At 44.5% G+C, this 72,089-nt stretch overlaps 1 protein-coding gene and 1 pseudogene across 1 annotated transcript; one reads left to right on the forward strand and one right to left on the reverse strand.

Moving 5' to 3' along the window:
• Positions 1–12,015: 12,015 nt before the first annotated feature.
• Positions 12,016–34,082, reverse strand: LOC115313301 (carnitine O-acetyltransferase). The gene is made up of 5 exons (XM_029972254.4): positions 33,911–34,082; positions 30,090–30,262; positions 20,509–20,609; positions 13,267–13,389; positions 12,016–12,142 (listed from the first exon to the last, which is right to left on the reverse strand). The coding sequence occupies exons 1-5, from the start codon at positions 34,080–34,082 to the stop codon at positions 12,016–12,018; spliced, it is 696 nt and encodes a 231-aa protein (XP_029828114.4).
• A 5,196-nt stretch (positions 34,083–39,278) lies between these two features.
• LOC121048107 lies at positions 39,279–42,761 on the forward strand (annotated as a pseudogene).
• Positions 42,762–72,089: the final 29,328 nt, after the last annotated feature.

Raw genomic sequence — 72,089 nt, forward strand, 5'->3', positions numbered from 1 at the left:
CTACACATAATCCCTAATAACATAGACAGAGCACACCGTATCGGTTCGTTTCGGGCAGGTACAAATAGGCCAGTTATTGTCAAATTTTGTTTTTATAAACACAAAGAAGCGATTTTAGGAACGAGATCGAAATTTAAAAACAGTGGCTTTGCAATTAGTGAGGACTATCCTCGACATGTGCAGGTGGCCCAAGGGAGACTATTGGATTCGCCAAAACGCGAGATGCTCGTTACAAACTTCGCGTAGATAAATTTTACATTGCGAAAAGTGCTTTGACTTTAACGAAAAATTAGACAGAGTGGTTGAAATTGAAAAATAGCAATCCAGAAACGTTGTTCCCCGACCACGACGTGTACAACAGGGGGATATCAGTGTGGGCTCCCATTTAAACTCATGTACTGCCCCGCTTTTTCGAAACACATTGCATTCGGTTAATCTTACGAATATTAGAAGCGTACTCTCTAAACGAGAACTGCATTCATTCATTGAATCTCCAAATGCTGACATAGTGTTTCTAACGGAGACTTGGTTACGTCCAGAAATAAAAATAGAGAAGTGTTCCCAAAAAAAACATGAATTTCGCATTGTTTAGGTGGGATAGAGACAAAAGTCGTTCTTATCGCCGCCAAAAATACAGTATCTTGTAATCGGGTAGCAGTACCCTCATCGTTGGAAATGTATTGGATGATTGCATCATCACGATCTTACGAGGCCTTACTAAGAGTTAGCTAGAGGCCGCCAGATTATTCGCATGATTTTGTTACGAAACTTTATGACGCACGTTTTTTCTTTCCAAAAAGTTTCCAAGAACTAGATGACACTTCTTGGTGATTTAAATTATCCACATATTGACTGGATTTTTGGTCGTCTCCATGTGCTACGTAACGTGCATTCATTTACACATGTTTATAGTTGAACTTAGTTCAAATGATGAATAAGCCAACCAGGATTCTAGGATCTTGCAGCACCCTTGATCTATGCTTATCGTCTCATCCCAGCAACATCAACAGCATCTCATACCTGCTGGGGCTGAGTGATCACTTAGTAATACATTTTGCACTGGAACTTCCTACCATCCCGAAAATTTGAATACCACACATACATTATGGTTTATAACAAAACAAACTATCAGGCAAGAAACGAGGGCTTAGAATCGTTTTACAGTTCGTTTATACCCATCTTTGACTAGTATTCAATCAATGAGAACTGGGGCAGCTTTAAGAATTTGATATCGTCATTGCGCAATTCCTACGTACCAGGAGTAAGATTTCGATCAAATAACGTGAACCCATGGTTCACGAAAGAAAATAGTCGTATGAACAATAAGAAAAAACGACTATTTAAGATAGCAAAATTATCGCGTTCGTATAAATAACTGCCTTTGGGATAAATATGCAAGTCATACAAAGGTATATAAAGAGCCGTTGGACAAACACAAATTAAAGGTTTTCGAACATGACTTGAAAAATATTCTTACAAATAACCACAAAAAGGTTTTGGAAATTTAAAAAACCGACACGTGCGAATACATTGGCGTTCGTTGACGACGACGGCGTGAAAATAGAAGATAAAGAAAGCGCGCAAAAGCTTAATACATTTTTTTTTTTAAATTAAGTATTGACAAAAAAGGATTTTGATACTATACCTAACCTGAACACGTTAGACCATGCCCCAATGAACCCGATCGATATGTGATAACCTGGCATTGTGAAAGCAGTTGAAAATCTAAATATTTCATCTAGCGCTGGTGATGACATGATAAACTCAATGATTTTGAAACATACAAAAAAAAACAATGACTCCTTACTTGTGCATAATGTTTAGTCAATCAACAAGTTCGGGGTGGCTACCGGATGACTGAAAAGTAGAAAAAATATTCCCCATTCACAAAATGGGGGACCGGAACCAAATAGTTAATTATCGCCCCATATCAATCACCAGTGTTCCTTGCAAGCTTCTCGGGCAGATTTTGTGTTCAAACATAAATAACTACTTGGAATCAAACAACTTGCTATGTTAAAACCAGCAGGGGTTCCTCAGAACGTTTTCCTGTGAAACCCACCTGTTAAACTTTACACATGACCTCTTTTCTAACCTAGATAACAAACTCCAAACTCACGCGATATTCATCGATTTCTCAAAAGCATTTGATAGGGTACCTCATCACCGCCTTATTAAAAAGTTATCTTTCCTTAAACGTTCTCCAAACATAATAGATTTCACAACGCGTGCGATTTCACAAATCGCACGCGTTATACAGTCATCAGTAACAAAATGTCATGGACGTGCTCTGTCACCTCAGGCGTCCCACAGGGAACCGTCCTGGGCCCACTATTATTCTTAACTCAAATCAATGGCTTAACAAATCTATCATCCCCCGTGCGTCTCTTCGCAGACAACTGCGCCATTTACAAAGCCATCAAAACACCAAATGACCATAGAATATACTTCGAAATCACCTCAATATAATTGAACAGTAATGTAACAATTGGCAGATGAAGTTAAACATGGAAAAGTGCAAGTTACTCACATTCACTCGTCAAACCACCTCGTGTAATTTACTTACCAACTAGGTGTCAATAACATCGGCCACTGCACATCATATAGGTACCTAGGACTTAGCCTGAGCAGCGATCTCGCATGGAACAACCACGTTAACGAAGTTGTCCTAAAACTAACCGCACACGTGGATACTTAAAACGTAACCTCAGACTCTGTCCGCTCGAAATCAAAAGGCTAGCCTACATAACCCTGGTTCGTTCCCAAATGAAATACGCAACATCGATTTGGTCACCATTTCAAAATTATCTCTCTAACAAACTAAAAAAAAATTCAAACGGGGCACTAAGGTACAATAACTCCGACTACTCCTCCTGTACCAGTATAACTTCACTTCGTAATCGCGATAATCTCCAAACGATTTTTTTTTTCGTCGAAGGCTCTCCCGACTTGCTCTTCTTCGTAAAATATTATATCACAATCCACAGATGAAAATGGGCCTTCTCAGCGCTCAGATCGAATTTCTGCTAGGGTTGAAAATTTGTGTAAATTCTAATTCATCCGCACTTTATCCTTGCTTTTCGCGAATTTCATGCTACCTCTTGCTATTTATGATCGGAATTCATTACCCAACGACATTGCGCTATGATTTAACACATATAAATTTTGTGAACTTGTCTGTGAACTTGTCGGGGGAGTAGAGTAATGGTGGCTGAAGGGGAAGGAATTCTTATTGCTTGCATCGATTCGATCGAAAGATCCAGGACGTAAGTAGATGGCGCACACATTGAATGTGATTAAAATGTGTGAAGAACCGCGTGCCTTTTGTCGCGTCACCGCTTGTGCTGGGATCATCTCGTATCGGAACTTTCAGCGATGGTGGTACCCCACTGTGAGAATCACGCACCCTAACTGCTGGATGATCGGCCAAACAATAAAGTTGCCCACTTACAACTTCCTGAGGTGCAGGTATGAAATGAGGTTCTTATATCGCTTATATGTCGCAAAATTAAAATTACGTGCCGCAGACAAAAGCCTCGATCTGCTTTTCTACGACGATCATCCAAATACCGGAGATATGATTAGAAACCAGTGCGCCCCCTATAGGTCATGAAAGCTGCGCATTGTAGCGTACTCAGGTACGTGCTGTGTGAAATTCTACTTTGCCCCAAAGTCCTCAGTTAGGCAAATACCCACTCCGTAACTCGTCAGTTACAAAAGGTGGGTTTCGACTTACCATGCTGATCGCTGTGATGCAACACCTACTCCGTAGTCCGCTGCTATGGCGGCTACGGCCGGGTCCGTCCGTTGTCTGCCGTTAGGCTTCGGTGGACGGAAGACCACACCAAACACAGGGATACCGTAGAACGCGTTCATTGGGCTTACGCCACACGCTTCTGCCCGTAGCCGGAACAAAAGAGAAATAAGGATGGCGCCGCCTCAATTGACAGGATCACCGGGAGGGGAGTCCGCGCTGCCGTAACTCGCAGGATCACAGAAAAGGGGGAGCAGTAAAACAACGATGAGTGCTCCGCCGAGCGTAGCCTCTCCTAACCAAGAGCCCCGGCCACAGGTGGTAGCCGGCTTATGTAGCCTGCGGGAAATGAGCGCGCCCGCCCAGGCAGCACAAAACATCGTGGAAACGTCGAGAAAAAGTCCCGGACGTCCGTGACGGCCCGCATGACTTCGATCACGTTTTTTCGATGTTGAGGTGACGTCCTTATATAACGTTTTCTTAGAGTCCAATCCGTGACGTTGTGACGACTTTGTATTTCAACTCAAACGTCGTCAACGTTCCCACGACGTCGATGCACGACGTTCTCACAACGTCCAACTCTCACGTTTTTTTTACATTGAACTGAAGTTCATAAATGACGTCCCATTATTGTCCTGTCCGTGACGTGCTGGCGACGTCACGTTTCAACTTTAACGTCGTCATCTTCGCCACGACGTCAAGACAAGACGTTTTAGGAACGTCGAACACTCACGTGTCTTCAAAGTTAAAATGAAGTCCAGGGTGGACGTTACATTTTTTCCCCGTCAGTGACGTTTCAGCGACGTCGCGTTCACACCTAAATGTCGTAAACGTCATACAAGACGTGCTGGCAACGTCGACCTCTCACGTTTTGTTCGACGTTTTTAGATTTTCCAGCTCCATTTCCAGCCGCAGAATCACTGTGGTCAAGGTGACAGCGCTCAAGAGCCGCAAACAAAACTTAATTTTTGAGAGGTTGAGAAGTTTAATTATTTATACATTATTTGCGTATTTCAAAATGCTATTAATTGCACATCGATGGCGCTAAAGAGGGCACTTACAAAACTCAATGTACACGAAAGAAAAAAATAATATGAAAGCATGTTGGGAATATCATTCTTTTTAGATGTGCTTGTTATAAATTTGGTTTGTTTAACATATTGTTACGGGATTAATTTGCGAAGCCCATTGCGTCTAGAACGGATCAAATTCTACCATTCTTGCATTTTGCACGCGCGTTGTCGTCTTCCATGGGTCCTGGGCCCTGGCAAGCGCCTCAAGGGCGCCGCTACACTATCCCCTCTCCAGCTGATTTCAGGCCTGCATCCTTTCCTAGGAGCATCCATACTGCTCCGCGACCACCCGAGATTGTTCTAAGGTTCGTCAATTTCTCTTCGTATTTTGTAACTCAAGCACACCTGCGCACAACCAAAAAATTCGCATCAACATCACAGTTCATCCATAACACCAACTTCCAGCGCCTTAGCGCTTTCGGTAGATCGGGGCGCTCATTCTTGTCACGTGACTGTCAGTACAGATCTGGCTTTCGTTGCCACTGGTGACGCACCCAAACGAAAATCGCATGCCAGCACACACTATACCAGAGCACAACACTGCACACTTGCGCATTTTTGGAGTTGACTCAAAAACAAAAAAAAATATAATAAAATGCCCGGCAATGAAGGAATCCGGTAGATACTGTCAACGGTTTGTGGAAATTGACATTCATGATGCCAACCCCTGAATGGCCCAGATGACGGTCCAAAAAGCGTTCAAGCCCAGTCCGCACTTACGTACAAAAAAAAATGGAAAAAATGAAAAAAAAAACAGCCGGCACGGCGCGAGAGAGGGGAAAGGTGGGCAGAGGAGATGCCAGTGGCAACTCCATAGAGTCCCATGCGATGCTTCCTGAAACTCGACAAGAAGAGGGCGAGAGAGAAAAGTGGGGGAAGATAGCGACGACGAACAATTGACAAGCCTAAGTTCCGGGTGCATGTATTTTCTCAGTCGTTCCCAAAATATTTCACTGAATGTTCTGTAAACAGCTCTGGGACCCGGTCCAGCTTTTTGCAAAAGCCAGTCACTAGCATCGGCCGTCACGTCTACGGGTCTATGAGGCAGGCTGCTATGTCGCCGTGATTTTTTTTTTTTTGGAGTCTGCATACAGTATAAGTGCTGCGATTGAATAAGTCGTTCAAGTCTCCCCTATGAAGAAGTCGGTGATCACCAAAAACGCCGTCGTATTGTCACGGCTCGAGGACCTTTTTCAAGGCCATAACGCTGCACACGTTGAATCGTCCTACTGCTCGGATCAAGGTGCCTGGGAGGATATGAATGACGCCCTCCAGAAAACAAGTGGCAGTGCACATAACGGCGCGTCAAGTCTAGTCTCCGATCAAAACCTTTCAGACGCCTCCGACGATCCCAATCAAGAACGCCCAGCGGACGGGATCCCCCTTCTGAAACCATTCCCGTGCAAGCAGCGAGAGTACCAGCTACGCGCAATGGGGCGGCTAAAGCACGCGTTTGTTTGTACTTGCATGATAGCAACTTGCCTTCGCAATAATACTAAAAAAATACTTTTTTTTTTTTTGTGGGGGGGGGGGGGGGGGGGGGCACAACGCTATCCCACGACGGCTAGGGAACGTAATTTGGAAAGGTTTCTCGACGTTCTCTGAACGTCGTTGGTAGTCCGGATGTCGTAAACACACGAATTATAAGCGTCGAGGGAGGACGCAACGGCCCACTGAGACGTGCATGTGACGTGCAACAAACGTCATTTGGAACGTCCCCTCGACCTTCCGTGCACCGTCTCTCGCGGACATTTAAAGGTTTCATCGACGTCGAAGGAAGGTAACGTCCGGACCTTCGACGTTTTACGACGTCACGTTCCAGACGTCTTCGACGTTCTTTCGACGTTTTCTTCACGTTTATGTGCTGCTTGGGACGCGTGGAGGCCCGTAGAAGGTCACTCGAAAACGGGACACGTCTACAATCACTCCCAAGGGTCGGCCGAAGGCAACATTCACCCAAAATGGGCAAGGAAGAACCGGCCCCTTCGGGGAATTCGGCCTCGTGGTTCATTGTATCCGGGAGGCCGACGCCATTGGTGACGACAGCTTCCACGGCCTGCTTGAGGCTAAGCCTAGATAGGGATATACGCTCCTTGCGGGAACTATAGGGGGCGCTTTGAAACACGTAGCGCCGCTAGCGGAGGAGCTGGTGTTCGACAGTGAGGCGCGGTCAGCAGCTTGCGGCGCCTTTTCGCATGCGGAGCTGTCGCGGCGGAAGAGCGCACGGAGCAAACTTTTGCTTTTTGAGCCGATACGTTGAGGGTGACGTTGCATGAGTGCTGGGGCAGACCTAAGAAGGGCATCTAGCTGTTCTCCACTTGTTACATATTGAGCTTGAGTCGTTTTTAGGGGTAATTTCTCTAGTTGCGACCGAAAAAGAGTTTGGAGCAATTTTCCGAAAAGCAAGACGGCCGCCACCGTAATTGCTCTGAATGGGAAATCTGTTTCGCTCGTCGCTGTAAATGGGACTACTGGAACGATGATATTTAGAGGCGAGTGAGATGTTCACTAACTTTGTGCACGAACTGTGCCAAGTTTCATTAAGACAACAGGTGTGAAAGTTATGTTTCTAACGAATAATAAATGTTGTGTTAAAACCGGGCTATGTGAAGTGCAGTTTCGGGGACACACAGGCGCTTGGACTTGACAGTAACATGATACAGCTCTTATATACCAAAAAGAGGTGGCATAGAGAAACCAGGTGGAAATTTGGTTTGGGCGGCGTAACTCAATGGTAACCGGTTTTTACCATGAGAGTGCTGTCAAGAGAATACCACTCGTCGTGGGAGGTGGAGACTTTACAGGTAGGAAGGAACTAGTGGACTACTCCCGAGTGAAACAACTTTACAAAAAATGGTTCTAAAACCGAGAAAACAAAGTTGTCGGCCAACACGCGGTTTGGCCGTCAAAGGCTTTTGCGGTCAGGTGTTGTGTAATAACCTGTTGCGCGAGGTTCCGATTTTCGGCACACAGGTACTTTGACATGATCGTAACTTGACACAACACGTATTATACCAAAAAGAGGTGGCATAGCGAAACCAAGTGGAAATTTAGTTTGGGCGTCGTAACTAAATGGGAACCAGTTTTCGCCGTCAAAGGCTGCCAAGATAATACCACTCATCCTGGAAGGTGCACACTTTACAGGTAGGAAGGTACCAGTGGACGGTACTTTCAGTTCGAACGTTGTCGCTGTCCCACAAAACATCGGCGAGGTGAAAAACTGTGAAACTTTGTCCCCACGAGATACGACGGATAACTATTGAAGTACTTCGCAGCAACGGAAGCACTTCATGCTGTGAACCCAGCGCAACCGCACCGCTCCGACTTCAACGCGTACCAACGTACGTGGCGTGGTTTCGGTTTCGTTTTCTCTGGGGCTCTCACTGCCTACCTTCGGTAACGGCCGCGCGGCGGCGCGCCAGTCGCGTCGCACGGAGTGTATAGGGAACCCCATGGTTTCCCACAGTTAGTACTAACCCCTTTTGAACCGGTTCGACTTTATCCATTTTCCTGTGATGACGTTTTTCGCTTTGATAATGAACTCAGGCCTTCATGAGAACCATCGAATGCAGACAATAAAGATGACGATTCAGCAGTTCGACCACGGGATGATTTGTTACGTGGTGCTGTCGAGAGCAAATTGTTTCTATTGCGTGACGAACGAATGAATCCTCGCTCAATGGTTTTCCCGTCGGGGGGTGGAGTCTGTTGATGTTGTTACAAACAGCCTACGAAGAAGCATTTTTTTCTTTTATCTGAAGGGAGTGGTCTCATCGGGCTGTAAAACTGTGCAGTTGAAAAATTATAAGTTTTTGCATACTGAGCGAGGCTAGAAGAACGGCAATCATGCACCAGAGAAAACGTGAATTTTAAACTCGGTGATTTGATTTGCAGAAAAGTGCGTAGCATATTGGTAATAGATACATTATAAGAAGATTAAACATGTTAGTTGCACTACATTTGGCCCACTCACATTCCGAACGCACTTAAAGCTCATATACCTAGGCTAAGCGTACGGTTAAACAATAATTGCAACAAGACACCCTGGTCGTATAGCTATTCTTTCCGATCATCATTATTTCTAAAGCTTAGTGTTTTTAGGGAATGCCAATAAACCACGAAAGTCAAGGCCCGGGTCGCATTTATCGAAAACGAAAAAAAAATAACAGAAGAAAAAAACGATTGGGAGATGTCCTTGATTCGGAGAATTCCAAGCTTCTGGTAATTACTACCTATGATACTATCTTATGATAACCCAGAAAGTACAGCGCAAACTGAACTGTTTTCAATGCTGCTTCTTCTCCGGAACCTCATCCCTTACCATGTTTCTTTTCCTTATAGTTAACGGGACTAAAGCGCGAAGCACATGTACGACGAAACCGTCCGATCCGACGTCCGATCAGGCAATACGACGGTCTGAGGCGAGGGTTTTAACGCTCTCCGGTGCTACGAAAACCCTCGTCCCCCAAGGTCATTCCGGCAGTCCGCACGTCGGATCAGACGGTTTTGTCGTATATGTGTTTCGCGCTTTATGCGGGTCACGGCACAGGAACATGTTCTCTAATGCTTGGGAAATACCATGCCCGCGTTTAATTTTCTTGAACATACTCCCCGATAAACATCTGTTTTTAGTTTGACGTAAACATTTACACCAAACAACAACGAATACGCTTCTAAAAAAAAGCCAAAATCGTTGTTGTCGCTACGCTAATTCTTGAAGAAATGCCTTAGTATTTGGCGCAAGGGTACCGACCGACTCAGCAAAGAATGAGAATTCCAACTTCGCAAAGGTCCGCATACCGTGGTCTTCGGAGAACCTTGCTGTTACCCTGGGCGTCGGCAGTTTCGGATGCAGTCACAACAGCTTCCTTCCCTCATCTCCGCCTACGGTCCGCACACTGTTGTATTTGAAAGGACAATCTTTCTCCCCGGGTGTCGGCGTTTTCCCGCAAGCGGAGTCGTCACTGTCTGTGCCTTGGGTCATTAATTCGCGTACGTTGTGCCACCTCCACGGCCGCTCGAACCCCTCCTCTCCAACTCCCACGGTGCGCCACGGGAAGCGTGCCAGAAGACTCGTTCCTTCTTGTAAGAACGAAATTGGACGTAACCACCGAACGAACGGAGCAAACGAGCACGGCGGGCACCATGCAACGCGCCGCGGCTTCACAAAACCAGTCCAGTTCACACCACTCCAAATCAGTTCACACCAGTCCAGTCCAGTCCAAACCAATCCACACAAAACTACGATCATCCAAATGAAAGACGGCTGCATGCCCCAGGGCAATAAATGCTAACGCACTTAAAATAGACCACAAAAACACCCGCCATTTCTGGGGACGAAAATGAAAGACGTTTACAATCCCCTGTAACGCCGAATTAGAGCCCAACTCTCGAGGAGGATGACGGGAAGGAACGCAGAGGAGGGTATGCCCCTCCTTCTTTTCTGTACACTCCTCTCCTGCTCCTCTCCCATTTAGAGGGAAATTTTTGCTAAATATTTTGTTAAAGTTAGCGGGAAAATTTCCCCGCTAAATCTAGTGGGAACTTTTTTCCCTAAACTTAGCGGGAAATTTTTTCCGCTGACTTTAACGAGAAATGTTTCCGCTAAAATTAGCCGGAATGTTTTCCTCTAAATTTAGATGAAAATTTTAGAGCGCAGCTCTTAGGCGCCCGTTCCTGGCTTGAGCGGCGTCGGCGTCTCCGTCGGCGGCGCCGTAGCCATCGGCGTAATTCGCGTGGTGCATTATGGGAAACGTCCCATAATGCACCGCGTTGACGCTCGCGTTGAATTATGGGACGCTTCCCACAATGCACCGCGAGGGAGGGAGGAGGGGGAGGAGGAGGAAGGAGGATGGGAGGAGCAAAGGGGAGGATGTAGGATGGGGAGCAGGTGGAGGGAGGAAGAGAGAGGATAAGGAAGAGGGAGGGGGAGGAGCGCAGGAGGAGGCAGGAGGAGGAGGGAGGAAAAGGAGGGAGCGGGAGAGAGGAGGGAGAGAGGAGGAAAAGGGGGAGGAGGCCAAGAGCACGGTAGGAGATGAGGAGGCGGAAGAGGGTACGGATGAGGAGGAGGGGCATAATGTCCCCTCCGTACCCTCCCCTCCTCGTCCTCAAGAGCTGCTCTCCAATTCGGCATTACAGGGAGTTGTAAACGTCTTTCATTTTTTCCGCTCCATATAGCAGGGAAATTTTTTTGCTAAAAGTAGCGGGGAATTTTTCCTGCTATATTAAGGGGGAACATTTTTCCTCTAAATTTCGCGGGGTAAATTTTTTCGATAAATTTAGCAGGGAAATTTACCCGTGATGCAACGTGCGGTGACGTGACGGACCCTCATGACGTCAGACGTGGTTTACGTCACGTGTGACGTCATTATTTTGGAAACATCCCGTAATGCAACGCGCGGTTACACCGACGCCGACGCCGCTTAAGCCGTAAACAGACGCCTAAGAGCTGCGCTCTAATAAATCCCGTAAACACGGAACCCTTAGTCAACTTTCTGAGGCAGGGGAAGCCGCGATCGGGATGGCCGACGATGGTGATTCCTCGAATGTTGGCAAAACAATCTGGAAATTTGTGGTTCCGCTGATTACGTTGCGAGGTGGTAAACTTTAAGTGACCAGTGTTGCCACGTTCATTACAACGACAGACAGCAATGTATATAAAAACCCACATTCGACCAAAAGAAAAAGCCCCAACACGTTTCGGGCCTCGTTTCAGAGCCGAATCTTCTAAGCTGTCGTGATCTGCTCAAACAGCAGACACGCGAGCTGTCTCCCTTTCCTTTCTAGACAACACAGGCCCGCGTCTCAAGGTTGAAAGAACTTGTCGCGCTGAAACAATTGTTGTCGTGTCTGTTTGTTCGCCCTGCCCATTACTGCGCACTCGGACAGCCGACGTGCAAAGACGTACGCATACAGAAAACGGACGTGTTTGAGCACAGATTCTGGGTGGGGGGCTCTGCTCACATTTCTCGTCCGCTGCGTGCCGTAAAAACTACAAGCTGCATTACACATAAAAAAACATAAGCCACCCGAAGGCGAGCGAACACGAGTGGCGTCGAAGAAAATGCCCCATCGGCAGACGCTTCTCCTTACCTAACAGGAAAATGAACTACACAAGATAAACCACTAATTTAACACGTCATTTCAAGCAAAGCGCGTTACGCGCTCCAGCAATCTTTTAATCTTTTCTTACCTGGAAGCCGCCAGTTGGATGGCCATCTGCGCGTAGCCGTCCGGACTCATGTTGCACGACTGGATGAACTTTTTTCCATAGTTAGGAAATTGATAGATGAGCCTCTCAGTGTCGCCGGTATATCTGTAGTGTTGAGTAACATCATTATAAATTATAGCATCCTAAATCCGTAACCGCATTTCAATTGTCCTATCGTTTTCTCTTTCCAAGAAACCCTTTCTGCAAACTGATGCTGATATACAATTTGGCTCTCGTGTATTACAACATAAAGAAGGTCGAATAAGACCCAAGGGACGTAGGAAGTTTAAATACATATTCACATAAAGCAAATTTTCTTCTCTTTGGACCTCACCATATAACTACAAACTTCTTTCGGACTGCCTTATGCTCGTGACAAGTTTGGCTGGAAAAAATGATTTTCCTCAAAATGTTGCGACCGAAAAATCAAAGTTCTACAGGTAGAACTTCCGTCATATTGTTCGGAGTTATGCTACAGAATGTTTAACCTTTCTTAAAGTGTAAAACAAACCGAAAGATCGGCGCCCGCATATATAAAACTCAAACTTTCACGAAATGTGCACTCGGCTGGTGGATTTAACCTTGCCAAAAGTTAAGACATATCTTTTTTAGAAGTTAAAATAGCTAATTTTCCAAAGTGAACCAAAGACGTGTTCTTAGACAACTAAATTAGAGTTGAATATGACTTATGGCGCCACTTCCCGATAGCCACAGGTAGCAGAAAACAAAGTGCGTCATCTGCTCACTGCGCCTATCAAGAGAAGGCGCCACAAGCTATATTAATTTGCCTGTGAAATCACTAAATCAATTTATTTATTTTTGCAAAAAAATAACTATGCCTTGAAGCTTCATAAGGTAAAATCCACTTCATAAATACTGATTTGGTGAAACGAATTCTTCATGTGCAGGCGCCGATTTTTTTTTGTTTTGTTTCACAGCGTAAAAAAAACGGCGCCACACTATATGTCCGTTGGAAGATGTGCAGGATTATACTTACGAAAGTTCGTGTTAATGCCCCAATGTTTTGTTGATATGGGCGATAGCAATAACTAACTCTCTAACTGCCAAAAAGAAATCAAAATGTTGAAAGGGCAATTGTGCCTATAGTAGCGTGACAATCCCAGCGTGTGTTCCTGCATGGTCTGTGGCAGGTCAAAAACAGCACCATTCATGAATAGCATGCATTCAGCATCCTGACCTTCGGTTGACCTTACAGCTTCTCTACTGACCTTGCTTGGGACGATTTCGCCTTCTCTATATCTTCTAAGGTATCGGTTCCAAGAACAAATTCCAGGCTTTGTGGAGCAGCTTCCCCGTTGTCTTCAAATGCTTCAAAGCTTCCCAATTTCTTCCTGCAGTATCCACAACTTTTTTAACAAAAAACGCGTAGCAAATATGCAGATCTGGGCACTGCCATAGTGATCACTGCATACGTGTTTATTTTAAAGAATGTATAAAAAGTAGTGAGCGCTGAACCTGTTCAGCTTTTTTTTTGGAAGAAGAGGCTTGGTTCGTTTATTATATTCTATTATATATTTCTTGATTCAAATGCCTTAAGCAAGCTTTACGTTTTCACAAATTCGTTAAGAGGAGAGCAATTCCGTAAGTAAAAAGAGCTATATGATCTTTAAACATCCTCTGATAGTTTCATTTCTCGCAAGGCTAAAAACAAAACATGAAATGCCGCCAGCAACAATCGCCTTGACTTCCCCTTCCTGCCTTTGTTTTCTCACTAAAAACATAACAGTCCATAGTCATGCTTCCTAGATTTCATAAAAATGTTGGCCGACCAGCTATAGGCAACAACATGAATGTCAAGCCCTTTAAGCGGGCAATAGTACCAGATTGTTTGTTCAAAGGGTAAATATAAGGTCGAGCGGCGGTCGAAGAGACTATAAACAGTTAGTTACGTTACTATGCAGCCAGAGAATAGACATTACTCTGCTAATGTGCATTGCACATTGAGCGCAGGACACCAAAAACTCCCCTAGCGGTGTGGACGGCCAAGGTCTGAGAACGCATGCGCCTCACGCTGTCGTGCGCGCGAGTTAAAGTAACCCCTAGCGCACCGAGACACCGGGTTCACGATTACAGCTAAGACGTCTGTCTTGGTTGGTACTCAGGTACTCTGGTCTTCTCTTTTTATTCAGAGTGGCAAAGAGCACCAATTATTCGCCATTTAAAAGGTGTCGTGCTGTGTACATAGCATTGGAATTATATAGACCAGTGTCTCCTTTTTTTCTCATCGGCGTTACCATGTTAGTTTATGTTAACGACACGGCACACTAGAGGGGTTGCGCATTTTGCACGGCTCAGTTTTTCATGCGAAAGCAATAACTGTCTCATGGAGCGAATACGGCGTTGTCTGTAACCACCTGTAGCAGACAAACGGCACCTACAAGCGGAATTCACATTTCCTGCGACGCGTCATATCAGACGGTTCGTCACGAAAACCGGCCGGGCGCTCAAGGTCAAGGCGGACGCGCCTCAGAAATAAAACAAAAAGAAAAGTACAGCAAAGCAGATGCATCGTCACGGAAGCCATGGAGCCGGCGTGTGCGCCGTGCCTGCGCAGTGGGGGAGTGTGGTGTCACCGCCGGCGTCGTGTGAAGAAGGAAGACGTGACGAGCTGCTTGTAGGAATGCTTTCGCATTCCTACACGTAAGTATTCTAAGTGTTTCTGCCGAATGTTTTTTTAAAACCTTCGCGCATATCATGGTGTAAGAACGTCAGAAATGCATACTCATGACACTCCAAACACAACACCGATGCCAAGAGTGTTGTAGAAAGCAAAAATATTGTTTTATGCGCAGCCCCTCTTTTCACAAGAACCTGCGTTTGAGATTATTAGTTCCCTTTTTTTTCTGCTGGGTGCTCGGATTTTGTACACTGTTCTATAGCGCGAAACCCTCCCCAAGCGGCGGCGGAATGCGGTGCCGAAGAACAAAAGGGCATCGTTGCGTCGTAGCGGTGGGATGCAGACAACGCACTGACACACTGAATTTGCCTATACAGCAGAGACGGCTGTCTACTCAGTTTCGGGCGGTGTCCATGATGACAGATGGTGGCAGCAACCCTAAACAATTCAAAGTAGAAAACCTCGACGCCGCGCGTGTTCAGCCGCTCGAGCTGTGCAAAAGCAGTCGGGGCTAAGGCCACGTTTTCGGTCTTGTGATTACACTATAAGGCGGAGGTGACAGCTTCTAAAGAGAATAGACTACTTCCATAAAGCCCTGCATGCAACACGGCGCGCGTTGCACTCTGGGAACTAGTTGGCCAGGGAGGAGGGTGGCATGGCTTCGGTTTCGATCGACACGTCGACAAGAGATTGTTTTCTGGTTCCGAGAGCGTCATTTGTGGTCTCTAAACTAACCTAAATGGTCATACCTCGAAGCTTTAGCGCAATCCCGAGACGTATAGCTTGTCTTAACGCATGGACGCACCGTGCGCCGGACGGGCATTGGGGTTCATGCCCGTCCGGCGCACGGTGCGACATTCTTCACACAAGTGCTCGAACGAATTCAAAAGCGCATTTGACGGTTGCTAATGGCCATAATATTTGTTATGTGTTTGCTTTCTTACTGCCTGAGTATGCCGAGATAATTTCAGACCAACCGTTCCCGGCACAGATCTCGGGCGTCTGTAAAAACTCGTCCAAAAAGGCTTAGAGAGGAGTAGGGGACGCTTTTTAGGACTTCCGTCGTAGCTAGTCGATCTCAGCGTTTGCGAAAAGTTAATCTTCTATCAGCATAAAATTTAAGTGGGAGATATATGATGACACGAGGAAGAGATCATAGTAACTTTTGTGCAGTAGTGAGGTCGAATTTATTGCGCTTCCTTAAAAGTTCATGCGTAAACGCTGGCCTCAACTTTGATACCCTGTGAGGATGCGGCTTGCTTTTCGCCCAATGAAGTAACAAGAAGCGGACATTTGGCAAACAAAATGCGTGTAAGGCTCCAGACGAACAGATTTCAGTTGTAGTTCACTGGTACTAGACGGGATTACTGACATTGAGCTCAAAGATACACTCGTGGGGTGAGGTGACTAAGCCACGACTTACTACGTTCGCATACGCACGCACAATATCCGGTGTTTCGGGAACCAAGGAAAGTGCCCCGGTCTTCGTTTCGCATCGCTCGAGAGTGAGTGTATTGTACGTTCGTGAAAAGTCAGATAATCGAAAACGCAAGCAGCGCGTTCGGTCGCGGCGTGATAGCATGAGATGAAGCTGCTCAGTCGAAACCGAAACTGAGTGGCCAACTAGTTCCCAGAGTGCACTGCGTGGTATTTCGCCGCGGTGGGGCGCGTCGGTTTTGGAAGAAGTCCATTCTAAGCAGTCTAAAAATTGTGAGCAATTCCACTCTGTCAAGATGATTGGCCAGTGAAGCTGTAGAGCACTACCACAAATGTTTTATCATGAGATACACAAAAGTACTTCACTAAATGTTTATATACTGTATATATACACCATTTTGAAACTATAGTGATGATTGCTTTTTGATCACTACGATATACACTAATGGGTTCCATTACAAATTTGGTGAGATTTTTTCATAAATTTAAATATATATATATATATATATATATATATATATATATATATATATATATATATTTAATACATTGTTTTCCTTATATAGAAGCTCCGGCTTTTATATATTTAAAGCAGTTACGTCACCCGACTCGAGCGGGAGGAGGCCCATTGTTCTCTGATGTATTTACCTTATCGCACGTTTCGACGTTGTTCCCTATCAAAATGCATATCGAGGTGACGGGGCGCATATGAATTGTCATAAAATGGACCCTTGTGCATGCAATTTTGCTTTTTCAGACGGTTCCCGAAAGTGCATGGAACCCTAGTCGTGTAATGCTCCGCTGTAATTGAGGCAGTATCATTGGTTTCATCATTTTGCTGGTTTTGATATGTTTCAGTTGCGGCCACCGGTCACGCGATAAGTGTAGCCCTTGAGCCCATTATATGTTCGTTACTTTTATTTCTTTTCATAAAAAATCAAAGCACAGTCGAAAGATAGAAACAAGCCTACGAAACAAAAATGCAATGTCACGGCGCCTGACTTGCGTTTGGTTGGTTTAGCCGGTCCCAATGTGCACATCGAAAGACGACGGGCGCTAGGACGTAGCGTTTCGACGCCCTTATTAACGTCGTCGGTTTACGATTCAACCAACGTTACTAGAACCATCAATAGGGAAACTCACCGTTGAAACCTAGGCCGCTGGCGTCCACCGAGACCCAGCTTCATACGACAACAGCGGCACTCTTCATTATTAGTCGTTACTGCGGTCACGTTGAGTTTTTAGAAAGCACGTTTTTGCATAAAAACAAACGGAAAAGTCTTTTGTAGTAACTTTCATTTGAATTTAGTACAAAATGAGGGGCGCGTGATGCTTTCTAAAATCTCTAGTTTGCAAGGTTTTGCAGCACAATTATTATTGTTTTCATACAAACGTGCCTCAGTGGCGATTTCAGGTAGCGCGTCCCGACCTAGACGCATCTTAACTTCGGTAGTAATTCGCGGTGCGTCCGCTTGGAAAACTGGGTAGTACCCCTGAATTTCTTTTCACCGTATCTTTTTCGGCGCCAAAATGGCCGATTAAAGCCAAAATAGAAGTCACGTGCAGTTCCTCGAGTGGCCGCTGCGAGAAAACTAGCGGCGTTGTGATCGCCATTATCTCGGTTCGCGAGAATGGATCGGTGCCACTTTTTTAGAGCAGTCTCTTTGGCTGTTTCCCATCTGAGTGGTTCTAGTAACGTTAGATTCAACTAAGAAAACAGGCCTTTCCAGCGCTCAACACCTGCGCGAAAACGCTAAGTCACTGAGCTGTCCAAGCATGCCCAGCGTCTGATATACTGCACAACGAAGCAACAGCGAATGTTCAGAATGCTTTCCACAGCTCAGCGGACGGCGGCGCAGAGGAGGCGATTGTTTGGGAAGGTCTATTTTCGGTTTCACCTTTAGGCCAAGTTCAGCCCATTCTACTGAAAAAAAATGGGGCCAGTAATGCAAGTTCAAACCACACCGTCCCCGCCGCCGTAAATCTCGTGTACGCGTACCGTGGTAAAAAAAACAAATCAAGCGCAGTTAGCGCTCCGCCACATTGCGGTCTCAGTATATGCTCCTTTAAACAAACGCCAGATTACACCCGCCATTGCTGGCCTTCTCTTGTCTCACCGAGATACTGCGACACCGGGCGCCGCCATAACAAACCTTTAGTTTTCGTTTCCTGTTGTTTTGATAACATTGCTTCATCATTACAGAGCAGGACAGGTTATTGCCATTTCAGATTCGACCGTATTCTTGTACCCAGCATTGGCATTTGTGGAAGCTCTCAAATTCCGCATCAGTGGCTTGGCATCTCGGTAAGACAAGAGATGGTCAGCGATGGCGGCTGTAATCTGGCACGTGTTCAAAGGGTCTCTATTCACACGTCCTCCTTGTTTGCCCATCCTTTCTTGCTTCGGACACTAGGCTAAGCGGCGCCACCAAAGTAATAGCTTATGTTTGAACAATGCAAGCGTCACTTCCAGGCATACCATATGTTTCTTGCAGACATGTACAAATTACTCAAAAAAGGTAGTCAAGTTAAGCTACTGAGTATCGAAGCCGAAAGTAATTGGAGTAGAGTAGAAATTACGCATTTGTAATAGTAATTGAGTAAACTACTATCTACTGGAGAAAATAGCGAGTTACTTTGAAGTTACTTTCGAAATTACTTTTTATATATTTTTGTGGTAGTTAAATGAACAGCAGTTTTGATCCGTGATAAACCCTGCCAACCTGAAATAAACGCAGTCATTTTAGGGCTTACGTTTTCACGAAAATAGTTCATTCGCTCGCAGAAGCAATTGACTTTCAAAGTTCTTGAGAGGAAAATTTTTCACTTTTCCTCCCAAAGACGTCCCCAGCCAAGCTAAAAAGGCGTTCCACCGACGCGCTGGACGGAATGGCCGCGTTGAATTTGACAAGCAGCCTGTGCAGGGTCGGTTAAGCGAGTGTCTGCATCTTAGGTGTCCATGACGAAACATGTGAGGTTTGCCTCGGGTATTGGGTCTTTTATAACAAACTCTCCTCCCTTTTTTTTTTTTTTGGCAAGTTGGGATTGTTATGACTGGCCGCTCTTTATTCCTTCGACGTTCTGAGAGTACGCTGAAAGAGTGCACCTGACCGTCAGGGATTCAAGTCTGGCGCCACGACGATGAGATCATCCGGACGACTGCGTGTCTCGTTGCAATGTTAGTGTTACGCTACTAAAAAAAAAAAAAAAAGTTGTTTTGGTTTAACAGAAGATGAACCGAAGTATGCTTCGCGGCTGACGTCGGGTCCAACAAAAGGATCTCCCAAGGTCAACTCACAGTCCTCGCCGGCGACTATGGTATCCTGACGCGCTTGACACGCCCGACAAGTAAATCGTTTTCAGCAAAGAGGAGGTCTCCCTGGCATGGAAGGTCGGAAGAACGCGAAGGATTACGAGAACAAGCATGGTCGCTCGTATACAGTTGCAGCTGGAAGCGGGAACGTGCTCCCATGAACGGATTATCCGTGTCTGGGTTTGTGCGCGGGGGAGTCCGGCTTTGCAGAGGCGTATGCAGTGACGACGAGGCGACCATGAGAACAGGCGCCCAGCTGCGAGGTCATTCCAGTGAGGCCTCCCATGGAACCCCCAAACCGCTTGAGGCAGAACTCACTAAAAGCAGACAACATTAAAACAACAACAACAACCCTCGGAGTGTGCGCGTCTTTCATGGTTGCAGCTGGAGGCGCGGCACCTGCGTGCATTACCGGATCAATACCCGTCCAGGGCTTGTTAAGCATCTCTTTCTGCGTTCCTGCGCGCCGATGTTATGTTTTGGCTGCTCGTCGTCACCTTGGCCCAACGACGCCTGTGATGCAGTTTCTACGGCTGCTGAGTATAAGTGCGTGGGAACGGAATGTCAGGGGGCCCCTTGTTCGGTAATACCAGCTCATCCGCTGGCGTCTTATTTATTTCTGCGCTCAAACTTTCGCGATGAGCAAAATTAGCACTAGATTTCAAAAGTAGTTAGTAATTTGAGTAGAAGTTACCTGAAAACAATAGTTAAATTAAACTACTAATTACCCAAATCAAGTTGTAATTGAAAGTGACCAAGTTACTCGGAAAAGTAATTAAACTACAGAAGTTTGAGTAGAGTAGTTGAAATACCTCCAAGTCTGGTTTCTTGCTTCAGCCGCTAGATTCCGCGAAACCAAACAGCGTTGCAGGTATAGTAACATAGCAGAATATGGTAACATTTGTTTCCAGAAATTACGACACGCTTGGTAAGAGTGCGTAGTTACTCCATCGACGGAAAACTCGAATTAATTATACAATATTTTATTAAAAGGATGGCTTTAGATTAGGCGCGATTTGTTACGACGAAAGGTCTTCCATGAATGTTAAAAAAACACTCAATTTCCGCTTAATTCAAACTTACGCGTAATCGTAGCAGTGATTCGTGACTCCAGTCATGACGGTGCCGTCGAAGGCTGTGTGATCGTACAGAAGTGCCGACCCTCCGTCTTCCCCGACGATCACCTGGATCGAGCAATGAAAAAAACTATTGCTGAGCTTTCTTTCACGGAGCAAGGTGTTCCTACGCGACGTGAGTTGCATTGACTACAGAGACTTTCCTAAATTTATTCTGGCCAGTTCGATAAAAGTCATCTAATACCCTGGTTACACGAGGGCTCTTAACTGTGATTAAGCCAGCGACACTTAAATCAAACGCGATCAGTCGGAGTTACACGACGGAGCCAACTGTCATTAAGCCGCTAACGACAGTTGGGTTCGACTGAGCTGGCGTACCTCAGTTAACTGATGAGATGGCAGCGTTTGCCGTATTGCCGCCAATGGCCAGAGCCAGCGAAGCACTTGCTGTTGCGAAAGATTCCAAAAAGTAGCTAGAAAACTTCGTAAAAAAAAAAACATTTATTTTAGAAAGCGGTGTGATTCGGGGCCAGAGCTGCCGCTCAAACGACCACGGTACGTCTCGGAAGCCCACGTTCGCCGAGCGCAACCATTGTGGTGTCGGTGCTGATAAGACTTTCCTTATGTCTCTCTTGCTTAAATTAGTGTGAAAACTTCTCATTCACGTTTCGTTACTCTAAACACAGGAACATAATTGTTTTTATTCGTTTTAAACGATTGTAAGGAATAAAGTGTGTGCAAATAATTCATTTGCGTCACTTTTTAAAGTAATATAAAAATATATGTACTAATTCTTTAATATCTGTGCCCACAAACAACTTTTCAGTCTCCACAGTTGTGCACAAAATACTAAAATACAAATACCGCAAAAACTAAAATATTCAATACAAATACCACAAAAAAAAATCTCATTCTAGGCGAAAGACATCCGTTCACGAACAAGCAAGGTAAATTCCCGAAGACAGACCAGAAAATCCAGGTGATGTTCCTTATTCAAGGCCCATTGAATCCCTGAAAAAGGGGATACAGGGGACAAGCGAGATAGATAAAACGTTGATACATTCCGGCTGGCTCTTGATGGAACATGGAAGTCACTGGATCGTAGTAAATCCCTTGACCAGACGTGACCATGAACAAGTTTATGAAGAAAAACAAAATCTGTAGACTGCCTCCTCACGGCAGGTTTATATAATGCAAACCGGGGAAGTAACGTTTCATAATGATAAAAAGACCTCCTTATATTATAGTGGTCATACACAATTCTTATCAGCCGCTTTTGTACTTTTTTGATTTCAGTTGCCTGACCAAGAGATAATGAATTTCAGATTACCGAGCCAAATTCTAACGTGATCTAACTAGTGGCTTAAACAAATGCAACAAACAAGAGAGTGATGAGAACCGCCGACACAACCGAGAAATAATGCCTAACACTCTTAACGCAGCATTAACAGTTATAGACACATGTTCTTTGAAAAAAACTGATCTGTCACTACGGACACCAAGATCCCTTACAAGATACCCGGGGTATCAAGGCGCTTTCAAGGTTGTAAGAAAAAGAAATGAATTCACGCTTTTTGGATAGTACAATATATTTAGTTTTCTCAGGATTTAACGACAAGTGGTTTTTGAACCAGCAATTTCAAACATGTCCTATGTCAGCTTGGAGACGAGTGCAATCTAATACTGACCTCACACTTAAAAATCGTTTGACATCATCGGCAAAGAGAAGAATTTTCGCGTCACCAACACAGGAAACAATATCATTTATAAACAAAATAAACAAAAGCGGTCCCAGGATGGACCCCTGGCGCACCCCGGATTTAGAAACAAACTCGTCGTAGTAGCATTGTTCAAGACGAACAGTGTTTCGACGACCTTTTATATAACTAGAAAACCATGCGCATAGATGGGGGCTAAAACCATGCAGAACGAGTTTCTGTAGAAGTAAATTATGACTAACACGGACGAACGCTTTCGACATGTCAAAATAAATTGCATCCACCTGTCCCCTACTGGACACAATTGGCGCTGAGAAGTTTAAAAATGAGCATAAGTTAGATTCTACCGATCTCCCCCTTGAAAATCCGTGTTGAGCTTCAGTTATCATCGGGCTCAGATAAAAGTAAAGACGCTTATGGACTACTTTTTCAAATACTTTTGCAAATCCACATAGCAGTGACACCGTCCGGTATTTGTTAACCAATGTAGAATCACTGGATTTAAAAATAGGCACAACTGCAGAGAATTTCCAAAGTTCGGGGAAATAACCCTGTGCAAGCGACAAGTTGAAAATATGCATTAAAACTGGAGCAAATATAGAACAACACCCTTTTATAACAAAACTGGGTATGCCATCAATGCCGGTTGATAGTTTGGGTTTCAGTTCCTTTTGTAGCTTCTAAAATCTCTTCAATGCAAACAGTAAATGTTGACAAATAAGGTAATTTGACATCCGTTTTGGTTATGTTTCGGTTTCAACTGGGATCAACAGTTGGGGTTGTTAGGCCTATGTAGCGTGTAACGCCGGACAAATTAATCGAGCTCAATGAGATTTGGAAGATGCCAACGATTGTTGGCTTAATGATCGTTGAGAGTGCTCGTGCAACAGGGGTATAAGTGTGTATAATATGTATACGCTAATGGCGGCCTTTAGGTGGCTGGTGAAAGAAAAATTTGAAGACAGGCACCGTGCGGAGCTTCAGCATTCTAGACGTTAATAGACCAATCTTACTAAGCGTTCCACGCATGCGGGACGCCACCATAACTGTAGTTATCTTGTTCACAGGAGGCAGGCGATAGTGCATGAGACAGACCGTGCCTTCTCGAACTCTTCACGCGCTATTGGCGCGGCCTGTGTTATGTCGACATTTTGTTTTCGACGATTTCTTCGCATTTTGCCTGTGACCGTGTGCTGTCGGCATCGGGTACTACCATAGCCTCCTCTGTACTCACTCAGTATAGTGGAAGCTATGGTAGTAGCTTCCACTGTACTGAGTAAGTATAGTGGAGTCACTAAAGTCACTGGATCACTGGATCACTGGATCCTGGGAAAGTAGCGCCAAGCTCCCAGTGTGGTCCCCGTTTTGGTCCGTGAAATGAGCAATTTTTTCTTGACCTCTCCTTTCTTGGTGAGCCTATCTAAATTCGCTGATGACGAGTAGCTTTATGAATACGTTTCGTGTATACCGAAATTATGCTAACCACACACCGGCGAAAGAAGAGTATATCTTCGTACCACCCCCACATGCTGTGTCTGTGCTTGGAGGTACTGAAAAAGAAGTTTACTGTTTTAAGATACGCAAGAAAAAACAATCTAAATCTAAGAGATCCGTGAAGATGGGCATGATTCATAAGTTGATTGCATACACAGTGCCAAAGATGCGTTTATTGACGAGCAACGCCTCCAGTACGATGATGCTCCAAGGTGATCTTGGCACGACTGGTTTAGAACGACCCTCTGGAAGCTTCGAACATTTGAATGGACCGAAATGGCGATTTCCATGGCAACGTAGAAAGATTAGCCAATCGCCTTGCCATGTTTTGGTCGTCTGTCTGTTAGTATATCTTTGTTTCCGGCTAGCAAGCATGGAAGGCAATGGCGCTACATTCCCGCAATCTAGTGACTTTAGGTAAAACAAAGGATGACAACCGCCTAAACAGTAGGACAATGAAGCACCCTAGTTTTACTCATCTAATTGCCTAGTATAGCGCAGTTTTTTCTTGACATCATCTAAACTAAAACGAATCGAAAAATACCTGTACAGCGATGAACACCGTAACATTACGACATGATCAATATGTGCTACATTTTCCTCGCCATTGGCATACAGGAATTGAGATTGATATATCAGCCACTAGATCGCACGCTTTGCTGCACAATTAAGTTGGGTGACGAGGTGGTGCTACTTGAGGACTCGTACAAATACTTGGGTGTCATCCTTGCCAATATGTCGGAATACCTTCGAGATCATTACGCTCATCTTCACCAGTCAGCAGGGCGAGGGGCAAACGTCCTCCGAAAAAGAAGTCTCTGGAGCTGCAATAGGTTCCTACTTACACGGGAAGTGTGGAAGGCAGTAATGGTTCCAGGCTTGACTTTCGCGAATGCTGTAGTGTGCGTCCCTGGTGAATTACGAGAATTTCTGGAGCGACGACAACGAGCAGTGGGACGACAGGCTCTTGCCTGCCACGGAAATGTGGCTAACGAAGCCGTCCAGGGAGACCTAGGATGGTCTAGCTTCGAAGCCAGGGAAGCCACCAGCAAGATAAGTTATGATACACGACTCCGCCACATGGATCGAAACCGATGGGCCAAAAAACTTTTTGTACACACTCACATGACTGGGACAAGAACAAGGTGGCAGAAGCGCCTTTATTAACTCCAAAAAAAGTATGGCTTCTTTGCAGAACCCTTAGAGGTAGTGACGTGCGTGATGTTGGAGTCGAAAGTGAGAAGCAGAGTACGTGAGAGGGAGGTCTTCCAGTGGTTTGAAGCCGCTCAAGCGAAGCCAACGCTGCTGGTGTACAGTAAAAACAAGCAACTGATAGCGGCTGAAACCTTGCTCTATGACAACAGCTTAGGCAGCCGCCTTCTCTTCGAGGCGCGAGCGGGCGCTCTACGAACTCTGGTATACCGGGAGCGGTTTGACCCCAAGGTGGTTTCCACGATGTGCCGCGCGTGCAGAGAAGAACCTGAGACAGTTGAACACCTAGTGCTCTACTGTGAGTGCCTGCTGCCAACCCCACTGGTAGATCGCCTTCTTCACTCAGAGGCGATGCTAGCATAGGCACTGGGCTTTAAAACGACGACTGACTCAGACAACCCATACACGGGCGAAGCAGACGACCCTCCATAAGACAGGCATGACATTTCTACCATGCAGAGCGTGCGGAGGACGAAAGCGCGTCTGGAACACTGGTGGAAGAAAATTTAGAACAGATAGCTTATAGTTTTTTTGTTTTTTTTTGGCTAGGGCGCGAAGACTCTTCGAGCTCACCCGGTATAAAGGGAAAAGCCGCATCATCATCATCATCATCATCATCAGTCTATTACAAATATGAATATAAAACTAGAAGCAATAAGACGGTGTAGCGTGCCTTCTTGGATAAAGAGAGCTGGACAAAAGAAGAAGAAGCGCGATCACGACTCCACGGAGTTCGGGTTACGCGCTTCTACCGCGAGATTAGTTATAGAAGCAGTAGTCGATTATTTTTTATCTTACCGTTCGGTCACTCAGTTATGGTGTATTCCCGCGGGATTTTTCTTCGGAGAAACCCGTATACGTCATAGAGCTGCAAGAAGGAAACCGACACGAGACGGAGGAGGCCGTGTAGAAACTGCAAGCGAGAGTTCGCACGACGGAGTCGCGTGTAGTTCAATCGCCGGAGTCTTTTTCTTGTTGCAAACCTGCTGGCGACTTTTGGGGACTCATCGAACAAGAGGCAGGGAAAAAATAATGAAAGAAACACTTCAAAGATGTTCATAATAATCTTTCCTCAAAAGCAGGGGGACAAAGAAGGGGGCCCGATCGCTCCGCAGAACGAGAGATATTCTGTCAGCAGGTCACAGATTCTCCTCGGCTGCCAGCGATCGCGGGGAATTAGTGAACATCCGTGGCGCGAAGCACGTGATTTCAAACCTCGATGACGTTCAATCTTCTTCTGGAAGAGAAACTGCGTCGTGCGAATACTCCATTATTTTTCTCTATAAATGGGTAACACGGACGTGATTTCACTGGTCAACCGAAGAAACATTCGCAAGATTCTTTACCATAGCTCTCGGAGGCACTGCTGCAACGATAGTGACAGCCTTCACACTTCGAACAACACAATGTTGGCAGCATGCCTCCAAGTATGGTTCGCAGAGGCCGAATTACAGTTTATCACAGCTCGGATCACCAGTCAAGCCGCAAACTTTAATCACGTCGTAGCCTCTCTTTCTCCTGAGGTGGCAATGGAGATTCGACACTAGATTCTCTCACCGCCGGAAGAACAGCCGTACGACAAACCTCACTCAGAGCTGGTGAAAGTGACGTCCACGTCAGAACAAACACGACTCCAGCAAACCATATCATATCAAGAGGTCAAGGACCGAAGGCATTCCCATCTTCTTCGGTGACTACAGCAGCTCGTGGGAGACGGGTTGCCCGCATTTGACATATCCTTGCTTCGGGAGCTCTTTCTGCAACGACTACCAGCAAACGTGCAGTGCATATGGTGCTCGTGTCTACCCTATGACGAGCCTCGACGACCCAGTTCAGCTGGCAGACAAAATCGTGAAAGTTGCAGTTCCCGCCATACCGTCAATTGTACCGATTTCTGAACAAACAGAGGCAAGGCAAAAATCACAAGACGCAGTGAACGAGTACCCGATGTCCTGCGCAATTACGGAGCTTCGGCAGCAAGTATCTGAACTCACCAGTACAGGTATCAGCCCCTATTTTTTTAAGTTCCATCACCTCACCGAAACCGCTCACCATCAGGCTACGGCACTCTCTACATCCCCAAGGATGGACAGAGCACCATGGCAACGAAGGCTTCTGTTTGTGCTGCTGAAACTTTGGTGATAACGCCCGTCACTGGAAGCAACCTTGTTCGTCATGGGGAGCGAACTTGCCCACCAGTAGAGGCAACCCGTGGTGCCTACCCACCGACGCAGTCGCCGGTGTTTCGTCATCGGTCGTAATACGGGACTATTTTTCCTCATCGACATGGGGGCTGACGTTAATGTCCTACCAATTTCATTCGACTCTTATAGTAGAACAAAGTCGAATTTTATTTCACGAATACTAATAAATCATCAATTGCAAGCTATGAACCGTGATCCTTGACTCTCGACAGCGAACTGCGAAGAGCATTTCGATGGATATTTCCACTGGCACATGTTTTATATCCCATCTACTGAGCTGACTTTCTTCGAGGCTTCAACCTCCTCGGAGATATGAGGCTTCGACCTCCTCGACTCCGCCACTAACATAACTGTGAGCGCAATTATCTGCCAACACCAACCTCCTTAAGGGATACACGTACCTAAAATCACCAAACAACGTGAGCACACCTGCTAAGAACAAAGCAGAAAAGCTTGTCGTCACTAAAGCGCCACCACTGTATGCTCGTCTTAAGCGCTTGCCTACAGCGCAGCTTAAAATTACTAAAGACGAATTCGCGCATATGTTAGCGGAGTTATTCAACCCTCAAGCAGCAACTGGGCATCTCTACTACATATGATACCCAAAAAAAAAAAACCGGCGACTGGCTACCATGTGGAGATTACCGCGCGTTTAACAATGCAACTATGCCTGGCAGGTACCCACTGCAAAGTGCGGATAATTTTACTGGCTCACTGCATGAATCCACTATCTTTTCGAATGTGGACTTAGTAAAGGCGTATAAGCAGATTCCAGTGGCACCACAAAACATTCCAAAAAGAACTATCGCGGCACCATTTGGTCTTTTCCGTTTGGTTTAGAAAATGCTGCACAAAAGTTCCAGCGTTTCAATGACACCATCGTCCGCGGCCTCCCCTTTTTTTTTCGCGTACCTTGAGGACATTTTAGTTTTCGGCGCAAGTGAACAAGAGCGTGAACAAGACCTTCGCAAGCTTTTTTATTACCTGGTCAACAACGGCATCATCTTGAAAATAAACAAGTGTGCTTTCGTCGTCCGCGAATTAGACTTTTTCGGCCATTATGCTCATTATCAAAGAATGCTACCCTTGCCTCTAGAAACTTTGGTAATTTCTCGGATTACTTAACTTTTACCGGCGATTTATTCCCAAGTGCGCCCAAACCCGTCGTCCACTGACTGCTTTATGCAAGGCAGCACGAGACTCCACACCCTTGGTCTGGACAGGCCCCACGTCTCATGCTTTCAGAGAAATCAAAGACCTTACTTTGGTCACAATCCTTATACACCCTTGCCATAATGCTCCAGTAAACATCATGATTGATGCATCAAGTGAGGGCACAAGAGCTGTTTTCAACAGTATGTGAATTACAGCTCGCAATCCTTGTCATCTTTTTCGAGAAAGTTGTTACCTTGCTAGAGGAAAGAGGAAATACAGTGAGTTTCCGAAAAACAAGAACCGGGTTTTTCGGCTCCGGTATCGCAGAAAGCTCAAACTCCGTTGGCGGTTGGCATATAACGCGAATCGGGCAAAAAACTGTTAGCGATTTCCCTCGCCACAAAACATTCTCGTCATTTCATAAAAGGTCACCAGTTCTAAGTAAATACTGACCGCAAACCTTTTATACATTTGTTTGAACATTCGCAAAAAATAATCACTCTCCTTGCTGAATTCGTCATCTGGCTTTCACGATACAGCAGGACAAAAGAAGAAGCGAGTGACCCAAGCTCCGCGGACCTGTGTTCGCGCTCCTTATTTTGTCTTGCTCTATTTATTCCTGGAGGCACGCTACATCAAAGGTATTTCCCTAAGTTCACAACGATCTTAAAGTCTCAGCAGGACAGTAGGGCACGGTTATAAGTAAGTTCCTTGTTTTCCGCGTTTTTTTTTGTTTTTTTTCGTATTCGAGGGCGTTTTTTTTTTTTTCTTTTTGTAATCATTATTTTTTTGGTGTTTAATTTAAGTGCATGGCAAGTGACAGGAGTGGACCTGGAATCATAGAAAACAACTGCAGATCTCTACATTTGTGCCACCAAATCACCCCCCCCCCCCCCCCCCCCCGGTGTCCTGTTGTATTCCGGTTCATTAAACTTACGCCCGTGACCCAAATACTTGAAGAACGTCATCTTGATGCCGAGAACAGAAGTCATTGGGCGTGGTTCCCAAAGAAACCAGCAACCTCAAGGACAGTTAATAAGGGTTGTGTACAGGTTCGCAAAAATAGGTCGTAGGTAATAAAAAAAAAAAAAAAAAAAACTTTTATCTGCAGCATTCTCTGCTGCATTATTTTCGGGAAGTTGTCGTATTTACTGTGTAGCAAATTTATAAAAGTATGTACGCACCTTAACTGGAAAATTATTTTTTATAGACAACGTTAAGGTTTTTATACCTTTCCCTAAGTGTCAAGCGTTAAATAATTAACCGATAATTCACGATACGCTTCTAAACACTATATGTTATGCGCTGCACATTTGAGACATTTAAAGTGTTTCGTTCTCTGCTTGGAATGTGACTACAGCAATGGCTCTTCCGTTCTGCCAAGGGCTAAGCAATAAAATAACTATCCAGGGAATAGAGAACCGTAAAGGGCGGTTGAAGCAAACAGTTTTCTTGAGTAACGACTGTCGTCCAAAGATAGGCTCATGTCCGTACTATCGTGGACACCTCTGGCTAAAATATCGGCAGGAGCTTTGGCGTCGGCTGCTTCGCACGTAGCATACGGCCAAGTGGGGGTGTGGTCGCCTACTGGAGGGGCATGGTCGCCGCCCTGCCCATGCACGGCGCACTCCCAGTCCCGCGCATGCGCGGCGCAGGAAATAGCGAACGGCCATCGGTTGCGTGCTATTACCAGTTGTGTCAACTTTAGTGCTTGGTGCCGATGAATTTTACCAAGCATTGCTGCGCACAACCGGCATTTATTCTAGAAGGTGTGTGTACAGATAACAACTCGTCGTGTTGCTTACCTGAACTGGCTTGTCCCACCATCGATTGGCTGCATGTTCGGCGTTCGGGCCACCCCTGCATACCTGCCGGGGCCAGGCCACTTCGTAGGGCTCCGCGTCTGCCACCCCGCCGTCTAAGCACACCACGAGGGCAGCCCGGTTGATCGCTTCCAGAGACTTCGCGTTCTGAGCGTCTGCGCCCAAATGACCGGAAGAATGAACGTGTCAATCTGTGTTGGACGTTTTGGGTTCCGCTTTGCGATTTGTCGGGTCTATCCCGTTTTGAAATGAGAAGTCTACCATGTTATTCTGCACCGTCAGGTGTTTCAATCGTAAGGAGCGCTGCACTCTCATCGCGTTGGGTTGTTTTTCAGTGTATAGAGAGCAGGGCGGCGTCACAGCAAACAGCTTTTAAAGGTGCCCTGCAACGATTTCCGCTTGGAATGTGTATCACTATACTGGAGCTTGCTGGCATCAGTGGTAACCAAGTACACTGGCACGCAACAACACAGATTACTTCTTTCTCGCGCTATAATTTTAAGGAGAAATCAAATATTTACTAGGGAAATACAGGACACTCCCTCAGAACACATCGAAAAGGTCGATAACCAATATCTGCAGAAACACGCGTGACGGGGGCAGCGGTGCCGTCTTGGATTCCGCGACCACGACAACCGCACCGCGTTCCGAGGCGTCGCCTTCACCTACTCTGGTGGCGAAAGAGGAATGGTAAGGGAGAGAGGTGTTGCCAAATAAACCACTCCACCGGGGGTGCTTTATGGCGCGGCAGTCGCTCTATCTAACGCCATTGAGGAGAGTGTCGTGTATCCCCGTACTAAAGTATTTGGAGAAAAAGCGACTGTTTACTTTCAATCTCTCCTGCGCAAAACTTAATGACGCAGCTGGAGGGTCGCAGTACCACCCAGCGCCGATATTTGAATGCGCCTCAAAAATGAAACCCGAGCGTTTTTTGAGCACTGTGAGCACCAGGCTTTGTGAGTATAGGGGAGGCTATGGTGTTGCCCAGCGTGTTCCAATCTTAAAGGCGAAGCTTAAACGTCCTTCAAGTTTTTCCCCCGATTTTTTTGCTGCGAAAACCATTCCAGAGAGAAAAAACAATATCGTATCTTTGATACGCCATAAATGTAAAGGAAAAACTCCAATATATTTATCGAAACTATAAAAACTTTTGCATCGCCTCTTTAAGTTCAAGGTGACCCTACGCTACCATCTTAATAAATAAATACTGTATGCTTTTTTTTCACAAATCTTTTTTTTTTCAAAAATACCCTAAAAGCAGCATCAATGTGGTTTTCTAGAGTAGGTCATCCGGGCAGGTGGGAATTAGAAAGGCGAATAATCGTCACGATAAGTGAGATAAGTTATTAAAATTGTTAACTAACTTCTTTTATTCGGTAATGGGTCATGTTGCGATTACCGTGTTAGTGGCAAGGACCATTAGGGGCGGGATTCATTTAAAGATTTTAAGAAAATACACAGGATTTTGAGGTATATATCGATCTGTTTTTGCGTTTTTTCGCCAAAACCAAGACAAAAGGAATGTACCGCGAATTTCCCTGCAATTGCTCTTCTACGTGAAATGTTCATGATTTAGCGCTAGCAACCTCCACGCATTTCTTCTTGGCTGTGCGTCCATATCTCTCCACTCCACTCCACACCATTGACTCATTGACCCATTCACTTGCCCCGTCGGGTCGTCCCGTGTCCACAGAGGATGACAAATGACAGGCTGCGGCTGGTCACGTGTCAGTTTTCCCGCTAAACTTGGAGGTAAAACTGAATTTGCGCGTAAGTCACGTGACATCATTTTAACCGCTAAATTTAGCGGAAAAATTAAGCAGTTGCTAAAGTCCATCGTTTAAATTGATTTTGTTCCGATAGTGACTGAGTTTAAAACCGCCTGGGCGACATAACCCGTCCAATCATAAATTAATAAGTTGATACACAAAAAATGTTGCTATTATTAAGACGAAAGCCTTATAAGTCTCATCGATCAGTCAACTTTCAAAGTTCTTTAGCGAAAACACGTCAGCGACACGAAAGATACCGAAACCTTTACGTGACCACCGAGGCGATTCGGAGGCGATGCAATTAAAAAGGATGACAAAGCGAATTAAGAGGAATGAAAGTGAATTAAGAGGAATAGAATCAATGACCATTACAGGAATTAAAGTGAATTAGAAGGAATTAAAAAGAAGTAAGAGTAATCAAAGCTAATTAAGAAGGACGACAAAGCTAATTAAGATTAATTAAAGTGAATTAAGAGGAATTACTGCGAATTCAAAGAAATTAAAGTGAATTAAGTAGATGATTAAGCGAATAAAGTGAATGACTAAGCAAATTAAGATGATTACTCAGCACATTGAGAGGGATGACTCAGCACATTGAGAGGGGTGTATGTCTTTAATGCATCGGCACTTGGGCTTTCGCCTTCAAGTTGTTTTGGGGTAACATAAGAAACACCGTGAATTTTTGTTGTGTTCTTGCTTGTGTAGCTGGGTTGTGTTTGCAACATATGCAAAAATTATCATCGCCACCAAATGGTCTGTACTTCATTTTGTCTTTGTTGATGAACATACAGTCTGATTTGGAACGTTGACTGGACTGGTCCTCTCCTTTTTCTCTGCCGTGTCCCTGACGACACCACATTTTTTGGCGACGAGGATGAGATGAATAACTTCCATCTAATTTTTCCCTGACCTCACAGGTAACATATAAATACCCTGTTAGTGTGGCCTTCATGCACCGTCTTAGAAGCATTTTTAAATAATAAACTTTGTTTTTGGTATCTATACGCACAGAAAACTTAAGCTCGCATCGATCATTTTGACAAACGCGATGAGCACGAAATGTGTCGTGCGCGCGTATTATGCGTGCGGTATGATTTCTAACGGTCGGTTTCAGGGTGCTTTGGGTGGCTTCGGATGCGTTGCACAGAATGTACAATCATGCGCTCTTCCGAGGTTATCAGCCCGATCGAGACAATTGAAATTTATCCCGAAGGGTGTGTGGGAGAGTGAGCTTAAGTGAGACGGTTCCAAGTGTTCTGCTGCTTCCGAGGGTGAGTCTAGTGCCTTACGTTGTTGGCAGCGTCGGCGGTAACACCCTACAAGTAACGGCCTTACAGGTAACGCGTTATTTTTATTCAGTTATGTGCTAACGTATTCGTCCCTTCTTCAAAACATATAGCGCACTTACGTTACATATTTTGAAAAGTGGGAAACCTAATTACGCTATTCCTTACATATTCTTCCCAAACTTAAACAATTAAAGTTCAAATTTTCCTGTTTTTATATTCACAAAGTCATAAAATCTTGCGCCTATCTCACATACATTCTAGCCTTTGCAAAAAGAAAAATTTTTCCTAGGAAGCACTTCCGCGTTCTGCATGGGTATGATGTTTCCTGAAATGTAGCGCTCATGAAATCTGTAACGCCGAAAAAAATCTTTTTTAATTCGTAAAAAGTAACGCAAAAGTGCCGTGCGTTGGCTTTATTCGTAACGGTATAGAAAACGACATTTGTTTTGAAATAGCGCAAATCCATAAAGCGTTCCTTTTATTTGCAAGCAACGAGTAACGTATTTCGTTACTTTAAATAATGGGAAGAATCGTCTTTTCTGTCCTCGAGTTTTGTGCTCTTCCCATCATTTATAATATCCTTACCAGCACGCTCTCCGTTTCGAGTATTTTGTTACACTTTCCAGTAATGGCTGTGGCGGTATTACCGACAAATTTGGTGCTCTTGACGCGCTGTCAAGCGCAGATAGGCGGAGTAGGATTAATTCTTCCTGAAAAGTATTTGATTCTACTTAAAACTCACTCTGGCCAAGACTGGCGTACACCTTCGCCCAGACGTCCCTATGTTCCGCCGTCAGAATGCCCACGCCAACGTCCTTCTCGGGTGACATCTCCACGACTCGAATGAGCTGGGTGAGGATCCTGCTTTCGTCGTGGGGCACTCCTTGGGCATCGTACACGTTGAAGGTGAACATCTGCGTGGCACAAAACTCGCACTCAGCTTCCAGACTCAAAGGACAAGGTGAAATTACCCGTTTGCAATGATTTGTACGGACTTAAGAAATTGAAAATCGTTTTATCGACCCGCATATATAAATTATGCATCTCAGAAGGCCGAACATGGATGTGACTGCAAAGCTGACGAATAGTGATGGCCTGCAAAGGTTTCAGAACATCGCTTTCATTGAATAAACAATATTTCTTTTTCCCCTGAAGTCAAAATACACTCTGAGAAAAAGATGGTTTCTAGGGACTAACGGCATCATTTGGTTCTCTGAACTCCCAGACCATCTGGTTTGAGTTAGAGTCTACTTCGAGCAAGGTTCTGTGTGCAAAAGCTGTGAACTAGCTGCACTCGACAGAGAATAACCGAGAGGTGAGCATGCAGAAGCAGAGCCATTAGTCCTCCCACGAAAGCATGCATCCGTATGTTTCAGTCCCCGAAGGCAAACTGAACGCTTGCCAGAAAAACTGCCAATATTCAGGCTGTCTTGAAGATCGGCGCGACTCAGCCAAGCACACCTGTAAATGTTACCCCAATTCGGACAAAACTGTCGAGTTTTTGTATGTAACAACGATCGTTCAGACATTACGTGGTACATCAACCTTCGCGCGGTGTGTGAATACCAGTTAACTTTTGTGTTAACTCACATTCACCCAACTTTCTGGTCAATAATCATGTGTTGATATTTCGCAAGTCCCATTGATGTATTCTGCCCTCGCGCAAAGATGAGTATTTATTTAAACGTAATATCTATGATTACTAACACTTATGGTTTCCTAACAAAACAACTTTAGGAGTCGTTAGAAGAGGCGCGTCGAGCACAAGAGCGTCGCAGTCACGGTAAATTGTCACCTCTATCGCTAAAATTGAGTTACTGAAAACAACTGGAGACTCGTATCTGCGTTTGAGAAGTTCTTTTACTTTACTTAACGTTAAAATCAGAAGTTTGCGAAAGCACTGGGATGAGTTCAGATTAGCTGTAGATTGCGTACTTCCGATCGCGGATGTGTTTGTTCGCACAAAAATTAATATTCACAATGACGAGGTGGACACGTTTTCGCTACCTAGATTTAACAGCTTTTTTTTATACTGAGGACAAAAAGCGCGAAGGCGGTATAGCAATTTTCTTAAAAGCCACTGCCTCTTATTCAGAGATAACAATTTCTTTGTTTCTTTCTTGTGAATCACTGGCACTTCGTTTCATTACTTATGGTTATGACTCTTACTTTTTTGCTTTTTTTAGACCACATTCGCAAAGTGTTCCTGGTTTTCTTTCTGAGCTACGCAACTGTATTCAATCTTTGCCGGGTATTGCAACCCTCTGCATCACAGGTGACATAAACATTGACCTTCTAAATCCCTCTAAATTATTCGTTTGCAAGTACCTTACCTTATTGGCTGACTACGGAATCGAGATCTACGTTCTCGCACCAGCATGAGAAGAATTTCTAAATTATAGAATCGTAAGCTCATTGATAGATCATATTAACTTCAGTACATCATCGTCGGCAATTAAATCGGCAATTATAAAACAAAAAATTATCACATCACTATTCTTATACCATGCCAAATCAAATTTCTGAAACAGGTTTCTCCTGTGAGAGATACAAATATACGTCGAATCGAAATTGTTGACAATAGGATGTTTGATAAATATGTCTTCGGTTACGACTGGGTTACATTTCAGCGATGTGTATGCCATTCCAAAATCTATGATTCGTTTGCTCAGTTGTTTCGGCAGTTTCATAATGCATAAAAAAGTAATATTTCTGAAACAAAGAAAGGCAAACATACGTTGGATAACCACCGACATATTATCTGCCATTAAACTTAAAGAAGCAGCCTGGAAGCGCTGCCGTCGTTCACCTCATAATCAAGGCCTTCAGAAAGAATCTCAAATTATCCGTAACAAAGTTGCTGCGCTTATTCTCTCGGCTAAACGAATTTGCTCCCACAAACAGTTCTCGGAATCTCAGAATATCTCCGATAAAACTTGGTCATTGATTAACGAATTGCGAAGGTCTCTTGCCGGGCATACAAAGAAAAAAAAAACACCACAAACAGTTCTCGGAATCTCAGAATATCTCCGCTAAAACTTGGTCATTGATTAACGAATTGCGAAGGTCTCTCGCCGGGCATACAAAGAAAAAAAAAAACACCTTCAAGATGTATTTCGGCATAATGCCCGCATAACTGCTAATCTTTTTAATGATTTCCTGTCAACTATTCTAAAACACTCCTTAGAAGCCCCATATTCCTTTCCTTTTCTTACTCAAGCTTTGCCTCCGCTTTCTTACAATTTATATTGTTTAGCTTGAAACCGAGTAAATCTCCAGGGGTCGATCGCGTACGGCTCAGTGATCTAGGCAGGATTTAAATTGTGTTCGCGCACACTTCTTCTGTTGATGAATAGTATAATCGAATCTGGTTGCATACCTGATGAACTAAAAATCGCGGTTGATACACCTATCTTGAAAAAGGAGTTGTCGTAGTAAGGCTGAGAACTATCGGCCTATTTTCATTTTGCCATGTCAAGCTAAAATATCAGAGAAATTAATTTTTATCATCATGTCTTCGTTTGTAGACAAATACAACTTAATGTCTCCAAATCAGTATGGCGTCATTGCCCGCCGAGGCACACATCCTCTCCTGGACGCTCTTTCAGACAACATCAATTATGGCTTTGATTACAACTTATATAGTTGTGCATGCCCTCTTCACGTATCAAAATCATTTCATACAGCTAGTCACTATATTTTGCTCAACAAACTTTCAGCCATAGGTTTCCGATGTCCTTTCTGGTTGCCATTAAAGAGTTCCTTATCTGAGCGCTCACAAATAGTTTCGGTAAACGGTGCGCATAGATTTAAAGTTTTTTTTTTTTTAAATCTGGTGTTCCACAGGGATCTGTCATTTCATCACTATTGTCCAATATCTATGTCAATTATATGTGTACTACAGTTTCCGACTGTATTCTGTACCAGTACGCTGATGACACTCTGCTACTGAAAGCGATACCTCTCCTATTCAAAATCAATAGAGATGCTCCAACGTTCTTCAAATCAACTAATGAAATGGTTTAATCGTAATCTAACTGGTATAAATATTTCTAAAACAAAGCTCGTCTGCTTTCACAACCCTATAAAAGTTGTTTCTTTAAATATTTTTTTTGCACAAAGCAGAATGTATCATGTGTCACTGTGATAAAATTCCTTATTCAGACACTGCGAAATACCATGGAATACTTTTAGATTCGGACCTATCACGAAACTCTCATCTCACAAAAATCTTTTCAAAACTAAGGAGTGTTTCCTGCTTACTTTATCATATCAAAACATTTATGCCTTTTGGTGTTCGCACGCGTATTGCCTATTCTTTAGCTTACAGCAACTTACGCTATGGTATAAACTATTTTTGGCCAATGCTCGAGCTTATGGCAGACAAAGGTGAATAGCATCTTGAAAGGAATTCTAAGAAATGTAGGCTATAAGCTTACGTCCTCTAACTAAATTTTTTTCCAAATGCTCTTAATGCCCGATTTTCAATCTTTGTTCTTGGAAACAGGGGTTCTCAATCAGAACTGGAATGATGAACTGAAATCTCTTCGCCCGGTCTCACGGCAGTTGCGCATGGTTTCACGATACCTCGTTCAGAGTTGCTACACTCGGTATGGTAAGAACATGCGATCATTTTATGTTCCACTTATATTTAATTTTTTACTAATTCATTTTTCAGACATTACATCCTAAAAGAAGCATAAAAAAGCTCTACGCCATGTCTACTGGAATGGCGAAGATACATAAATATTTTGTTTTAATCAGAGCAAAAAAGGGGCGGGGGGGGGGGGGGGTAGTTCCATTCTCGGTTGAAAAATGTTTGTTTTCTGAGCCATTTTATTATAACTGTCGACGCCAATCGTTGTATTGTCACTAGCTTTTTTTTATTTCTGCATTGTCATTCCCGCGCATGCTGCCTCCGTTTATTCCGTTCGCCGACACAACAGATAGTCGGTACCCCGTCGTTCCTCCTCCCCCCTTTGCCATCACCCTTTCAGTATCCTCCTCCCACTCAGAAAATTATATATTGCGAACGCAACCAAATAAAGACGTTGATACGCTGCCACCAGCTGCTCTTCTGGTTTATTCACGCCGCACGCGGTGGCTTATGCGACACAGCAGTGGCGACGAGTCCGGACCTCACCCAAGCGGACAAGAAAGTCCCGGAGGCAGCCATACAGCTCAGCAGCGTGCCGAGGACAGCTATGGCCCACCAGAAGCTACCTGAATTCGACGAAGACAAAGATAAGTGGAAACCTTATCTCATTAAGGTCGAAGCCTACTTTGAGGCTGACACCGTCACAGACTCTGCTAAAAAAAGAGCGCTGCTAGTGGCGGCACTGAGCATGAAGACTGTAGAAGTACAAGCAGAAAGAGTAGCCTTCCGCACGCCTAATTCTCTGACTTATGAACAATGTACAAGGCCTGAATGAGTACTACAACCCCAAGGGCACCAAATAACGGAAAGTTACAAGTTCTTCAACCGTTCTCGAATAGAAGGCGAAATCTGTCCAAGCGTTTCTGGTTGAAATACGCCGGATAGCAGACAATTGCAACGTTGGCAGCATGTTGGACCGCATGCTCAGGGACAGAATCGTTTGCGGCGTGCGCTCAAGTACCTTACAAAAGCAGCTGCTTGCAAAAAAGAGAACTAACACTAGAGGAAGCCGAAGCATTAGCGGTTTCGGTGGAAACAGCCAAAAACGACTAAAAAAAGTGTCTGTAGCCAGCGGCACTACTGCTAGAGCAAGCGCGTCATCATTCTTCAGCGCAAGATAACATGAAGCGCGATGCCCCGCGAGAGTGCGGAAGGTGCGGAAGCACAAAGCATGATGACAACGGCTGTGGCTGGGCCAAGTCTCGTCGCTACCGTTATAGACGGCATGGTCACTTGGCGAAGGAATGCCGGAACGCTGCTGCCCGCAACAGCCAAGTGACTAAGGCGACACACGCAACGACCTTGGTTGTTGCTGAAGCTACGTCAGACGCGGAAGGCTGTGATAAAACGCACATCTGGAATTTGGTTTCAGAAAAAAATAACTTTCTCGAACCGCCGATTCGCCACACGTTAACGGGGGGGGGGGGGGGGGGGGGGGGAAGTAGAACTACCAATGGACGTCGGCACCGGATCTCCTGTTTCTGTCATATCGTGGCAAATTTTTGAGAAGAAACATCGCAAAGTGTGGCAGTGCTTGAAGCCGTCACGTGTTAAGCTGTCATGCTACACAGGTCGTATTCCAGTGTTGGGTGAGCTTCAACTCCGTGTGTGCTACAAAGGCGTGGACGTCAATTGCTCCCTGACTGTGCTGGACTGTTCGGGAATTGCCTATGCGGCCGGGACCTGCTTGCCAAGCTGAACAATGCCGGGAAGTCGTTTCTGGAGTGGGCCGGACACGACTCTGCAGCGCCAAACCCAAAATGCAGCTCATGAGTCAACAACATCTTCAGTGACTACCAGGATGTCTTCTCCAGGGACCTGGGCGTAATCAAGGGGCCTCCAGCCAGCCTGCCATTGAAGGATTGAGTTTCCCCGAAGTTCTGTAAAGCGAGACCCATCCCTTCTGCGCTTCGCGATAAGGTGTCGTTAGAGCTTGACCGTCTAGTATCTCTCGGGGTGCTATCACCTGTAAAACACTCGGAATGGGCAACCCCCATAGTCCCAGTACCTAAGAGAGCCGGCAATAAACGAATTTGTTGTGAATCCAAACCCATATTGAACCCCGCCTGCGCAGTTGAACAATATTCGCTGCTTGTTATAGACGCCTTTTGGAGTAGAGCGCCACCTATGGCACGCAACTGCAACTAGGTCCACCGCCATCATGCAGGGGTCCTGCCAGAACCGCCTGCATCTTACCGCCTACAACGGTGCTGCTTACACTTTGAGTCGCAGTCTGCGCGCGCCGCATCAATATGCCATCGCATTGCTGCGTACCTTTGTGTACGCAGGATGGATACGGTGACGGAGACGGAAAAAGGGTACGTGTCAAACAAGTTCTAAAGTGTTCAAAAAGAAAAACCGAGTCCTCGTGTTGTTTACAAAACTTTCGCGGATTAGACAAGAAAACGCTCTTATCATCCGTAAGGGGAAGCATAGCGAACGATCATATGTTGTAGTACTGTTGCCGTGTGTCGCGCCCCGTTTTTAACTAGAGAGGTACGGCTGCTGTTCAGTGCGCGGCTCGCATGCGCGAGCGGCTCCCTCCTTCACTGCCTCTTCACTGCAACCGAGGCCATTTTAGGTACTTTCTCGGCGTGTAGATGCATGGTTACTTCTTCCACAAGTTCGTTTCCTTTACTCACGCCGGTAAAGAGTTTTCCAGAAAATAGACGTCGAGTGGAGGGGGTCTAGAGACTAAAGGCAGTGTACACCGAATCTGAAGATCACTCGAACCCGCCTTGCGATCGTGGGAACTTTTGGAGTGGTCGCCTGAACAGAGTGCCAAGGCCGTACCGCTAGACGTTTAGGGACGTTACGCTACTAATCAGTTTGGAAATGTGTGAGAATGCAGCCAAAGAGTTGGTGTTTAAAGCATGTTCAACATTTGTTATTCTGTTCAACGGTTTTTATTTCTGAACACATTGTATGTTGTTCTTGGGTCTTCTTCTTGCTTCGGTAGCAGGAACCCTTGATTAAGAAACTTCCTGCACTGAATGGGATAAAAATAAATAATTATACACCAGTTTTACACTCCAAACAGCTGTGGCTATTTTCTGTGCAAATAAAAAGCAGTTCCAGCACACTTTTTTTTTTTTTTTTTTGCAATGTCCCATTATGAGTGGGTTCAAACAAACGTGGTACGTTTACAAATGCCGTGAAATAAACCCTATGCATTAGTGGTTCTGGAAAGTCTACTCTAGCTTTGTGAGGAATGCCACAAACCGCTTAACTTCTTAGTCTTCAAAAGGTTACCGAGGAAAGAATTTAAAATGCTGCCTGCCACCCACCCCTAAAACCTTTGCCGTTGTCCTGTATAGATTTGCGAGTGCGATTTCTTGAACACTCAAGGTTGTGACTCGTGAGGCACCTTTTGCAGTTACTGGTACGCGGTCGTAAGTTTATTGGAGGGGTACGAAAAACGAAACGAGCGAGTTTTCGGCTGTCACCGAACGACAAGCTGACGACGGGGCAGCGTACCGGGTCGTTCGGAGTGGCCACGCTAAAAGCGCGATCACTACGATTAGCTGTATTAAAATTATGGAATGTTACTAAAAAAATGACTACAAAACAAGAAAGAACTTGCGTGTTCCGTGAGTAGTGAGCAATTATCGATGCGGGGACCACGCATGCTTCGACGAAGAAGTTATAGCTTTTTTCCATGCACCGGTCTGTGCCTGACCGGCTCCTGTAAAACTGCTCCTCCTCTTTTTCACTTATATGTGGCAGTATCGATAGATAACTAGACCAACAGGTGATCGGGAAAACGCCCGCACTAACCATAGCTCAAAACGCTACGGCGGCTACGCTGCACGCCGTCCGGTCGAAGGAGTCGAACCCTGCGTAATGGCGGCGATCACCCAATGTTGTTAGTTGTTTTACTATTCCGGCTAATTTTTTTTTAGTGTTGCAAATTTCCGAAAGGGGTCTATTGAGGATATTTTTGCACGCTTCAATGGACGCGAAAGTTTCAGTACCTTGGACTTACGAGACGCGTACAATCACGTGCCATTGGATGAAGCCACGCGGAACCTTTGTGTTATCAACACTCACACGGGCTTTTTTTTTTTGTTATATTAGGCTTTCATTTGGCATTGCCTCTGCCCCGGCAATTTTTCAAAGAAAATGGACGTGGTACTTGCGGGCCTGCCGAGTGTCCGAAAAAAAGGGACGATAACGGGGAGCGACTGAAAAGCGTGCTGGAGCGGTTTCGCGAACACGGCGTTAAACTGAGGTATGACAAGTGCACTTTTCGTCAACCGGCCTTCACTTATTTCGGTCATCGCATAGACAAGCAAGGCCTTCATCCGACTGAGAAAAACGTGGACGCAATCACACGGGCACCCAGCCCACGTAACATAAGTGAGCTCCGCTCGTTCCTGGGAATGTTGACGTTTTGTGCCAAGTTTCTTCCAAGCATGTTAACCCTCCTCGCTCCGGTATATCCACTATTGCAGAAAAATTCACGATGGCAGTGGAAACAACCACAGGAAATTGCTTTCAACAGGGCCAAGCAATGCCTTAAGGAAGCCAAGGTTCTGGTGCAATTAGACCCGTCTAAGGAGCTAAAGCTAGAATGTGACGCATCGCCGTAGGGCGTGGGAGCATGTCCTGTTCCACATCTCGGGAAACGTTCACAATTGAGCCCATCGGGTTTCTCTCTAGGACCTTAACACAAGCAGAACGGAACTATTCTCAGCCTGAGCGAGAGGCCTTTGCACTCGTGTTTGGCATGACAAAGTTTTGGGATTATCTCCTAGGCCGAGAGTTTACCTTGGTTACTGACCATCAGCCACTCCTGGGCCTCCTGAGAGCTGACCATCTGATTCCGGCAATGGCCGCCGCTCAAATTCAACGCTGGGCGCTTTAACTGGTTGGCTACCGTTACAAGCCGCACTACGTGCCAGGAAAGCAGTTGCTGAACTCGGACGCCCTCAGCAGATTGCTGATGCTGTCAACGGAGCCGGAAGATGACTGTGAGCCCCCCAGAGTACGTTCTCTCTTTGGAGACCTTGGATGACGGCGTAGTGACAACGCGTGAGCTAAAAGATCACAAGGGCACCGATTCCACCTTAGCTCGTGTCAAGCAGTACATATTGCGCGGCTGGCCTAAAAGCGCGAAGGGACTGGAGCCTTTTTTGCTGCCATTTTATGATCGCAAGCTGGAGTTGTCGGCGGCATACGAACTAGTATAGTGGATAATGATAATGTGATCATACCGCTCAAAGCCCAGTCGAGAATGCTGCAGCTCCTGCATGAAACATACCAGGGTTCCTCGGCTATGAGGTCGGTTGCCCGATCGTTGTTTTGGTGGCCACGACTAGACCACGATATCGAAAGATTATCGGCAAACTGCCACAACTGCATAATAAACTTGCCCATGCCGACAGCAGCACCCCCTGTGCCTTGGCCAAAGACCCTAGAGAAGTTGTCTCGGCTACACATAGATTTTGCAGGACCGCTAGCTGAGAGGATGGTACTCGTATTGGTGGACAGCCATTCAAAATGGATCGAAGCTGTACCCATGAAACATGGTACCACAGCGAGTATGATCAGCTGTCTACGTAACGTTTTCAGCCATTACGGCGTGCCACGAACAATGGTTTCTAACAACGGAACGCAGTTCGCTAGCCAAGAATCTGCCACATTCGTAAAGAGAAACCACATCTCTCACCTCCGCACAGCCCCTTTTCACCCTCAGTTGAACGGAGCAGCCGAAAGGGCAGTCCGAACAGTGAAAGATGGCCTCCGTAAAACGAAAGAGGGCGCATTGGAAGACAAACTGCTGAGGTTGCTATTCAACTAGAGGAGGACTCCTCAACCCACGGGGAAATTGCCTTCCGAGGTGCTACTGGGTTACCAGATACGTTCTCGTTTAGACGCATGTTTTCCTCAAACTGTCGCAGAGCCGCCGCAGGGACGCGATGGCTGGGCGGTACAACCGGACAACAGCGTCAATGTGCGCAATTACGGCGTCGGTGAAAAATGGACACCCGGGCGCGTCAAGACCACGAAAGGAGCCCGGATGACGACCGTGGAAACCCCTGCAGCGGTTATTCGGCGGCACACCGACCAAGTACGCCCCCGCCTCGACGCAAGACCGCAAAGTCTGCCGGATATCCACGCATCGAACGCTACAGAGGCCTCAGGTCCAGCACCGCCTTCCCAAGCCCCCGAAGCGGGTGTGGGGCCTTCCGCTCAGCTATCTCCTAACAGGGACCAGCGGCTGGATGATCCGACTACGCCCCCATCCTCTACCACGAAGACGGACGCAGGCGGAGCTCCACCAGCGACCCGGCGGTCGACGAGACTTCGTAAACCAGTGGATCGGTTCCACTATTAAGGGGAGAGAAATTGTTGTATTGTCACTAGCTTTTTATTTCTGCATTGTCATTCCCGTGTATGCTGGCTTCGCTTATTCCGTTCGCCGACACAAGAGATAGTCTGTACCCCGTCGTTACTTCTCCCCCCTTTGCCTCACCCTTTCAGTATCCTCCTCCCGCTCAGATAACTATATATTGCAACCGAATAAAGGCGTTGATCCGTTGCCCCCAGCTGTTCTCCTGGTTTGTTCACGCCGCACGCGATGGCTTATGCGACACAGCACCAATTAGAATTCTTTAAGTTTTTTTTTAATCTTTATTTTTGTTTTCATACAACATGCGTGTTTTATTGAGGCTTCAAGCTTGTGTGTGTGACTTTCCTGTGACTTTCCTGTGACTTTCATGTGCCTTTCATGTGACTCATGTGACTTTCATGTGACTTTCATGTGACATTCGTGTGACTTCGTGTTACTGTAGTTTGACTTTTAGTTTCCGTGATTGGTTTTTTTATTGTGACAACTGACGTCATTTTCGCTCAAGTCCTCCTCTGTTTTGTTTCTTTTTTCATTTTTTTCTTTTTCTTTTTTAAGACTATTCTGGCACCAGTGCTACCTTGGTTCAGTCACACAAGCCCTTGCTGGCTTTGACGAACCGGCCTTGCCTCATTATTGTATTCAGTGTGTACAAATACAAATTATTATTATTATTATTATTATTATTATTATTATTATTATTATTATTATTATTATTATTGTACATGTGTTCATGTTGAATATGTTTGTGATGTTAAGTACATGAAAATTGTATACGACTCTGACTTATCCCGGAACATGCAGATGGCAAATATTTGCAAAAGAATGGGAAGAGTATCCTGTCTATTGTATTCTATTAAAGTGTTTGTCCTTATGTCAATTCGGATACTCATGATGCACGCTGACAGATTACAACAGGTATTGGTTTACAACAAAACAAGCGCCAAAGTATGTCTACAGAATTTTTAATCAACTCGATTCTCTACGATCTTTAAAAAAGCACCTGAAAAAAATGTGCTAGAAACCATATATGAATTTTTTTTTTTTTTTTTGCGAATATCATTTTGAACTTTTTGGACCTTTCTTCAGTTGGTGCTGAATCCACATAGGCATTTGTTTGTGTCTTTATCCGTGTCTATGCTGTAAGTACTGTATATTTGTGTATCCGTGAACGCATCTGTAGATCTAAATTTGTGTATTTATATACATATGCCTCTGTGCATCTTTGTGTGATATATGCCTGTACACACATATCCGTTTTTTGGGGTTTTTTTTTTACAAATATTTACTTTTTTTATTACTTTTTGAAAGTGTACATTGATTTATTCATGTGTTTAAATATTACTTTGTCATGAAGGATGGTATAGTGTAGTTATAGCAATCATCTCTGTGCTTCTTATTTTGCCATTTGTGAATTATTTCAAATATCTATACTGACTGCCATTTGTGAACTATTTTTGAACTTCTAAATTGACTGCTATTAGCATACCAAGGGCGCCTTCTACCACTCACATTGGCTAACATCAATGCTGGGTCGTGTCACACAAGCCAACCCTGGCTTCGACAGACCCGAGTCTAACATAATGAAAAAATATCAAATGCTGGAATAAAATATATATTATTATTATTATTATTATTATTATTATTATTATTGGCCTATTTTACCTGCCTCCGCAAACGACGCCCGACGACTTTTGCGCGTGTCTCGGTGGCATAGAGAACACCGTTAACGAGTTACACGAATGTAATGCCTTAATGTTAGGTGATTTTAATGCACCAGGAATAAACTAGACGCAGTTTAATGTTTCTACTGACAATTTTTATTGCAAGCAGAAAGGCAACGACCTCCTAAACTTTGTTTCTTTTTTAGATCTTACACAATACAACAATATTTGTAACCACCAAGGTAATGCTGTAGATTTATGTCCCTCAGGGATGGACTGTGTGCGTGTAGCCCGAGGGGTAGTCCCTATGGCTCCTCTGGATAAGTATCATCCTGCCCTTGATTTAGTGCTTTCTTTTGTTTATTTCTCGATTCGCGCTCCTTTTGAGTCTTCTCCTTCACGCATCTTACACAATTTTTCATCAGGAGACTACATCGGAATGTTCCACCACCTCTGGAGTGTTGATTGGTCTCCCGTCTTAAAATCCTTCGATGTAAATAAGCAGGTAGCTCTCCTTACGAGATTAAGACAAGAGGTCATGGACAGATTCATCCCATTAAGATCTTTAAAGAAACCTCGCTTTAATAATTGGTTTTCTATTGAACTAAAAACGCTACTAAAAATATGAAAGCCGTTTACAACTCCCTGTAACGCCAAATTAGAGCGCAGCTTTTCAGGAGGAGGAGGGGAAGGTACGGAGAGGAGGCTATGCCCCTCCTCTTTTCCTGCTCGCCTCCCATTTAGGGGAAAATTTCCCCCTAAATCCCCGTTTCCGGCTTGAGCGGCGTCGCCGTCGCCGTCGCTGTCGCCGTAACTGCGCGGTGAATTATGGGTAAATTTCAGCTCTAAATTAAGCGGAAAAATTTCCCCGCTAAATCAAGCGTAAAAGTTTTCCCGCTGAATTTAGCGAAAAATTTTCCTACTAAATTTAGCGGAAAAATTCTCCCGCTAAATTTAGCGGAAATTTTTCCCCGCTAAGACTAGCGTGACTAGCGGCAAAATTTCCCCGCTAAATATAACGGAAATTATTATCCACTAAATTTAGCTGAAAAGTTTCCCCGCTAAATTTAGCGGAAAATTTTCTCCGCTAAATTTAGCGGAAAAATGTCCTTACTAAATTTAGCGGAAAAATTTTCCCGCTAAATCTAGTGAAAAAATGTCCTCGCTAAATTTAGCGAAAAAGTTTTCCGCTAAGCTTAGCGGGGAAATTTTTCCGCTGAGTTTAGCGGAAAAATTTCTTCGCTGAATTCAGCGGGGAAATTTTTTCGCTATGTTTAGCGGGGAAACTTTTCCGCTAAATTTAGCGGGGTAATTTACCCATAATGCACCGCGCGGCTCTGCCGACGGCGACGACGATGCTGCTCAAGCCGGAAACGGGCGCCTGAAAGCTGCGCTCTAAAAGGAAAGACTTCTTGCACAGAAAATTTAAGAAAAGTGGTCTGCCTAAGTGGGAGGTCGAATTCAAGAGTTGCAGAAAGAAATGTAAGATAATAGGGAGTTTTAGAATAACGCACGCTAAAGCTTTACGCACGGAAAGAATAGCGTCGTCGCCACTGCGCATGCTCCGAACGCAAACCAGGTTTTCCGCTTTGCGTGCGAAATTTTAGCGTGCGCTATTTCTCGGAAATAGCGTGCGTACGCCAAGAGTCTTTGCGCTTCTCCAAGGAGGATTCGGGATGACAAGTTGGCTAAAGCCAAGACGAGCAGAGTTAAAAAAAAATGGCGGCTTGCGGGATTATGTCGGCGGCTGCTTTGGCGGCGTCGTGAGTTCGACGTCGGCGGCATCCTCGCGACTGCGATTTTCAATACTGGACGGCATTGTACTCGGTTTGGCAACGATCACCGGCAACTTGATGCTTGCGACGCGCGAACATTTCTCGGCGAAGGTATGACGTGAGAAGGTCAGTACACGAGACCTCTCTTGCCGAGGCGTTGCAAGCGGACACGACCGGTCAACCGCTCGCGTCGCCTTCTCATGTTTAAACAAATCTAAAATGCTACTCTGGACCAAAAAGGTTTTTTTTTTTTCTGAAGTTACAGCATTTTGTGTGTGAAATAAAAATTGCTACTGTATCTCGGTGGCGTCGCAAGCGCGAGATGGTTGGGATTTTGCGTCACGACGGAGAAACGCTATTTTAAAACTCTCTTGCGTCGCGTGCGCTTACAAGCGCTAAATTTAGCGCTTGCGTGCGCTAAAATTGCGTACGTTATTCTAAAACCCCCTAATGTTAAACTGTGATCGCCTGGCGCATCGTGACTCAGTAGAACCTGACCTTGTCAAAAACCCTAAGGAATTTTAAAGGTTCACTGGATCACGTTTCGGGAAGGATATCGGATCAACAATAGCTTTGGATTACCATAAAGGAGATGCGGAGTGCGTGCTCGAGCTATTTGCAAATCTTTTTAGTTCAGCCTACAAAGACAGTGCCGTCTGCTCCACCACAACATTTCCTCACTTTAATGAATTCGGTGACCTACTAAGTTCTTTTGATGTTGACGAGGAATGTGTAGAGCTAGGTAATAAAAAAAGTGAAAGCCACTCTATCTGCGGGGCACGATGGTATACCATCTGCAATTCTCAAAACTTTTCATGATATACTCACACCTACACTATGTGCAATATTTTACAATTCATGTTATATTTAACAAGCAGTCATTCATGAATTCTTGTGTTTCAAATTTCGAAACTTAACCCCTTCCTCATCAGCATGGGTTTATGACCGGCAAATTAACGTCTACAAATCTTGTGAGTTTTATGTCTACCGTATTTCAGATAGTCCGCAACAGACGTCAGCTACACGTGGTCTACTTTGACCTAAGCAAGGCATTTGACGTTGATAATCATACGATCCTTTCATCAAACCTTTCAGCCTACGGAGTTTGTGGCAGAGTATACGACCGGTTTCAAAGCTATTTGTCAAACAGGAAACCGTACGTTCGAGTCAACAATATGAACACTTCATTGTACGGGGCAAGTTCTGGCGCTCCTCAGGGATCCGTCCTAGGACCGCTCCTGTTCACATATTTTGTAAATGACGTCTCTGATGCTATTTTAAATTCTTCGTTCCTGCAATACGCTGATGACATTAACATTTACAAAGAAAGAGTTCCTTTAGATGATTGTGCTAGGCTTCAGGAAGATGCATGTTCTTTCTTTAGGTGGTGCTCAGCCAATTATCTTCTCTTAAACCGCGCTAAAACCAAGGTTTCTTTGTGTGTTTTTTTGTGTTTTTTTGCATATAGTATTTATGGTGACCCCTGTTCCGGTTGTGTGCAATGAAAGATCTGAGAGTTATGTTCGGTCGTAGCCTGCGATTGTCTAGTCACGTGACTAGGCTCTGTAACTCGTCTTTCCGCATGCTGGGTGTTGCCTCTCGTTTAACGAGGGACTTCAAGGATTCTTCTGCGTTTCTCACGTTGTACCGCTCGCTGTGCATGCCCCAGTTGGAATATGCCTCGGTTGCGTGGAACGGATTCTCTAAAACCAACTCACTGGAACTCGAACGAGTTCAGAAAACGTTTATATCCATCTTTGAACGTCGCTACCTTTTAAAACCTGTTCATTGTTCAACTTATGACGCAACGTTAGAGCGTGTTGACTTGCAGAGCCTTCACCGGCGTAGGCAGAAGGTGGACCTATTGCTTCTGTAGAAAACGTTGCATGGGTCGATTAATTCATCAAGACTCTTGTATGAAGTGTGCTTTAGGACTCCATGTGTGCCTACTCGGAATCAATCATTATTTTATATTTAAAAATAAATCTAGTCTTTTAAGCCCAATTATTAGACTGACTGAGGTGATAACCAGTACTCTGAGAAACTCGATATTTTTATCTCGTGCTACAGGGCCTTTGTTATCTCTATTGAAGACCTGTCCGGCGTGATAATAATGATTGTGGTACACTTTAAGATTAATTTCGGAGTGCATAGACATTGTTGGGTCTGTGCTTGTGCTACTGCTCCGTATATTATTCGCTGTGAGTGCCTCTCAAACTTGTTTTTACATTACTGCAATTTCTCTTCATTGTACACAAGACCTAGAAATTGTATTTTGTTATCATTCAACTCAGTGTATGTCGTGTATGGTTATATTCAGTTACTGTATAGTTAATTGCTGTTCTGTAGTTGTGTGTTCTATGTATTCACATGCATCCAGTGTGCCAGCACTAAGATCGATTGGTTGTTCCTGGGCACTTTAATAAACATTGGTTGATTGATTGATTGATTGATTGATTGTTTGTTATTGCCCCCCTAAAGCCCGTGGTGCCAACATGTTACGGTCTGTATTATTATATCTGTAGTACATTCCGTGACATGCAGCTTCGTGACTCTTTCATACCTTCGGGGCTACAAGGAAGCTCTCAGCGTCTCTGTTAAGTAAAATCCTGCCACCTCGGTCAGTGGGTGTATGTTAAATATAATTAATAATGCGTTTGAACCATATATAGACAGTATTTCTTCAAACTCTCAACGAAACATATGGCCAGAGCGATGTGACCTATCGTTTCAACTTTTAAATTATTTCCCTTGTTCGACTGCGGCATCGGGGAATCAACATAGCGCTTTTGTTACTTCGGATCCCTATTGAAAAAAAAACAGCAAGGATATCAAGCTGGGCAAGCTGCTTTAGCTGGTTTTTAAGCTGGTTCGAGCTGGTTCGAGCTGGTCTAGGTAGTAATCAAGCTGGTTCAAGCTGGTTCAAGCTGGTTCAAGCTGTTTCGAGCTGGTTCGAGCTGGCACTGCAGATGGGCAAGCTGGTACTTGAGCTGGTTTAAGCTTGTCATGCTGGTTCGAGCTGGTTCTAAATTTGGTCCAAGCTGGTTCAAGCTGGCCAAGCTGGTCTCGCTGGGAGCGCGAACGCCAAGGTCGGCGAGAGCTTGTCGAACTGGCATTGCCGGGAGCCCGCGCGCCAAGGTCGGCTGGGGTGGGGACGATGCCACGTCCTGTTCTTGGTCCTCTCGTTTTTGGAAGATGACCGGTCGCTTCAGGCACGAGAAGAGAGAGAGGTAGGAACGGAGATTTTGAGACACGTTTGGCTATCTTGGGCAGATTTTCGAAGGGACGGCTGTGTGCGCGTTGTTTGGCGACTACTTGAACGGCGGTGCAAGCGAAGCGGGATTTAAGTAGACAGCCAGCGGCAGTCCGTTCAGCGCGAGAAGAAGTCGGATGCCCCGACCGAGGTATAATTTCGTGCCTTCGAACATGTGTGTGCTCGTGAATGACGGTGGTGCCGAAAAGTATCGCCAATGCCATCCAAGCCACACGGATTTCCACGCCTCTGCCGACTACGCAAGAGGCCGCTTCGCCCCCATTAAGGAGCGGGACCCAGGTTCGCTTCTCTCATCCGTGTAGTATTTTTTATTGTTATTGCCTGTTTTTAGCGTCTGTCTAGTATTTTTTGTGTTGAGAGATAATCAATCTAGTTTTAATAGCATTATTTGTTTTGTACAGAGAACCACTGTCTGTGCGCCGGTTAGTACTGTGACAGTGCAGTGGATGTGTAGCATCTGAGCTCATGTGAGCAGACTACGAATACGAAAATAATAAATTAGATGCCGAGCTGGCATTTCTTAAGAGTTTGGCTTGTTTATCCTGTGTATTCATTCAGACTGGTTAAACTGGTGGGGAAGTACACCAGCCTAACCAGCATGAGCAGTTCACCCAACATGACCCATCATTTGCCCAGCATTCATCCAGCACGACCCAGCATCCAACGACCAGCACGGCATGCTGGAGCAATTACCCAGCATGAAGCTGGGATGCTGGGACCAGCATGAAGCTGGGATGCTGGGACCAGCTTGTGCTGGGCATGCTGGAGCAATAACCCAGCATGAAGCTGGTATGCTGGGACCAGCTTGAGCTGGATTTTTCAATAGGGATTGCCTCTAGAAAATATTTCGCATACAGCATGATGCATACGATATATTACAGGACATCAAGTTCACCCAAGTAAAGTTGAGCGCTCACGTACCTGGCCGTTGTGAATGACTAGCACGTGTTCTCCAGATTTCTCGAGGGGCGTATTGAACTCCAGTTTATCGCAGGCTATGGAAGGCGTGCGGTAAGCACTGAAGATGCGCTGGTATTGCGACATGTCCAAGGGAGTTGTTCCACGGACATCAGGCTGGAGAAGTTGTCTGTTTGGAGATATGATAAATTGGGAACAATAAGATATCGCACATATAGAACATTTTTGAAATTCTATCAAGCAACATGGGTAATACATGCTTCCTAGACAGGAATCGTGAGATTAGATCCCCGTTCTCGCGTAACGCTGACGCGGCTACTGCGTCTGACGTCTGTCCAAAGTACGTAACCAAACAATGGCTGGGTGGGTGATGTGATGCAACAGCTGCTAGATACCGCGACGTTTGATAAAGGGTATATTCCATTACGCTGGATTAGGGTCTATAATGTTTCGCAGTGGTAGACTAACTCACCTTTCAATTAAATGTTTAAAATCCAGCGTTCCTGCTGCGAGTGCGGCTGCCTGTCTGCAAAAATATCCCCAGTACTGTCAGTCCCAAAGTTAAACATGCCGCAGAGCACTGCACGTATTATAACAGGTGCAACATACCTAAGTTGATCCCCTTTCTTTGTAAACGCGTGCCTTGGAAGACACGTGGCTACTGATGTGGTTGATATGGGGAGCCTAGATTGCAGAAAGCTTTTAGAAGCCTTTTCTGGAAACTTTAAAAGTCTCGTTAGTCAATTATTAACGTGCTTTGTTCTTTAAGTGAAAATTTTATATTAATTAGAAAAAAATCCCAAAGGAAAGCGCCAGCGCTTACCCAGTTTGGGTTATGAGAAGCTCGCTCTGCATATAACTTGTACAGAATTTCTCCGTCACCACCAGGCTTTCCAAAGTCATGAACAACCTGCGAACAACGTAGAAAGTTTAGATTGCGTTCTGTACAATATTGATTTGTTGAACAATGAAAGGCAGGTTAGGCGTAACTCTCTCCCCTACTGTCCACCATTGGCGAAGAGTTGTTTCGGTCGCGCCCTCTTAGAGTTCCTACCGCTGATGTCATGACCAAGGCAATAAGTAGTGAGCAAGCAAGTTCGATGGTGCATAAAAGCTGCGGTGGAAGCCTAGTCTGCAGGTATTAAATCAACACCGTCAGAGTAGAGAGTCTGACTTTGCTTTTATTTCTGCCTATTACAGCAGAAATAATCCTACTCAAGACGTAGTAGTGGGTTATTGGCCAGTGTGGAAGACCGATCACAACGACGCGTTTGATCGCACACGTCACCATAAGACAAATTAGGAGATTCTACAACAAACGTTTGGCGCTTATTTCTTTATCTATACGTATTCATAGGAGCAGTATCAAATCAGAGAACGCCAATAGCTTGTTAAAAAAGACACCAAAAAGATTTAATAATAATGAATGATTAGCCAAGAGCATCTGGTGGATGTCGCTAAAGCCCCTTTTGTAAAGCACGTCTAGGAACCTTGACAGAGAGTGACGATAACTGGCGCGCCTCGAACTATACATGCTTTGAACCTTACGTCATCCCAACAGCTCTACGGCGAGCACAAGTGAAGAGGGGAGTAAGGAACTCCCCACTCAACGGGACTTTCTTTTTTGCATCCCAGACGACGTTATTCTCCCATACAAGGTTATAGACGATTAACCCGTCACTCAAAATTCACACAAAAGGAGCTTTACGGTTAGTTGCGGTGACCCGATCGTTGGACTCAGGGTGGCCAGAAGCGGCCGAGCGAACAAGAAGAGAGCCGTCCCCAACCAAGCCCAAAAAAAGCGGCGTGACCTTCGTAAAGAACTCCGAAGCAAGCGGAAGTTTAATAAATGTGAACCTTCTTGAAAATAGTTTATTAAATATAAAATGAAAAAGAGAACTAGCTCAAATGCGAAGGCGAATACTCACCGTGCCATGCCACTACCCACATAGCGGATATTGGCATGGCACGCTGAGTAACATGCCAGTTTGAGCTCCAGTTTTGGTATCGTTCATGGAGGAGACGACTTGGTGAAGCCCATGGTAGTCAAACGTGCACTGGAAAGTGGCGGAGAGTTCCTCACGTGTTTTTCTGTTGCCATGTCAGCCATGTGCTGAACGAGGTCGGCATGATGAGCGCGGATCTCGCACTTGCATGCTGCTTTTTTATCGTCTCCGGTGACTGGTCCTAGCTAGTCCTTAAGCTGTTTCCTTTTCCCGCTCTTTACAATATCTTTTGATATACTTCGACCACTTCGAAGCCATTTTACGCAAAATACAATGGCAACTAGACACGACGACCGCAACTGCCGACTGGCAAGATGGGCAAGGTGCCAAAACATTGGTGAATGGATATTAATAGTGTTGTACTTTGTGACGCGCGGTAGCTTGCGCCACCTAACCGCTGCGCCAAACAGTCATGCTATTTTTCACGTTTTTGACGACAAACGCGCTGTCAGTGAGCACGATGAGCTCTAAAATAACAATATTTGCAGGAAAAACGCGAATAAGCCCGGAAAACGCGACGAGCGACTGGAAAAATGTACCAGCGACTCGGCGAAAAAAGAAACGCAAAATCCGCTTATAATAAGCCGAACTAGCCACCCTAGTTGGAGTGCTCCGACCGCTTCGGTGGCTGGGACGGCTAGGACACCCTGACGACGTCAACCCCGACGCCCCTTTGCTCACCCCGAGACAGACTACGTCACGATTGCGCCGGATGTGAGGTGCTCTCCGCTGGCTGCTCACCGAGTGCTTGTCACAGAGGGCCGTTTATAACGAAAAATACAACCATCATGATAAAAAAATAAACGTGCAATTGTCTATGACGGATATTGTGGATCATATTAAGTCTATTTCTGAACACGACGGGTATATTTCAAATTTCGTTGAAGTATCCCTTTAAATGCCGCAGGAATTAGGGAGACCTTTTAGATGATATATCGACGAAGCCGCTCGCGGCACCTCGCTTACTTTTCAATCAGCGCAATCAGCCATCTGCCAGGGACAGAAGTAGCATTACATAGAACTGTACGGTTCGATGTGCTCTTTGAGAGTTATGACATTGCGCAGTCACGTCAACTATCTTGACTAGATCCGAAACTTGGGTGACGGAGTCGGAGGCACAAGGTGGGACGGGTGCCTGGGACCAATATGTGCAATGCTCTCGGACCACATCAACCATCCGCGATTTTCATGGGCAGTTGTGGCGTGCGACCTGGTAAAGTGTCGAGGACCCATGCGGGGCTAGCCTGAGAACGGCAGACTGCCTGTTACCTAAGTGTAACTTCTTGTCGAGGGAAAATCACCCTCCGCTATCATCACTGGGCAACACCTTGGAGCGTGCTCATGACGGGCAGTGAAACGTAGTCATTCACACACTCTTGTGGCTGGTCAAGGCCTTCAGTGTTGTTCTCAGTCCCCAACCTCCGGAAAATAAGAAAGGCAAGGACAAAACAGCGAGAGGGGGGGAGGAAAGCCGTATTTTTCTATGGTTGATTTTCTCAATGAAAACGGGCGCGGGCACCGAAACGTTCACGTTTCCGTGTAGAAACGTGCACCCTTTTTTGCCGTGCACAGCGGCGTCTTTGGTTTTGAAAACCCTTAAGTATACACTGCAATTAAAAAAATGTCTTGTTTTCAAGAGCAAATATGGGACACATATAGGTTCGTAATTAGTTCACGTGAACAAAAAAGTTATGCCCAAAATTTACGCCGTTAAACGAAATTTAGGTGGAGGTCATGACATACACTGAGCCTCGCCCCCAAATGAATTGCCCCGCCCATTACGACTGGATTGACTGGGCTGCTCGGCCGAAGACGCTAAGACTGGTGTCTCCCTTTCGCGATATCCGGCGCGTCTAGTCTTGCGTCTGACAAAACCTGCTGGTTGTGCGAGCAGACCCGCGACAGTCAGCACCGTTGGTTCCGGCGTCGTTTGCTATTTCACCACCGTCTATCGACGTCTGCCATGCCCGAAGGACGCGGAAATAAACGCTGCCTTTCGGCGTCCGTTTCCGCCTTCGTCCGTCTGCTATAAAAGAATTTATTCTCCAAAACTTCGAAGAAAGAAAATTGGTTCTCGGTGTGTCTGTCGACTGCTCAAAGGCGTTTGACTGCCTTAATCATAAAATACTTCTAGCAAAATTAGACACTTACGGTTTCCGAGGGCATGCCTTGCAGCTAATAAAGTAATATCTGGAGCATCGATTGCAATACGTCTCTATCAATGGAAACTCCTCTGTTACCAAACCTATTTACTCTGGTGTACCGAAAGGTAGTATACTTGGTTCCTTTCTCTTTAACATATACATAAATGACATGATCAATGTAGATTCAGAAGCGTAATTTGTAAATTATGCTTACGACACAAGTATATTTTTCTCTGCAGAAAATACCGACTTAATATTTGATAAGGCGAACCGAATGGTTTCCGGGTTGAATTTGTGGAGTACATATAATTCACTTCAAATAAACACGGAAAAATCAAAAGCAGTGCTCTTTCGCCCTAAAAATAAAATAATAAACATTACGAGAGATCTTAGTTTAGACTCAACCAAGATTGAGACTGTAAATTCTTTTAAAATTCGAGGCGTCATTTTTTCGGATAATATGTCGTGGGATGAACATGTTAACTACCTTATTACAACGCTGTCTAGAACTTTCGGCATGTTAAACCGCCATCATAATACCTTACCGATACACGTCAAGTTACTAGTTTATAATTCCTGGTTCTACTCGCACTTAAATTATTGTAATTTAGTTTGGGGTACCACTATTTCAACGAATCTTGCAAGGATACATTTGTTACAAAAAAAAAAGTAATACGAGCCATAGCCGATGTCCCATTTCAATCGCATACATCCGACCTATTAAAAAAGTTCCGCATTATCAATGTGCACACTTTGTATTCTTGCAGGCTCAGTACAAGCCTTAAGATAGAGCTAATAAGGAACACAAACTTTGTAGTAACCCTTGGCCGCCTCTCCAAAAATATTATTATTTATCCTACTCGTGGCGCTGAATGTTGGGGGTGGTCACGCCAAGAACTAATTATGGCACTCAAATTCTGAGGCACAATATTCCTAATTTAATAAATCTTTACGAATCAAAAAACTTGGACTGGAATAAAATGTCCATAGGGGAAATCCGTTCATTACATAATATGGGTGGTCATGATAACTAGGTAAAATCACTGTTTTCGTATTTGATTATATTGCTTTATCTGCCGTGGTGAATTTTTCCGTATTGAATCCTCTGTGTTTTTTTTTTTCTTTTTTTTTTTTCTTCCTGTTGTGTTCCGTCGCCGTGCACTGTAGGCGGTCAAGGGCTCGTCAAGCTGTGTATGCAGCTTTTTCCCTTGGTCGCCGCCATCGAGTATGATGGAAATAAAAATATATTATTATTATTCCACCCCCTGCCTAAATACTTTTACAACACTCGCAAAGCTCGATCATTAATGGGGTGTTCAAGCATTCCATCATGCGCGAGTGACGATCCAATACAAGCGACTGTCAGCGTCTGTCAATGTGCGGTAAAGAGTAACCCAGAGGAGTAAAAAATTAAAAAAGAATGCAATCATTTCAGTTGTTACATTTTTGTTATTATTTTCGCATGGCATCCGCGATCGATGTGAAAGAGCGTGATGACGCACAATGAAAACGTGACCGTTTTTGTAGGCCAGGTGCACTGCAGACCTGATAGCTGTTGTTCTTTCGAAGCGAAATGACGGGAACATACCAGGACTAATTTGATACGAACCGAATGCCCTAATGTCTCAGCCAAATGGCTCGCAAATTCTTACCTGTTTGTGCCTCTTCTTGGTATTGAAACCATGGTCGCCAACACGACGGTTAAAAAATTCATGGAGCCGTGGAGCCGGTTTTACGGGAACCCACATATTTATTCAGCATCAACACGCCCGAAAAAAATAAATTATGCCAGATCGATCAAAATAGTGAATAAGGGACGCGTAGGCTTAGGCCCGTCCCGCTACGAAAAGAAGTGTCCGCACAGCGCTTCCCAAGGCGCATACTTGCGATGGTTGTTCGCTGCCAACCATGTCGGTTGATGAGATCTTCCTCTAAGCACCTTTGTGAACTCAAAACAACCCGCACTCATGAGAACTGACGAGCTCAACGCGCTGAGCTCGTTTGGCGCGGGCAGACGCCGGCAGTCATGCGTGTTAACGCTTCAAACCAAAATGAGACAAGCGATCTCAGAATGCATGTGAAAATATTAATGACGCTATCTTGATTAGTTGCTTCTCAAACATAAAAAAATAGTCCATTAAAATACTAATATGGCACGGAGATAAAAATTTACAACCAACCTTTCACACGCCGATCATCTCGCCAGCCAATGAAAAATATGGCCACCTTGTAACCACGGGGCGGGTCTTAGCGGCTGGGACCTCCCCATTCTGCACCCAAATTGTGTCTAACGGCGAAAAAATTGCTTGTAAAAGAAAGGTATCTTTGTGGTAATTATTGTAATATACTTTAGGAAAATGTTTCTATTTTAATTGCGGCGTCCCTTTAAGGTCTCCGCAATAACTGCTCTTGCATACAAAACAGACATGACCATCAAAAGCACATCCTTCACGGAACTCGAAGAAGTTCCGATAAAAGCAGCGACTTTTTTTTTTTTTTTTTAATTGCGGTTTGCGCAAAAAACTAGGAACATAAATTTAAAAACTTTCAGTACCTTCCGAACTTCCTCTCTCTCTTGTGCCGTTAGAAACGGCTCCACGGAGTCCATGTATCTGCGAAGGATGTCTTGCAGAGGCAGGGCGGGCAAGGCGGGCAGTTCTTTCTGCCTGGACATCATGATAGCTTTAACAGCGCGCGGTCGCCCAGCCACAATCCGTGATGAAGACATTCTGCAAAAAGCTAATGCGCGACCATGGAGCTTACGAAACATATCTTCACACTACGCCTCCTTCCGTCCAGGAGCGACTTTTCTGCGTTAAGTATTCGCCTTCCTTCACAGGGCTGAGATGTTACACGCTCGCTTCTCTCGACACTAGCCGGCGATATTGTCCTCGCAATACAATTTCGTCTGCACGTCATAATCTGTTCTGCCAGCCTTATATACACAGAAACATCTGTGCACTCGAATTCTGACGTCGCCACAGCACGACCGACAACGGACCGACATTTGTCACGAGGGCACCCCTCGTGACGAATCTCGAACACTGACGTGACGAACACTGACGTGACGTCAATGTTCGTCTGGGATTCGCGTTCAATCTACGCGACGTCGTAGGCCTGGTTTGATATTATTGAGCCTATTGCTTTGTTCGCTTATTTTATTCGCTCTCATAAAAAAAAAAAAAAGTTTACAGGTTGTAACTAGTCGACGAGTGACACGCTGCTAGTTTAATAAATGGCACAGCGGAAGGTTTCCATGATTCTACATCTCCAGTAACACCTGGAACCCTGCGTGTCAAACAAGCTGCGCCGCTTCATGTACATGGTTGCAGCAGCTAGACTTATTAAAAAAGACCTAATTTTTTCTATTGCCTACATCTCGCCAAATTTTCCACTCGAAAACTATAACCAAAATATCTAACGAGAATATATCAGTCCATGGTAACAAATGCACAGCATATATCTTCAAATCGTGAAATTCTGTGCTCTTGAAATATTCTCACATCAATAACTTAGCAAACATAAAAATGTTCGCCAAAATAAAGTTATTTACTACATTTCATATACCGCTGGGGATTGACATAACGTATTTATTGCTTTATCAACGAGGTAAAGCGGCTCCGAGAAAAAAAACTGAAATCCCAGTCCGCAGACCGGTGACCCCCCCCCCCCTCCCCCCCCCTCCCCCCCCCCCCCCCCCCCCAACCTTCACGCCGTCGAATGACTACAGGGTTTCCCACTCATTTTGATTTAAACGACAGTCGGTTTAATTCAAGTACCATCCAATTTAATTCAAGAGCCATCCGATCTATTCTTAGAGCTACCCAATGTAGTCGCGGTGTCAGTCAATTTAATCCACAATATATAGGTGTGCATATTTGCCTTCAGTGGTCGCGTTTCACTTACACTTTTGATAGCTTAGTGTAATTGTTTAGAGAATTAGATTTTGTTGGGAACAACTTGTATTTTAATCACTAATTGGATTATTTGGTACTACTGGTCGCTTGATTGACGTAGCATAATCGACACTTTGACTACTGTTTTGGTAACATCGAGTTATTACCCTATTGAAAATTCCATCAAGGTTTGTAATTTGGGACACTGACTGCCAGCCAACAGCCTTGGTGGAACGTGATGGACCATCAGATGACGTCTGACTGCCACTGCCAAGGGAATTTCATCAACAAGGGCAGCATTTATATAAGAGTCAAGCTATACGCACTCATAAATATCGCCAAATGCCTCTATAAAACAAAATGTTCGAGAAAAAAAAAAAAAAAAAAAAACCGGACCACCGCGGATTGAACCCGCGACCACTTGCGTGCAAATCGGACACCATAACCGCTATGCTACGCCGTTTGTTAGAGAAGTCGATTTCACCATCCGTTTTATACGAGATGCTTCGGTTGCAAATGCAGTTAAGACTTCAGCATGTTATGCAAAGAACTCGTATATCACTCGCCGTACTTCAGTTCTACTCACCTGCCATGTAGAGTACTTTCGCGCCGTAGAACGATCCTTTTGTTCGCGCGTCTCCGGCCCAGTAGACCTGGTACACCTTGTCGTCTTCAACTACACCGCTAAAGTCCCTTACATCGTCGGAACTCACAACAGGCTGGGTCTTGTCGAGTAGAAATTCTACTAAAACATAAAACACTGTAGAGCCCGGGCAGCATCGACAGGTTGGAGCAAGCGGGCAAACAAAACGAGTCGAGAGCGATCGTTCATGAAAGTTCGGCGAAGCCTCTTTGGGCGAACCGAAGTCAGCGAAGTGGCGTTTTCGGCGTTTCGGCGGGCTTCTGATCAAGGTTGTCCGTCGGCTGCGTGTCATATCTCTAAATCAGCGGTTTTATGGGCTCACGTCCCGAAATCGTTTTCTGGTGCACAGACTATTTTTCGTATTCATAGACTTGACGAAATAGTGGTATCCGAACGAACTTTACGTCCTTTGACCGTATGTCTGTCTGCACGTCAAAGCTTTTTGACGTACAGTCAGAGCCAATCGATGTACAATCAGAATCGCCACCAAGACATCTTGATGGCATTTCGCGGCGGCCGACTGCCACCAGGAAACCATCAGAAAGCCGACAAGTGGAGTCTGACTGGAGTTTGACTGTCGGTCAGAGTAACTTGTTGGCCAATTAGACATGTTTGACGTACAGTTAGGCACAGTCAGCGGTCCACTAGAAAACATTGACTGCCAAGCAGGGTTACATTGATGGATTTTTCCTTCGGGTAGTGGCGCATTCGACTTTAATTTAGCTGGATTGACATTTAGCTTACTCTTTCTTATTATTTCGACTTATTACTGATACAATTCAACAGGTATAGATGCACTTCAAGTTTGTGTTTGCTGTTTTGATTAGTTCGCGCTATTATTGACACATCTGACTTCATTTAGAGCTTAAACCTTTGAAGTATTCTAACACTATTTACATGACAAAAGTTCAAAAAACATTTTTTATTACTCCTGATTACTTTGAGAAATTATTAACAGGAAAATAACTCGATAGAAGCTCATTTGACCTTCTGAACACTTTTGGCTATATAGGTATTATCGACACAAACATCTTTAAAGCAGCAAGATTTTAATTAGTCGATAACGTTGAAATAGTATTGCAAAATGCGATTACATAAAGATCAGTTAAGATTTCGATTACTGGCTTGATTACTCACTGTTAATATTCACTCAAATGACGTTAAACTAACTTAATTAACTCGATTTTTCTCCAGCTTGTTTGCGCTCTTTCATTAATTGCACTATCATCAATTAACTTTGTGGTTACTTTATATCTTTCCCTGATATACGTTTCACATATCTGAGTTTCTATCAGCATAATTGACATCTTGATTATTTTGAGTAACTAGTGATCTATTTGACTTTATTCTGGTCTAATTGACATTTTACTCTCTTATTATTAAATTGTGTTATGCAACCAAGTAATTTATTTTAAGCTGAGTTACCACTCTGGTCCGTTTCTGCATTACTTCGACTTACTATTGGCCCACTTGAGTTTGATTCGACCAAATTGGCATTATGATTACTGTTGACTTTACTTCGAGTAGATAATATAATAACTGATTTATTATGAGGACGAGTGTCATCATGATTACCTTTTTGATAACTGGCTCTGTTCAAATAAGACCAGGCATAGCAGTTCGGACTATTTTTTTTTTGCTAATTTTATTATATGTTGCTCCTCAACACGTCTAGGGAGCGTGACAAAAAGTATTTCGCATAAACATAATATTTTAGAGAAGAAACATTATCAGTGCGAATGACACATTCGATTTCTAAAGTGTTCGTTTATGTCTTGCTCGTGGCACCTACAGCGTAAACTACAAATGTCAGAAATTTCGAATATTTCGCCTTTATTGTAGATTCTGGGATCTATTGATTAGAATGTCTACAGAATTGTGGATTTTATATATTTCGCGGCAAAAATGCGCAAACATGGTTCCTTTGACGTTTGTCACCACAATTCTGCACTGTTATCTAAACAAATTTAAAAGCCACAACAATAAAACTTTTATAATATATTATAATTAAAACATTACTTCAAATGTTATATAAATAATTCCTTTATCTCAAAAATTCAGATGTTTATGGGGCTCCAAACTTGTCCTAAAGTACAAGATTAAGAAACTTCAGGGGGCAATTAAAAAAAAACTATATTCGCTTTTTCTGGACTTTATAGTCACAGCTCTCCACCATACTCTTGCGTTTGTTCATAAAAGCATGGTGCATCATTTTGTTTCCTTCAAAGTTGAGCGCTGCGGAGTGCACCTTCCACGCCGGCCTTTTTGCCCAATGACTCAGACGAGGTTATTTTTCGATTCAGCGTATTTTATGACTATCGTTCATTGCAACTCAAGAATGTAGGGCGAGGGAAAGGACAGCCGGAGAGGAGGAGGACGACAGAACGCTAAAGAGAGGAGGAAGTTTCCCCCTCTCGCCTCCAGCATTCCGTCTACTTCCTCCTCCCCGGCCGTCCTTTCCCTCGCCCTAGCTTCTTGAGTTGCAACGGACTATAGATATATTATTTGTGCTGTGTTTTGGCATTGGGCTCAAGTTCAAGCATTCCACTAATTGAAAAAATAGCTGAGTTGCTCTCCGTTTCATTATTCCAGCAATAAACCGGTTTTGCTCTTTAAAATTAGAAGTTATAGTAACTTTAGCTGAACTTTTTTTCACAAAATTGGGACAAAAACAGATGTATTCGCTACTAACATAATTTTTATAGAAATCAGTAAAAAGCAAGTACAGCGGTACAAATTACGTGCGAATATCAACAGACAAATTCGCGATAAAGCGGGAATATTTGAGCCCAAGCTTGTTATACTGCTATTCATGAAGGTTGTACGTCCGGCTGACCAAGGTATGTATGTATGTATCCTTTATTTCAGACACAAAAGAGGGTCTGGGGGGCTGGGGCAAAAGAAGACGAGTTGTCTTCTGGCGAGGCTTCAGCCCCTTTTTTACGGCACTCGGAAGAAAAACAGCAACATAAACACAATAAATATAAAAAATACAGGAATTTCAAAATCCACAACAGACACAATTTCCCATGACTGTCAATTTCGTACTAACTGCAGTACACGAGAGGTTTATTATACAATCTACAATCAATTTTTTTATAATGGAAAAACGAAATGTGTGCTTGAGCCATTTCTGCTTGGTTGGGTGTGTGTTTAGTAGATCTGGTAGGAGATATGTAAGGTGCTGTGAATCGTAATTAGTTCAAACCCTAGGTTTCGTATACTGTGCGCTTTTGAGACTGTAATTTTCTGAAGTTTGATCGAAGATATAAAGAAAGGGTGCTTGGTTATGTCTAGTTTCATTAAAAATAATAGAGAATGTAGGAAGCAGGATTTGATGTATATATATTATTTTATACTTTTGAAGTACCCGGAATGAGTGTTCGTACCTTTTAATACTCTCAATCATTCGAACAGTCTTCTTTTGCAAAATAAGTAGTTTGTGCCTATTTGTTTACGTAGTGGTTCCCCATACTAACATACAGTACTGTAAGCGTGAGTAGACAAATGAAAAATATAATTGCAGTTTCAACCTTTCTTGTAGTAATTGTCGGAATGTGTTTAATATTCCCATTGCTCTTGCAATATCAACCCTCATTTTTTCTATGTGCACAGTCCAACTGAGTGTTTCTTCAAACCACACAGCAAGAAATGTGTGATATTTAACGCCCTCAATTTTTTCCCGTCAAAAATATGTTCAATGTGTGCGAAATAGGTTTTTTTTTTTATCTGAACAATACATATTTTGTTTTGCTAGTGTTAAGATTAAGCTGGTGGCACTTAAGCCGCAATAATAAATAAATGAGCCAACTATTTGCGAATTCCTTCAGGTGATCAGGATTTCCACTTGAAGGAAATACATTGGTATCATCAGCTTATAAAATGATATCACGCAATAAAGGTATATTCACAATAATGTTTATATAAATCATGAATAACAGAGGCCCCAGTATGAAACCTTGCGGGACGCTGTATGTTAATGGTGCTAGTTGAGATTGCAATTCGTTAAGTACCGTATATTGAGAACGCGAATATAAATAACTGCGAATTAATTAATTGCATTACCTATAATTCTTTACCCCGATAATTTTTCCAGTGAAATTTTATCTTTGATCGAATCAAACGCCTTTTTGAAATACTGGAAACTCCCCATGGTATATGTATGGTTTTCTATAATAGTAATTATTTTATCTTTGATATATATTACGGCTGATTCAGTTGATTTCCCTTTCTGAAAATCAAACTGTTTGTCAGTTATAACATCATTAAGACTAAAACCTGTAAAATCATGAATTAATTATTTTTCTAAAACACTGGAAAAAAGTGGTAGTACAGATATGCGCCTGTAATTATTCAGGTTTTCCAATTTGTCTCCCTTGTGGATAATACTGACTTTAGCAATTTTATTTTTTTCTGGGAATATACCAGAAACCATTATTTTATTACAAAGATCAACAAGAGGAGGCAACACTAACTCCGTTATTGCTCTAATAGGGGTAACCCTGATAACATCAACACCACATGCGCAGTTATTTTGTAGGCACATTAGTACATTGCAAACTTCTTTTTCATCTGTTTGTTATAAAAATATTGAGCTTAATACCGGAACAGATGAGTAATGGTTATCATATACGGTCACTAATTCACAGGCATCAGATGACAAAAAATGTGTATTAAATTAATCTGCCAATGAAGCTTTCCTATAGACAGTACCATCTATTTTAAGCTCTTCGGGGATGAAGACTGGATGTATTGACATTAATTTTCTCGTATTATTCCACAGCTTAGCAAAGTCTTTATAAATATCAGAAAACGTAGGTTTATGAAAGTTTATCTCCGCCTTTTTAATGTCGAGAGCAATTTCGTTTCTGCATTTTTTATATTTAGTGAGTAGACGCTTATTTTTAGTTTTGAAAAATGTGGAAAACATCTCACCAGGGGCTTTGATTCTGTTCTAAAGTTCCAGCGTTATCCAAGACTTCGTTGACTTTTTTATGATTCTTAACCTCCGCTTTCGGGAACGCTTTATTATAGTATTCTTGAAGCTACGATATAGATATATTGTAAGATTCGGTCGGGTTAGGTTCCTTAAAAATATCATCCCAGTTTTCTATCGAAACGTGATGATAGAAATCTTCCAAAGTTGTTGCATTTATGAGCCTGTTTTCGTACGGGTTTTCGTACGGGTTTTCGTACGGGAGCTTGTGTTGTGAATTGTGTTGGGGAAAGAAGCGAAAACAAATAGTAAGTGGTCGCTCAGATCTGCGATTCGAACTCCAGAAAATGGCATTTTTTGGTAATTTGTTAAACAAATATCGATTAGTGATTCGGTGTGTCCAGTTATGCGTGTGGGAACATTGATTATATTTTCACATCCGCTTGCTTCAATCATTTCTAATAATGCTGCACTCGAAGGCTCATTAGGCAGCAGATCAATGTTCATGTCTCCACTAAGACTAATTTCTGATTTATTGACATAACATATTCAAGTAATTCTTGAAGCAAATTAAAAAAAAAAAAACATTTAAAGCATCTGAAGGCGGACGGTAAACCACAGCTGTTATAGCAGCTCCGTAACCCGCAACCAGATTCCAAATCATTATTTATGCAAGTGGAATCATGCAGTACATCGTAGTTTAGTTTGTTTTGAAAGTACAAGGCAACACCGCCACCACGACAAGAGTCGCGGCGTATAACTTCACATTTATAATCTTGGAACTGCACAATGTCCGATTCTCCTGAGTACCACGTTTCGCTAAACGCATGAACATCAAACGGAGTAGAAAGCGAATCTAGGAAAAAAACATTTTATTCCGCACATTTCGTGCGTTTACGTGAAGCAGCATCAGTATTTTTGCTGTCACCACATTATCAGTAATATTAAAATATTTAAAACTATTAATTCAAACAAAATAAGAAAGCATGAAATTAAAAAAAAAAAAATAACGAGGAAAGATATCGAGTGCACTAGTTGTCCGCAATAGCAAGAGGGCGTCTTGAAAAGACTGTCTTTTCTCCCTCTTGAAACCAGACTGACGAATTCCGCTAACCACTCTCCTGTACTACAATGATTATTACGAGTGCGAGAAAATCGGTCAATTCGGAATGTGGCTACGAATATGGAGTGGCCGAACTGTGGGATTTTACGCGAACCTCTTCGCAGAATTGACAAACAGATCACACCCACCACAAAAATGTCTCTACTTTCCTATCGTATTCTTGTGTTTACTAAGGCAGTCGGCAAACAATACACTACAAGCGCTGTTAGTTGCTGCCATGGCTGAAGACGTTCTGTAAGAGGCTACTACACGGGAGTGGCAACCACTTCGTTTGTTTATAACCGCGGCGCGCGTGTTGCCTTGTCTCCCGATTCCCAGACTTTGCAACCTCCAGAAAGCATGTCAGGAGAAAGAAAAAATAAAATATGATGTGTTATTAGCTTTTGTATGAAGCAACGTACAGCGTTGTATGAACGCATGAAACAATCAGTTCCTCCGGGAAAAAAAAAAGGGCACCAGGAGGAAAGGCTATAATTCCGTGTGTTCTCCGCCACATGCCGTCTCTCGTTCCCGTAAAGCCCCACTTCAAGTTCACGGGGGGGCAACCGCCGGCTCGCGGGGTTTGCTTTTTGTATGAGCCTCCACAATTCTGATTTGGCGCTAATTAGCTCGGTGCCTCTAGTATTGCGCGCGTCGCTTTTAGGTCTCGCGGCATTTCGCTTTTGACGCAAGCGTTCGATTCCGGGGACGATAGTATATTGACAAAAGTCTTGCGCCGCTCCGGTGCCGCCAGCGAGTCAAAGCTATTGCACGTCCCTCTGCAAACTGCGTGCACGTGGAGACAGGGTTAGAACGCATGCCCTTGAAACGACATGACTCTGAAATTGGTTCCGTGGGTGGTAGTGCGGATCTTTAGACTTGAGGCTCAATCACACTCTCGCAACCGAGTACGACCGAGAGAGACAAGACCGGCTTTTAAACCTCTTACGACGTCTCAGCACCAGCTCCGCACCAGCGCACCTGATCCTAAGACGTCGCAAAAGCGCTTAAGAACCAGTTCTGTCTCTCTCGGTCTTACTCGGTTGCAAGAGTGTGAACGGGCCTTTAGCGGCTTTGCGTTGCTTTTCGATCTGTCACGCCCAACAATGCAAGGCGACAGCACAGATTTGACATCGGTAGAATGCCATCCTTTATATACACCGGCAACGTGACTATCGACTGTTTTGCCGAGATTAATTCAGGCCTTGTTTTATGTGCTGTTTCAAGAAGATCTCGATGCCACGTACCTGAACTAAGATATTTCAGAGCCAGAGTTGGACTAACTCTACAGGGGTTCCCAATTCTACTTCCAGACCGCTGCGCCCATGAGACTAAGTCAATCGGTTCGTGCATTCCCTAGTTCTACATTCGGAGTTGATGGATTTTCCCGCACTCATTGGAATTCTTGCAACACATGTGAGGGCTTAGAGGAATTCCTCAGTCTGGTATAAACAGGAGCAAAAAACAAACTTCTAAAGACACCCTCCTGCCAGCGCAGGAGGGTGTCTCAATATTTTTTGCTCAATATTTTCTCTCATTATTTTCTTTTACTTCTTCAATTTCATTTTATTAATATTGTCGCGCTCGGGGCAAAGCAAGCAACGTTCGGTCACGGAATTCTAGAATAGTCCCATGTATTCTTCCTCGGGCCGTAACTTTTATCATTTCGTTTTTATTTCTTGTTTTAGAAAGCACCTGTTCCCCCTCGCCCCGAGCTCGCGACGATTGAAGCTTCTTTTCCGAACATTCCAGAGGCCGACACACTCGAGATAAGGAGCGGCCCGCGAATCTGTCGAGTTAATCTCGCTATCCCTTGCTGTTACGCCGTCAAATCGCCGCCCGCTTTTCTGCTGCCTCGACGCTCGTTCTTTAGTTTTTGTTTGGCACAAATTCGCCGATTAAACTGTTATTTTCAGTTCACTCTTCGTTCCCTCGTCACCTTCATTCGTGACATTACTGGTGGAGGAGCGGGGTAAAGCATCAGCCCAGGGCTACAAACACGGAAAGGCAAAATTTCCCATGCGGATGCCTGAAATTTCCGTATTTTCGGGCAAGTTTACTTTGCTTGCCCGAATAATTATATAATACTCAAGATTCGTCGTTTTCTGAATCACCTCCGATTTTACTATGAGAGATATAATATGTAACATTCGCACCCTGCGTACTTTTCACAAAAATGAGTTCGTCGGGCTGAAAAAGTGGTCACAGCAAATCTGGTGAGGGGAAGTGTTACCTGGAGAGTCCAACTAACGAATGAAACCCTATCTTCGCCTTATATGTTATGCTTGCCATCAGAACATGGTATTGCTTTAATAACTTCTTTAGAGCTTTTCATGACAGTCAGTTTTAAAGAAAAGGTATAACACAAGCTAGAGTTCTCAAATTCGAACATATGGAACACGACACGGAGTAAGCATTATTTTGAGCCCGGCACTTCACAATTGTTTTAGCCATGGTAAGCCTGTACCTTGAACGCAATGTCTGTATCTTTAGACATCGCAGTATTTCGTGTTGTACTCAAACTCTTTCTTTCGAGAAGGCACATCGGCGCTCCCAGAAGCTTCGAGTAGACTGGCCCTTGCTTTTGTTGTTTTCACGGTGGCTGTGAAAACTGATTTTGCCGAAAAGGGTTTTCAAGTGCTCCCCAGTGTTACCAGATGGTCGCACTAAAAACCGCCAAGTGGATGGAGGAAATAACCCAACTGTAGCCAAAGTCACTGAAATTCGATGTTATCTCGAAACAAAAATCGTACTTGACCTATAAATTTCCAGATACATACGGTGTCGTAACTTTCTCTCAAACTATCAAGATTTTGCTTATTCTTATATAAACCCAAATATTGCCTTAGTCTGGGAAATCTCCCTCTGGTTGGCAGCCCCGACGCAGCCCTTCAAACGTACCCCTCCGAGAGCTCGCAGCGCAAGCCCAGTACCCCGGCTCCAGTAGATCATGCGTCAAATCGACCGAGACCCGAGGAAGCCGCCGTGTCCAAGGTTTTTCCCTGGAATTCGGTCTACTGCCGAAGAAGACTCACCAGTCGACGAAAACGACAATGAGCAGCCAATCGTCGCAGACCCCTGCCACCGCCCCCGTCGCCTATCTGCCCGTCGGTCCTCGATCGGCAACGCCCTTCCATTACGAACTCCATGAAGCAGTCCAGGATTGGATTTTACACTACGAGCGCGTGGCCCGCCACAACCGATGAAACCTTGATCAACGCCTCCAGAACTTCAACTTCTCATTGGAAGGCACCACAAGGCACTGGTTCGAGAACCCCGAGGCTTCTGTCACTTCGTGGGACATCTGCGACACCGAGTTGAAGCGGACCTTCTCGAGCCAACACCGGCGAAAGAAGCCGTAGGACCTGCTCCAGACGCGGACTCAAGCGCCCAACGAAAGCGTGACCAGCTTCGTTGAAGACGTGCTAAAACTGTGTACACGCGCGGACCCGCAAGCCACCGAGGAGACGATGTTCCGCTTCTTCCTGAGAGGCGTGAAAAGCGAAATTTTCGGTGGCCTTGTCAGCAACTTCCCGATGACCGTTGAAGAATGTGTTGACGAAGCAACAAACATCGAGCGAGCGCTAATGGTATCAGCGCGTCACTACCATCGGCTCAACGACGTTTCGACTCTGGCATCAGCCAGCTCCGAGTTTAGCACCAGCGCCGACGAGCTTCGCGAGATGACCCGCCGAGTCGTTCGCCAAGAACTCAAGAAACTGCTGTCTCCTGCCGACCCCCCGCATTGCTCTGCATCGCAGAAATTGTGAGAGAAGAGCTTGAGAGAGCCATCGAACCACGAGCTCCCCTCCGTCGTCTATTACAAAGTAACAAGTGTGCAAGACAACAATCAACTTTAAAGTGACCTAATTATAATTATCAAACGATGCAATGACTGAAGGCTGTAGCTAACAATCCTAAATGCAAACTAATTCGCTTTTCTAGAAAACATTGCACTGTCCTACTAATGCTACCTGGACTTCGATATAATTGAGATTGTTACTATGAATAAATATCTTGGTGTGAGACTAACACCAGACCTCTCCTGGAATATTCACATTGAAGCCATCACCGCTGACTCATCAAGAACCCTTGAACTAAAAAGGCGTAACCTACACTTTGCACTTCTTCTTGTCCGCAAGCTAGCGTACGAAACGTACGTCAGACTTAAATTAAAATTTGCCACTGCCATCTGGAATCCCCATCAAATTCACTTAATTAGCAATCTACAGGCAGTTCAAAACAGGGCTGCGTGTTTCATCTTGTCTGCAATGATCCTTCGTTTAGTGTTTCGACCTTGAAAAACCAGCTAACCGTGTCCTATTTGCAGCTCCGCAGGAACGTCTCTCAGCTCTGCCTGCTTCATAAAATCTACTACCACATTCCATACCTTAAAAATTGGTTTGGTCCCCCCCCCCCATCCCCCCCCCCCCCGGCCCCCCCCCCCCCCCCCCCCCGGACCGAATATCTTTGCGCCTTAACAACACATGTAGCATCAAACGTAGTTCAGGCCCTACGAACGCATTTAATCGATCATTCCTTCGGCTATAAGCTACTGGAGTAATTTTCCATTATCCATAGTCACCAGGTCTGGACCCGTATAATTTTTTTTTTATCTTGCATTCAACTTTATTTTTCGCCTTACTAGTTGTATTATTTGTGTAATTCAGAGCAGTCCCGTGTTTGCTGTATTAAGTTGTTAGTTTCCTTTTAAGTTTCAATGTATTTGTGTTTCTTTATGGTATAAATCTTGAATATCTCCCCCCCCCCCCCCCCTTTATGAAATCTTAGAACTCCACCGCGAGGAACAAGCCGTACGCCATGTTTTGACAAAACCAAAACAGAAGATGACGATGTTTATTGGGATTGCGTCATGCGCGATGGCTGTAGAAGAAAAACGAAAATTGAGTTTCTTCACACTCCGCCACAATGACATCAAGACATTAGTAAATAGATTCCATGGGGTATGAAAGCTGTACGGGTCTTCTAATAATGGTACCATTAGAAAGACGCACCATAGCAGCTCGTATGTGCCCGTGTCGTCCAGTCAATGCTTCTACGACTTCTCCCGTCTTCCAAAGTTGTTGAGGTTGGAGATGTTGGTGGACCAACACTAGAGTTCTTTTCTTCAGGGCACTGGAGGAAGTCGGCACTGTGAAATGAGCAGATCGGAGACTGGTCAGGTATTCTCTCTTCCATCTACGCCAAAAATAATCTGCCATCTATTGACGGTAACGTCACCGCCCGTTGCATTGTCCTTCAAAGGGAGGCACAGGCTCCGCGCTGGAGCTGGTCGGAAGTGCAGTTAAACGCTTTCCCACCAGAAAATGGGAAGGGGTGAGTGGTTCCTTTTCGGTGGCTTCGGTGTAGACGTATGTCAGAGGTCTGGTGAAGGCGAGCTGGTTGAACATGATTACGTAAAATTGAAAGAGTTAAAGTATAAAAGACAAGCACAGGACAACCACTTTCTTTCATTTAGCAACGACGTTTATTTTGGGCAAAGATATTGCACCCTGAGCGAGACCCCGACAAGATAGGTTGATAAGGGGGAAGG

Source organism: Ixodes scapularis, unplaced genomic scaffold, assembly GCF_016920785.2.
Source record: "Ixodes scapularis isolate PalLabHiFi unplaced genomic scaffold, ASM1692078v2 PGA_scaffold4__175_contigs__length_147842914, whole genome shotgun sequence".
Lineage (NCBI taxonomy): Eukaryota > Metazoa > Arthropoda > Arachnida > Ixodida > Ixodidae > Ixodes > Ixodes scapularis.

Excerpts from the sequence above, each read along its gene's own strand:
- LOC115313301 (XM_029972254.4), bottom strand. The coding sequence starts at position 34,082 with ATGTTCACCTTCAACGTGTACGATGCCCAAGGAGTGCCCCACGACGAA. Across the intron at positions 13,390-20,508 it reads AATCACTGCTACGATTACGC|GAAGAAATTGGGAAGCTTTG; the intron begins GTAAGTTTGAAT and ends TGGATACTGCAG. Across the intron at positions 12,143-13,266 it reads GCGAAATCGTCCCAAGCAAG|ATATACCGGCGACACTGAGA; the intron begins GTCAGTAGAGAA and ends TCAACACTACAG.